The 67,774-nt window shown below is 50.3% G+C and overlaps 3 protein-coding genes across 5 annotated transcripts; all 3 read left to right on the forward strand.

The window, feature by feature from the left end:
• The first annotated feature begins 18,222 nt into the window (after window positions 1–18,222).
• MGAT3 (beta-1,4-mannosyl-glycoprotein 4-beta-N-acetylglucosaminyltransferase) lies at window positions 18,223–45,056 on the forward strand. 2 transcript variants are annotated; one of them, XM_065648070.1, is made up of 3 exons: window positions 18,223–18,451; window positions 35,250–36,773; window positions 44,677–45,056. In XM_065648070.1, exon 2 carries the CDS (start codon window positions 35,251–35,253, stop codon window positions 36,751–36,753), a length of 1,503 nt encoding a protein of 500 aa, XP_065504142.1. In that variant the 5' UTR covers window positions 18,223–18,451; window position 35,250; the 3' UTR covers window positions 36,754–36,773; window positions 44,677–45,056. The 2 variants fall into 2 exon arrangements, with proteins under 2 accessions (XP_065504142.1, XP_065504150.1); XM_065648078.1 differs by lacking the exon at window positions 44,677–45,056 and adding an exon at window positions 39,930–42,663.
• Window positions 45,057–50,086: 5,030 nt separating this feature from the next.
• LOC135998857 (mitochondrial ribosome and complex I assembly factor AltMIEF1) lies at window positions 50,087–50,719 on the forward strand. Its single transcript, XM_065652146.1, has 2 exons — window positions 50,087–50,205; window positions 50,482–50,719. Exon 2 carries the CDS (start codon window positions 50,507–50,509, stop codon window positions 50,717–50,719), a length of 213 nt encoding a protein of 70 aa, XP_065508218.1. The 5' UTR covers window positions 50,087–50,205; window positions 50,482–50,506.
• A 91-nt stretch (window positions 50,720–50,810) lies between these two features.
• MIEF1 (mitochondrial elongation factor 1) lies at window positions 50,811–60,171 on the forward strand. Of its 2 annotated transcripts, none has more exons than XM_065652138.1 (5): window positions 50,811–50,900; window positions 52,048–52,196; window positions 52,341–52,521; window positions 54,440–54,702; window positions 55,829–60,171. In XM_065652138.1, the coding sequence occupies exons 2-5, from the start codon at window positions 52,053–52,055 to the stop codon at window positions 56,633–56,635; spliced, it is 1,395 nt and encodes a 464-aa protein (XP_065508210.1). In that variant the 5' UTR covers window positions 50,811–50,900; window positions 52,048–52,052; the 3' UTR covers window positions 56,636–60,171. The 2 variants fall into 2 exon arrangements, with proteins under 2 accessions (XP_065508210.1, XP_065508203.1); XM_065652131.1 differs by lacking the exon at window positions 50,811–50,900 and adding an exon at window positions 51,828–51,917.
• The last annotated feature ends 7,603 nt before the right edge of the window (window positions 60,172–67,774 follow it).

A 67,774-nucleotide genomic window follows, 5' to 3' on the forward strand; every position in this document is an offset into this window, starting at 1 on the left:
GTTAAAACGCTTACAGCTCTCAAATGTAAATGAGCATCAGGCGGTAAGGTAAAATAGCTTTTGGATATGAATTCTTCATCCAGGTAGTTCAATAATTTACTGAATTCCCTCCTAATCCAAACATATTCTGGAGCCAACTCTGCTTTTCCTTATCGCTCCTTTCATTAGCTCTTCCACGAGTTCTCAGCTGCTGTGATGAGAAATATCCAAAATAGCTGCACAAGGGACTGCTTGGAGATCTGAAGCCTCGAAACAAAAACAGAAAAAAAAAAAAAAAAGGCTAGATGGGAAATAGAAAAGGTGAGGAGACAAAACCAACATGCAGTCAATAAAAGCTCCCAGAGAAGAGATAAGAGCAACAAAAAACAGAATGGCCTACTGCTTGCTAAAGGTGTGATGGGAATGAAAAGAGCTTTTGCAAATGTCTGGAGGGGGAAAAGAATTAGAGGAGAAGTGTATCCATTAGTAAATGAGTGTGTGAGTGCATTATTCATGGCTGCAAATACCTGAGCTGCAAAAGTGCAACATTCTTATTTCTATCTGCCTTTAGTGGCAAATTGAAGAATTTTGGATAGCAAAGATGTAATTAAGACCTAATAAAGCAGCTTGTGCCTGCTGCTGCAAGCGAGGAAGGTGGCAGCATCCCTCCCGACCTCCGCAGGGCTGTTCACCTGGATAAAGTTACTCAGTGCTTGCAGAACTGCAGCTTGTGTCAGCATGAAAAAACCCAAACAGATACAGCACCTTGACAGAAATAAGGTACAATATTCAATGATTTAGCTGAGATGCGCATCAGCTGGTGCCCTTCACCATAGGACTTCGTTTTTGGTAAGTCACCGAGGTCCTGCAGCTGTTCGGCACCAAAGGACCCTCACTGTCACCTCCTCAACCCCTGGCAGTGCCCCTCGCAGGGGTGCAAGAGGACGCTGCTGTGCCTGGAAGCAAGGTGGGCAGCCAAACGCACCTGCGATTTGCAGCTGCCATCACCAGTCCCACCACAAAGTGGCTGTTAATTGTTGTGCTTGGCACCTCCAGACAGCCTGGCTACATCTGGTCGGCTGCCTGCCAAGCGTGCAAGCTAATGCGTAGTTCTGGGGAGACACGCTGTCCTGCTGATGGGCTGATGTGGAGCTTTAAGTAGGCTGGGGACCTGCAGCTCTCCAAGCAGGAGAAGCATTTCTCTCTCCTCTAATTAGACCAATCTCTTGAGCTGGGGCATTGGAGGGGGGCTGTGATTCCTGGAGAAAGAGATGGCTCTGCAGGCTCTTTGCCAAAGCCGCTGCGGGTGGAGGGAGGGAGGTGACCAGGATGATCAGAGGACTGGAACATCTCTTCTATGAGGACAGGCTGAGAGAGCTGGGGTTGTTCAGCCTGGAGAAGAGAAGGCTCTGGGGAGACCTTATTGTGGCCTTTCTTATTTAAAATGTGCCTATAAGAAAGATGGGGACAGACTTTTTAGCAGGGTCTGTTACCACAGTACAAGGGGTAATGGTTTTAAACTAAAGGAGGGGAAATTCAGGCTGGACATGAGGAAGAAATTTTTTACAATGCGGATGGTGAAACACTGGCACAGGTTGCCCAGAGAGGTGGTAGATGCCCCATCCCTGGAGACATTCAAGGCCAGGCTGGCCGGGGCTCTGAGCAACCTGATCTGGTTGAAGATGTCCCTGCTGATTGCAGGGGGTTGGACTAGATGGCCTTTGAAGGTCCCTTCCAACCCAAACTATTCTATGCTTGTGTGATCCTATGACTTAACCAGACCCCCATGCAGGGGAGCTCGAGGAACGCTGCCATACCAAGCTTTTTGCTGGTTTGCAGGGAGGCCAATACCCTGTGACACAAACCAAGACATGGGATAGGGGGGAGATGTGAGGTCTGAGTGTTAGCCAGGCTCCACTTCCACTGGGAAACCCAACTTCATGCCCATAGTGGAGAAATTAGGGCAATTTCCAGAAGAAGAGCAGCCACAGTGAGCGGAGAACAAGGGACGAGAGAACAATATGGTGTGACAAACTCCGTTTGAGAGCTGGCTGATGTTTATTGAGCCACAGGAGTGCGGCAGAGTCGTTGGGAAATTTCGGCAGAGAATATAAGTATTTCTGAAAAACAAAGAAAATTGGCATAGCTATGAAAACAGCATTGCGCAAGCACGCTGCCTGGAGGACCCAGACCGCAGTGATAAATGACTGCTGAGTGCTATTTAGGGCATGGAGGCCTAAGGAAGTGCCAGCAAACTAAATATCTAGTCAAGTCTTGGCATTGTTACTAATGAGCTCAAAGGAGGATGGCAAAGGGGGCTGCTCCAGGCTCCCTGCTTATCCGGGGCTGGTGAATTCCTGGTGCTGGAAAATAGCTCTGAGAGGCACAAGCTGCAGTAGTGTCACCGCAGAAACTCCTCCAGGCAGCAACATCAGTGTTGCGATGGCCTTATTAGAAGGCACATTCACTGAATGCCATTAAGTGGATCATCTTGGGTAGGGATGTGGCACAAAAGGAGGCTGTACCCTGTGGACTTGGTGGGAATGACCCTCTGAAACATTAGAAAAATGTACTGGGCATTGAAACCAAAAGGGTTTGGAAGGACACACCATGTTGGGCAGCCTCTGGTGGGAAAGCCCTGCGGAGCTGGGCTGCCCAAGCAGCCTGGTCCATCATCCGCTCTGTGCCTGTTTCAGTCCCTCTGTTTATTTCTGCTGGCACGATCAAAAAACCAAGCCACGAAGTGTTTTCAAACTGGAATGATTCCCTGGCCAAACACCAACGTAATTTTGACTTTTATCCCTGTCTGGTATGTAAACACAGTTTGAAGAGCTGCAGTGGCAGAGGGGAAGGAATCTCATCTCCAAGCCAGCTCCTGCTAGCCAGGAGCAGTGGCCATGCTCCTCTGGCACCGGCCCTTCTGCGGGAAGATGCTGCTTCTGGTCTGAAGAGGGGAAGGGAGGAAAGAAACAGCTCTGGAGTTTGGCGTTTGAACTATCCTTGGACAGCTGATGTTGCAGCTTTATCACTGGTGGCCCGAACTCTGCAGCATGCTTGTCCTCCCACCTGCCCACAGGCTGCCCTTTCACTCTTTTGGAGGAATTGGAGGAAACCAGGTTGAGTAGCTGAGCTGGATTTAAAAAAAAAAAAAAAAACAACCAAAAAAAAACCCCAAACAAAAACGGGGAAAAAAAAAAAAGGTATTTTTTTACCCAGATCAGTTCCCCAGCTGGATTTGGTGAATGGATGCAGGCGCGGCCAAGCTGCTCATGGTGCTTGGTTTTGGAACCATCCCCACCATAGGGGTTGTACTGAGGACAGCAGGCTGGAGGGGGGCAAGGGGGACCCGGGAAAGATGAGGAAGATGCAGCAAACTGCACTCAGCCTTGCTGAGCTGATACCTTGCAGGGACCACTTGCAGGAGGAGACAGAGTGAGAAACACATCTCCGAGGACGGCAGGGCGGTGATGTGGGCAAAACTGAATTTTGCTCCCCTGAGCGTAGGAAAGGGCTGAAGAGAGGAGAGTAGAAGGGGACAGCATGGGCACAGAGAGCAGAGAGGGCATGGGTGACCACCTGGGCTGCTTGCCCTGGTCCTGACCACTCATGGTGGTGGCCAAGGTGCCCAGAGTTTCCTGCCATCAAACGGCTCTGAGAGCCAGTGGTGCCTCGCAGCCAGCAGCTGCTCGGCAGGTTGAGCACAATAAAATGGATTCAGTCCCCTTTCAGCAGCTGAGACCTGAGGAAAGGTGTGCAGACCACGCCATCAGTGGCGTCCCTGTTTCTGCAGAGCCAAGGGCAGGACTCCCTGGTCTCCTGAACTTCTCAGCTCCCGTGCACTGGCTGTGTTTGTTCACAGAGATGTACAGCAGCATCTCTCTCATCCCCGGTTCCCTAGCTGTCCTCTCAAATCCCCAGATACCCCTAGTTTATCACTCCAGCAGCGGTGGCGTTCCCACAAGGGAGCAAGCGCCATCGTTCGCTAATCAAGGCATGTCAGAGAGATGCTTTTGCTTCCCCTTGCTCCAGCTAGGCTGAGCGCACGGGCTGGCTGGAAGTGAGAGAGGCCAGGGGAGATCGGCCCCATGGGGAGCGTATCCTCTCCACGGCATTGACCTGCCACCCCTGGGAAGGATGGGCAATGGAGATAGTCCTTTCTCCATTATGCACAGCACAGGTAAGGCAGCTGGGGTTCGCGGGGAGCTGGCAGGAAGATGGAGGAGCTGAAAGGATGCAGCAGAATTTGCACTACATTAACTAAACCCGCCTAAAACATGAGGCCAAACCATTTATTTATGGTCTAGCTGATGTGCAAAATTTTGACCACGGTGACTGCTGCTAGAGAGACACCAGACACTCACAGAAAGGCCACCAGCACAAACCCTCTGCTTGCCACATTCCCCCTACACCAGTGCAAAAGGCCACTACAGCTTTGCAAGAGCGGCACCTCTGCACGCAAAAGCGTGGTGCAAACGCGCAAGGAGGCAAGTGTCAGCAGAGGGAAACGGCGTTCAGAGACCTGCTCTCAGCTGTTTCACAGGAGCCTGAGCCAGTGTGCGTGTCCTGCCCTGAAACATCGTTGCTTCTTCCAAAATATCTGCAAAACACCATACCTGGACACTGCATTCAGCAGATACCTGAAGGCAGGAGAGGATGATCTATGTAACGGGGTATGCAGGTGGAACGAGGTAGCCATAAAACCACCACCAACAATAACATGAATCTTGCTAATTTAACTAAGCCTCTATATTTATTCACTGATCCATAAGGCCTTGATTAGAGATTGGCTAGGAAGACATTTGTTTTAGATTATACGCAGAGAAAATCTCGTGCCTCTGAGAAGGCTCTGCTGTGTATCACTCCCAGGTGTTCAAACACCATGAATCAGATCCCTTAATATTCTTGTGTTTGGCTTAAAATAAAAAGAAAATAATACCAGCTCCTTTCCATTTGTGATCTGCTCTTCCAGCCTCCGAGGTGCCTTGGGTAGCTTCTCCAGGTGGTTCTTTGCAACCTCCATGGCCTGAAGCTCTGAGAAAAGCAAAAAGGGCAGAGCAGGGGGGCTGCAGCTGGGGGATGTCACCTCCTCACCCTCCTCCCCAGCTTGGTGCTTTCCCCATCCCACTGACGCTAAAGGCAACTTCACCAGGCCTGAGCTTGTTCTGTCCTTAAGGCCATTTTAAGGTATTTTGGACACATGCGTGTTTCTCCCACCCTCCAGTTCCTGTGACCCATCTAAGTATTTAAAAGGCGCCTATAAGAAAGATGGGGACAGACTTTCTAGCAGGGCCTATTGTGATAGGACAAGGGCTCATGTTTTTAAACTAAAGGAGGGGAGATTCAGGCTGGACATGAGGAAGAAATTTTTTACAATGAGAGTAGTAAAACACTGGCACAGGTTGCCCAGAGAGGTGGCAGATGCCCCATCCCTGGAAACACTCGAGGCCAGGCTGGACGGGGCTCTGAGCAACCTGATCTAGTTGAAGATGTCCCTGCTCATTGCAGGGGGGCTGGACTAGATGACTTTTGAAAGTCCCTTCCAACTCAAACTATTCTATAATTCTATGAAGGTCCCTCTGCATCTCCACCAGCTGCAACCAGGGAAGCAAGGACTGGGGAAGACCTTTTTAAATAGAGTCTGCTGATCCCTCTTAAATCTGGAGGAAAGCTCCAGTAACATCTAAAACCTGCCTCCTTTCACCTGCGAGGATTGTTCAGTACAGGAAAAACAGGTTTAAATAAGCAAAAAGAAAAATAAAAGAGCACTCAAAAGGGAAATAGTTCTGCAAATTGAGACTCAAAGAATCCCGGAGGTATTTGATGCTTGAACGGCTGAATGAGATGCCATTCTGCAAGGCAAAGCATTCGGACTAATTTATTTATTTAAATTGGCATCAAGACGCTGCTCAAATTTGCTGCCCGCAGCTATCCATCAGCTGGGATCCAGCAGGTTGACAAGGACACCACGGGCATGGCGGGATGCAGAGCCCTCCTCGCTCAGTGCCTTCCTTGGGAGGGTTTTCTTCCCCAGCAGCGAGGGTAGGAGAAGCAAGGGACCACATGCCCCCCAGCGCCCCAGAAATGCATCGCCATGACTTCCCAAGGTGGGTGCCATCGCATGGGTGGCTCTGGGGCAACCTGTGGGGACTGGACAATCCTTCACTTCCCTGGGCTGTGACATTTCTGATATCACGTTGGATGGTGTTAAAACAGCTCAGCAGCAAGGATAGCAATAATTCGCCAAGGGGTTTGGCCCTCGGCTGCTCGTTCATAAGCACACCAGGGAAACCCAGCTCTGGGGTGCCCGTGAGATGGGGCAGCCCCTGGCAAGTTGCCTCAAATGAATTTGGGAGGGGGAGTTAGCAAAAGGCAGGAGAAGCCTGTCAAACCAGTCCCTCCTGAAGGCCTAATAGTGCCGGTAACTCCCATACGTGCCCGGACAAGCCATCGGCAGGCTCCGGGATGGGATGTAGACCCCATGCAGTGATGTGGGGCTGGGGCTGGTGGCTCAAACACACTCTTTCCTCCCTACGCGGGGTGCACACAGCTTGGGTAACTGCTTTTTCCACTCCATGGAGGGCAGGGATGGAGCAGTTTTGGCCCCGGCACGGGACAACTGCCGAGGGATGAGTCAATAGCTCTCCTGAGCAACCTCGTCTCCCAAGCGCAAGACCCCTTGCCAGGCAGGAGCGCTCCCAACACCAACCTGTACATGGAAAAGGTGCTGGTTTGGAGGGGGGGTCCTCCAAATACAGGACCTGCTTGGAGATACCCGCCAGATGCTCTCCTGCTCTGTGACCCAAACACAACCACTGCAGCTGGTGGGGAAAAACAGCAGTCGGTCAGGAAGCAGCAGGAAATGGGAATTAATTGCATGAGGTTTGATGGGTCCGCATAGGGCCAGACCACTCATTTTTGGCTGCCAGCCTCTTCCTGGCCTCTTGCAGCTTAAGATGTATAAAACAGCCTGTGGGTTACTGCAGCCTGTCAGGACCGATCTGCAAAAAAATCAGGCAGCGGGGAAAGCAAGGAGAATTTTGTTTACCCTCCCCAGCTGTCCCTGAGTTCAGCTGCATTCAGAGGAGAGGTTCGGTGGTTCAAGGTGGAAATAAAGGTGAGATAAACCCAATCCAGGTTTTGTTTAACCATGTTATGCTCCTCTCTCTAGGGCTCTGCTGACATTGTATGTTGTTTTCCGGACTAGTGCCAGACATTTTCTGTGGACACATTCCCAAAGGCTTTCCAGATGAAGAGCTGCGATAAAAACCTAACCTGTTACATTGTAGGGCACCTCCTCTTCGCCATTGCATAAGCAGGGAAGGGTATTTATTTGGGATATTTACCGCTGCAAAGGAGTAGCACCTGGTTAGAATAGCTTACCAAACATAAAGGAAAACCCCACAATTAAAACGTAACTAAAGAAAACACATGAAACATGAGATATGGAACAAATCCCAGCTTGAATCATCTGGTTCCAAGACCTCCATGGAGCCCATTGAACTTGAGCTAATATCTATTCACAACATGCAAGAAGCAAAGACAAATAGGAATGGCCCAGAGCTAAAGTTACACGGCGCTGCATCCGGAGACGACACTAGCCCCCTCTTCTGCTCCGACACTGGCCGAGGCAGCGGCCCTGCTCCCCGCATACCTGCCTCTGTGGTGCTGCCACCGAGCTGTCCTTGAACCCCAAAGCCCTTCTCCAGGGAAGGCGGGAGCACCGCCAACGGGTGCACGCAGCCCTCTGCAAACTTTTTGGTGGTCGACCTTGGGCCTGGGGGTACTCCTGGTCCTGTGGCAGCCCGGCAGCGCTGGAGCACGTTGCACTCGGGGGGGCCAGCAGTTGCACGGAGCGCTTTCTGCTGTCCCAGCCCCCAGCTCATCCCCACCAGGGAGCTGGACGGGGACCCAGCATCTCCCAGCCAGGCATCCCCCCCAACAGGAGCTAGCGGGAGCAGCACCCACTTAGGTGTTGCTCCCGTGGAGATGGCCTCGATCATCTATGTCCCACGCTCCATCTCTGGGTGCGAGACCGAGCGAGCCTGGCTGGACCCTGGCTCACGGGGTGCTTTCCCTGCACCCTTCCAGCTCTGCTGCAGTACAAAATGAAAGCAGGTTGAACTCATCCTCTTTTTTTTGTTCTCCTGTACACCCGCGTGGCACTTTGGGGCACACATACTGCTAAGGCCTCCTTTGCAACCCGAACCGACCCACAGGGCTCGATCTGTTGGCAGCTGCACCTCAAAAAGAGTCTCTGCTTCCTCCGTCCCCCTTGCCAGGACGATGCTGCTCCCGGCCGCCCTCCCCACGTGCAGCCCTGCCTGCCCGGTGCAGGCAACGCGAGCGGGGCGAGCAAAGGCTGGTGAACAAAACAGTCACGATTAACCTGAGTCACTTGAGCAAAATGGGTTACAGAGAGGCTGAGACAGTAATTTGGAAAGTGTCTGGGAGGAGGCCGAGCCTGCTGGTGGGGAGGCTGGTAGTGACAGCTTGTCAGGCTCGGTTACCTTTTAACCTTGCCCAGCTGCAGGCAGCTCAGATGCGGTCAGACCTTTAGGTGTCATTTCCTTTCCAGGTCTTGTTTTGCTTTCAGAGTGTTTTCCTAATTTTACGTTTCTGGGTGTTTTCCTGATTTTGCATTTCTGGGTGTTTTCCTGATTTTGCGTTTCTGGGTGTTTTCCTAATTTGGCATTTGTGGGCTATCAGGAATCCATCCTGGCTTGGAAGATGAGTAAATCTCCAGCGAGGGCTCTGTGCCTGCTCACAGCACCCCAGTGAGCTGGAGGGGGTAGCGAAGTCCCCGCACAGGCACGGGCCGTGGGTCCCCCCACGAGCGTGCCGTGCCAGGCAGGGCAAGCAGCTCGTGGCAGCGTAACCACATTAACCCTGCAGTAAGCTGTCACCCTGAGCAGGGTTTAATGGTTTAGTCAGATTAATGAGCCTGGGAGAGCCGATCCGGTTCGCGCCGCAGCCGTGTGGTTCAGTCACTGCAGCCATGAGCACCGTGGTTAAGGCAACGCAGCCATATTTACCAAATAAGAGGCTGTGGGGTCAGGGCGGTCTTGCTGGCGGTGATACCGCCGGCCTTCCCACTTGTGCCTGTCACCCCTCCTGCAGCAGTCTGAATGGCTATCTCTGGGATGCGTTGATAAGCCTCTGTATCTCACAGGTACTTCAGAAGAGAGCAATAAAATAAGGGGCTGACAGAACAGGCACACAAAGGGAAAGAAAATGACACACATGTTATAGTTGCTGGCTGCCGCACGTAGACAACAGCCCCATCCTTGGGGTCGCCTTTGAAGGGACTGGCAGCTGTTGTCCCTCCAAGATGTCCCGCTGCTCCACATCCCCATCTTCTCCCGAGATGGAGGAGCCATGAGTGAGTCAATAGAACCCAGGTGCAAGCAGGGACAAAGCAAGCAGCTCACCAGCATGGTGTGGGACAGGCCAAGGTCTCCCTCCTTGTCCTGACCACTGGCCCAGCTCCTCACCACTTGCAAGGAATGTTTTTCGGGTTCTCTAAGCACTTGCTGGTACCTGCCTCCATCTCCCCTCTGCCAGCAGTGAGGAAGCCGTAGCTACAAGACAGCTCTTTCCAACATCAATAACTCTTCCACGCAATGTTATCAAAGGCCTTATCAACGCATGCAGCTGGCACTGGTTGCAATGAAATTGGTTTCAAGCCTGTTTTCTTTACAATTCCCTGGCTGGACATGCTTGTATCAGTCACAGGGGCCGGGGAAATCGATCCAGCCCCAGCTGAAGCACGTTCTCAGCAGCATTTTAAATCACTCGGCTGCAAATCCCACCTTGCCTTTGCTCGTGTTGGAGGTGGGACGAGGGAAGGCAGGAATGGCAGTGCCCACTGTGCTTCAGGGGATGATGGCCACAGTGTGAACCGGCCTCTCCTTGCATGGGGGGCTACAGTGTTCCTGGCCCTACCCTCATCCCCTCCCCAAATCCACTCACCATATCTCTGCATGGCCGGGTGGGTCAAAGTCCAGCCTGTGACTCTTTGACAGATGTAATCCTGATGAGATGAGGAAAGATGAGGGAGCCTCAGATCAGCATCAAGGGCTAAGAGGAAAGGAGGAGAAAGCAGCAGGGAGAGCTGGACTGGTGCCTCACCTGAGACTGTTGAGGCATGGACGTGGTTTCAGACAGGCATTTCAGGTTTCAGACAGGTTTCAGATGGGAACCACACCATGGGGAATATTTCATTGATTCATAGAATCTTAGAATAGTTTGGGTTGGAAGGGACCTTCAAAGGTCATCTAGTCCAAGCCCCCTGCAATGAGCAGGGACATCTTCAACTAGATCAGGTTGCTCAGAGCCCCGTCCAGCCTGGGCTTGAATGTCTCCAGGGATGGGGCATCTACCACCTCTCTGGGCAACCTGGGCCAGTGTTTCACCATCCTCATTGTAAAAAACTTCTTCCTCATGTCCAGCCTGAATCTCCCCTCCTTTACTTTAAAACCATGACCCGTTGTCCTATTGTAGCAGGCCCTGCTACAAAGTCTGTCCCCATCTTTCTTATAGACCCCTTTTAAGTACTGAAAGGCCACAATAAGGTCTCCCCAGAGCCTTCTCTTCTCCAGGTTGAACAACCCCAACTCTCTCAGCCTGTCCTCAGGGGAGAGGCAATTTGAAAGTAAACTCCAGAAAACACCATTCCAGGAAGAATTTTGCAAATGGATGGTGATGGCTGTGGTTTAATGTGGCTCCCCCACCTTTGACTTGTCGGAGCAAAAGTCACAATTCAGAGGCATTGGGGACATCCCCAGACAGCAGGCAGACAGAGAAAATCCATCGGCTTTGGTGAGCCTGCGTGGTCCTGGCCAACAGCCCCCCGGCTCCCACAGAAAATGCCCCAGATCCCGGGTGCCCGAATGCAAATCCCTCCTGCTCTCTGTGCTGCTGGCAAGCACTTTAAGGCCCTGCAGCACGCACCAAAGAGTTAAGTGCTGCTTCGCTGTAGGCACAGCGAGCTTCCCGTGGCTCCTGGAGCTGCCCAGCCATCCATCCCTCCACCACTTTCTCACCTGCTCGCTGCCCCAATGCCTCTCGCATCCCTCTGACAGCAGACAGAGAGCACCACGCTCACCAGGCAGGGTTTGTGGCTAAACAGCCGAGCTGCAGGTACATGCGAGAGTTTCACTACAACTCAGGCTTCATGTCACGGGGAGGAGGTGGGCTCCAGGATTTGGCCACGTCCCATCTGACAGCACCTTCCTGCATTTCTGCAGGTTTCCTCCTTCAGCCCCAGGAGCTACCAGCTGCATTAAACACTGAAATTGGCCCCCAGCCCATGGGTCAGACCCCCGGGGATCAGACTCATGTCCCCCTGCAGTGCTGTGGCACCGAGGATTTTCCTAATGCAGGCAGCATCAGCAGCAGCGGGGTCACCCCAGAAGCTAATGGAGGTGAAGATTCACCAGGAGTGAGTGGAAATAAAATAAAACCCCTCCAGACTGCGGCCGCCAGGCAAGATGCACCAGCATACCATTTTCCTTCCCTCCCATGCTGGTAAAAAAGATTCTAAGCCACATCTCGGTACGTCCAAGCACACAGCTGCTGCTGGGCTGAACGGGGCTTTGAAAGAAGAAGGTGTTTCTCAACCTATCTTCATTTTGGCTATGGTTATTGCCTGGGACCCTGCCAGGAGGGAACAATGTGCCTGGAGACACTGTGTCCGGTGAGTAATGTGACACGGAGATGCTGAAACCCAGATCTGGAAATGGCCCCAGGGTGAGGATTAAGGCCAGCAAGGTTGGGGAGAGCACATGCTGTTCTTGCCTTCCCCCTCAGCATCCCTGTGGGACCAGGACTTCCTTCCCTGATGTGTAGGCACAGCTCCATTTTAGGGTGAAATTTGGAAACTATACCCAAGCGGCAAATGAGAAAAGCCCCTTTTCTGCATTGTGCTGCCCCTGCTTTCCCCATGGTACTTCTTAGCCCTCCCTCGGGAGCTCCCACCAGGCCACAACTGCAGCAAGGTGACATGCGAGGGGCACATTAGATGAGGAGACAGTGGGCTCGGAGAAGTGGGGAGGTGGGTCAGTTTGACCTGAGCCTGGTCAAGTGGGGAGAAATGCAGCATGGGTGTCTGCAACACCACTAATTGTGGTCTGGAGAGGGGTCAGGGGTGATGGCTGAGCAGTGCAGTGTGTGAGGTGGAGAGGTAAGTGTGACTCACTTTTCTCCAGGCTATTTCATTCCCCCCTATGTGGTGATAATTTTGTTTGCAACACTAAATTAACAATCCAAGTGTGAAGAGCAAAACTCCGCCTTGGAAAGGAAGAAGCGAACTGCCTCCCTCCAGGAGGGAGGTGCACAGGTCTGTGCGCTGCTGAAGGAGGGCTGCTGCACCCAAATCTGTGCATCCAGTATCTTCCCAGGGCCCTTCCACCCCCTTCCACTCATAGAGACGTGTTCCTGTTGACTTCTCCTTTATCTTGTTTTGGCCAACTCTGCACATTGCAGGAAAAAAAGAAAATCCTCTAGTTTATTTGGTTTCCATGGCCAAGTGGTGATGACTTGTTAACTCATGTGTCCAGCACTGGGAGAGCTGGTAGGTAACCAACCCCCCTGCAACCTGGAGGGTGCAGGCTCACCTGAGCTCAAGCAGTGACAAGACCTGGAGAAATGAAGGCAGGTGACGATCTCCTTTTCTGTTAGCTGTTGCTCCTGAGGGGAAGACACCAGAAAGCTCCCAGCCAGGCAGCATCTCTTCTGCCAGAAGGGCCTTGCTGTCACACTCAGAAAAGGTGATTCAGAGTAAGAGCGCCCAGTAACACCATGTTTCCCAGTGCCCTCCACTGCTTATATCTGATTGTGAAATGGAGTAATAAACTTAACAGCAGAGTCAATTATACTGTTAAGCAGCATTCTTTATTTTATCAGCACTGGGGAACACTGGGGATCATCCTCCATAAGTGCTCCAAAGACTGGATGCTCTTTCGTTGCTTATATTCACATAATTATTACATATGCATTACAATTTTTAAAAATGTTGACATACAATACATCTATACTAAGAAATAATTTATGATATTCGTTATAAGTGTTTAGTTTCTTAATTACATCTATTAAGTATTAGTTAAATATAAACTAAGCACTCTGCTTTTAAACAATGTATTACTTAATCTTCTGTCTCCCTCTCGTCATGCAGAAGGGTCTAAAACTTGAAAAATACCCCCTTGTTTTGCAGGGGGTCAGAAAGCATTTATCTTATGTCAATAGGTAGGTCTTTTTCAACTTACTCACAGTGTACATTAATTTGGCAGCTTCTATTCAATTGCTGTTAGAGACCTCTTCTTCCTTGCTGCAGACAGGCCTCCGAAGCCACTTCTGCATGTGCTTTTCCTTGAATACGTAGCATTTTTTTAGCAAATTTATGTACAAATATAATCTGTCGCTGCCAGACCAAATTTTTGCTCAGCTTTTCCTTCACCCTCCTTCTGACAAGCCACCACTCATTTTCTATTATTTATATTTCATTTGTTCTTAGAGGAAGTGATGGAAGCCGTACATCGAGTGGTCTAAAACCACACGGCAAAATATAACCTCATGCTAAAGCGTGTGCAGGCTGGAGAGGCGTGGCGTGAGCAGGAACCAGTGGCGTGACCTGGGCCAGGCAGCACGGTGGTGGCGATGGACACTCACCTCCACGTCCACCACCCTGCCGCCCTCCTTGGCCCTCCCAGCTGTGGAAAGATTGGATTTTTCATGCTGCCCAGAATCACACAGGAGATGAGGATGAAACTCGATCGCTTTGCCTTTAAGATCGCAAACTGAAAAAGAGCCAAATGCATTTCAGCAAATAATCCAAGGAGCAGGGGCTGCCAGAAACCCCTAAGTGAGCGCAAACAACCCTTATCTGGCAAAGTTTTATGTTACTTAACACCAGTGCAAGTTTAAAGGCATTTGTTTGTTGCTGTTACACACAAGGCATCTTTTCTGGGTGGTTCCTGTTATTAGGGTTAATCCTTGAGTATTTGTACCAGCACTTGCTCACCTTCCCACTTGCTTGACTGCTGCCTGATTGCTGGAAATGGTGATTGTCAGTAGCTGTAGTTCTTTTCAGATCTGAGGCCCTAGAGTGCCCAAGGAGGAGATAAATAGAATTGTTTTATGCTGTTTGCTGTGTGATTGATGATAGAAATGTCATTTTGCTGTTTTCCTCCCCTGCCACCAGCGGTGCAAAATGAACAAGGGCATCGGATTTCAAGACTGGTTGGCTCAAAGGAGGACTTTGTTTGTGGAGTCTAGCTGGAATGGATGTTAAAAGGACTGTAATCCCAAAGAGGGGGAAAAGAGTTGACCTTTTGGTGATCTTCTGGGGAAAGAGCGACAGTGAAAGTTTGGCTCTGTGACCATTAACTCGGCTCTGTAACTCAGTGTGAAGGAGTTAACCCAATGTCAAATGACTCGCGTACAGGGAGACCGAGAATCGCTTATCAGCAATAGCCACATGGTGAAAACCGGCTGCACAACAGGAAGTGTTTATAATCTCTCTTAGAAAAGGGGCTGGCAGAGTTACCTCTGTCTGTAGCAGAAAATCCTAAGGCACAGCTCCTTGGATGTGAGCCGGGTTCACCCAGAAGTGATGGGGAAGCACCTTTCCACCCCCTGCCTTTGGCTGGCAGGTTGCAGCTACCCGGCTTCGCTGAGGTTGGTAAAGCCCAGCACATGCTTGACATCCTGCCCGGAGGCTTTTGCCCATGGCACCCGCTTTTGTCACGGCCCAAGAGGAAGAAAATAGGGCTACGTCACAGATCCTGGCCACCAAAACCTGAAAAAAACACAGAGGACAATGTTTTGCTTCAAAGCCTTGCACCTGGTAAGGCAGTAGCATAGGGTAGGGAGGTGCAAATCATCATGAGTCTGGGGTGCAAAGTGTTACAGGGCTGAGCACATCGCTAGAGTCCACCTTGGCTTTAGCTGCAAACACAGAAGTGTCTCAGCAAACAAGCTGAGCAGAGGGCTCAGTTGTGGCTGGGTGGTGTTTTATCTTGCTTCTTCCATCAGAATTCATTTGCCTGCAGAGGTTTGGATGTTTAGACCATTTAAGGTTAACTCGTTGCGATATGTTGATCAGCTGCTTTCCCAGAGGTGCAGCCAGCGGGGGTTAGGGAGCAGAAGTCACTCTGCTGGCAGTGGGATGAACAACCTCTGCCACATTTTTGCCTGGGGTCACTGCACACCCAGGACATCCCTGTAGCATGCTCAGCTCCTTCCCGGCCTCGCCGGCTCCACACTTCGTGCCCTGAGCTCAACCTCTCTTTCTTACGCTGGAGAGGGGCGGGAAGCGGCACACACCATGCCAGGAGCGGTGTCCGTCTGTCCCACAGGCACACAGGGCCATCGCTCTGCTTTCTCCCTCTCTTCTCTCCCCTATTTCTGCTTGTTGTGGAGCTCATCCGAATCACTTTGCTGTAAGATCTGTTCCTCGCTGCCGGATTTGGTTGAAATCGGCCAGTGGATTCAAACCATATCGTGGGCGGCTGATAGACAGGCAGATAGACAACATGATTGCGAGAGCTTCATTCCTGTAAAAAAATCGGGCTAAAAATGACTCCTTATCCCAAGGGAATTTGTCCAGCATGTCTCAGAATGAAGTATGCAAAGCAGAGAGAAAACACTACACAGACAGCAATGGTTAGGGTGCTAATTCGCGACCCACAGTCAAATTTCTCCCCTACCACAGCCTCTCTGTTTGGCCTCCAGCAAATCACATATTTTTTCTAACCCTCTGTTCCTTTTACGTAAAACAGAGCCAAAGGTTTGGGGTTTTCACCTTTTGGAGAGGGTATGATGGCTAAGTAAATTAGAAATCACGAGGTGCTTGGATACTACATCTAAGCCTACAGCCTCCTCAGTCTGGTGCCATCAAAGCACATAATACCACTGAATTTAAAAAAAAATAAAAGAAAGAAAAAAAGAAAAAAGACTTCTCTGGGCCCACAAACCCAGAACCACACGGATTTGGAAACAAGGTCACACTCGGGAGGTGGATAAGGCTGCACTGGGGTGAAGGAGGTACCAGTGTGCTTTTGCATCTGGTAACGTACTAACACATGCTGAAACAACAGCCTGCTGCCTCATTTTTCTCCAGGGTTAGCCTGGGGAAGAAGAGCTAAATCTTGTCTTTCTTCACATAGAGACTGAAAGGTGAAGCTAAAATCCCCCCCCAAATCTTTGCAGGGTGTAATAGAGGGGCAAACACCCCCAGGGAGGCTGTGGGAGCCTGTTTCTCTAGTTAGGAGTACTCAGCGTGGCAAACGCTGTTTGTTACAGGACAGGGGAGCTGTGGTATTGCGGCTGCCTCTCCGTGCACAGGGATGTTATTCTGCCTCTAGATTTGTGGTCTGATGTTCCTGAACATTTACAATCTCTGGGTGAGCCCATAAGCCTTCAGTATTATCACATTAACATGGAAAATTGTTAGCTGTCTTCAAACTGCTCCAGGGATAATATTTGAAGCAAAGGGATACTGTTTTGCAAGCTAAGGAGGTCCAAAATAGCGACGTTTTCTTCCCATTAGTGCCAAGCACCCCTTCTGTGATGGGTGTTTGCTGCCCGAGGGAAATGAAATGGTGATTGCTGCCCATCCCTAATAGCATTTATATTCCCAGAGCTGAAATCATCCACACAAGCAAGGATAATGCTGCCACTTGCCAGCCCTCTCTCTCAAAAAAAAAAAAAAAAAAAAAAAAAGGAAAGCAGTCATGGACTTGATGCAAATTGAATCACAGCTGCCAAATTCCCCCTGGGGATGCAGGAGTTGAGGGCTCCCTTCAAGCTCAGTTTTCCACTAGGGACCTACGGCTGTCCCAAAGAGTATTGTCCTGTGGGTGAGCAACTTCATCCCCGACCCAGGGAGATGACAATGTTGTTGTCTTGCCAGCATGTTCCCTCTGATATTCTACTGCTATCATTGAGATGGAGCCTTTTGGTGTCCTCAAGGACTTCTGCTGGTGCGGTATTGTGTTCTGCCACAAAATGACCTCCTTCATATGGTGAGAACTTCACTTGCTGCATTGTTGTCTTCCTCCTCCATCCTCATTCCTTTCCCTCAGTACTTCTGCAATACTCCCGAGGCACTACTGAATCCAGCTGACCCCTGGCTGTCTTTAATCATTCTTCTGGCTGAGTTTGCAGCAGGGAAAATTCCCCTTCACTTATGCTGTCTCTGCCTGAGCTCTGATATGGTCTCCATCTTGGGCCTTAAAACTCAAAATTAGGATGTCCCTTTGCCACGGAAGCCCTCTCTGGTGCCAGCTAGGCGAGATGAGGAGAACAGGTAGAATACCAGTCCGTAGGGCAGACTCCTGTGCATCCCTGTCAGGTTGCCACAAGTGCCGCTCAGGAGAGCAAGCAGTGGCAGTTTAACAGAGCTGCTTCTCCCCAGCAAGCCAGCCAGCTTGCCCATCTGATAAATGGCAGCTTGGAGGGATGTTGGCACCAATGCTTTGTTTTTAATACAGTTTTTCTGAATTCCCATTAAATCGTGAGGAAGGGTGTACTCTAGTCGGGCTTCCTTTTGACCTCTCGTTAGCTCTTGGCCTCAATAGGTGAGGTCTCATGCTTGCGCTTCAGCGTGTTTGTAGCGGTGCCGTTCGGCCGGGAGGGTTGTTTTGGTTTGGCTTGGCTTGGCTTTGCTTCCCCTTCCAAAGATGGGCCTGATGAGGAAGAAGGCAGGGAAAAGTAGAATTAAGAAAAGGCAGCTTTTGTGGTTGGGGCACAGGACCGAGAGTCAGCAGATGCAGGTTCTAATTCTGGCACCGCAGCAAAAACTTCCTGGATGTCGCTGGGCACGGCGGCTCGCACATCTCCACCTCGCCTCGCCTCCCTCCCGCCAAACAACGACTGCTCCTGCCCCCCTAGCCCCCCGGGGCACGGGGAGGGATGCTGCCGGCGGGCGAGGGGCCGGCTCCGCCGTAGGGCTGCGAGGCTGCAGCGCGGCTGTGCCTGGACCCCGCAGCATCCTTGGGGGTGGGGGGCACCGCCTGGCCCGGCACTCGCTACCGCAGCTCGCTCAATAACGCACCCTCGGCCTTGCAACGGACCGCCGGACCCCGCACGCCGGACCCCCCTTACAAGACGCTCCTTTGTGCGGAGAGGCGGGGGGCGGCCAGGCCGTGCCCCGGGGGGGCGGGCGGGCGCGCCGGGGGAGGAGACAGGCGGGGAGGGCGGCACAAAAGGGGCTGCTGCAGCCCTGCCCGCCGCTGCCGGCGGGGCTCGGCTGCGCATCGCATCCTTTCCCGCGGCCGGGAGGAGGTGCCGGGCCGCGGCGCTCCGCGGCGGGGAAGGAGGAGCAGGAGGAGGAAGGCGACGGGGGGCTGCGGGCTCGCCTCGCCTCGCCGCGGCCGTCGCCGAGCCATGCCGGGGGGCGGCGGGCGGGCCGGGGGCGAGCGGCAGCCTCGCCCCGCCGGGGGCCCGGCGGGCACCGACGCTGCGCCGGCCGGGGGTGAGTGAGTGAGTGAGCGAGCGAGCGGGTGGGCGGTGGGGCTGGGGGCGGCGGGGGGCAGCGCACACCCGCCCTCCCCGCTGAAGCCGCCCCGGGGCGGTTGCGCTGCGGGCAGCGGCGGCGGGACCCCACTCGGTCCGTACCCCGCTTCCCGCCGCTGTCGCCACCTGCAAGTTGTGCCTCGGCCCGGGGGGTGCGGCGTCATCCCCTGCGGGCACTGCTGGAGAGGCTTCCCCCGCCGAGCCCCCACCTTCCCGCTCTTTATTTATTTATATTAGTGTTATTTTTTTTTTTTTTTTCATTTTATCTTCCCCCCTCCCCACGCCCCCCCATAATCCCGGCATCCCCTGCTAGGGAGCATCGGCGCTGGGGAGGAGGGAGGCGATGCTGCCAGCCCCTGCCCGCAGATGCGGGCTGGCCGGGGATGGAGGCAGCCTCCGGCCGGGGCGCTGCAGCGAAGGCCCATCTGCTGCCCGTGCTCGGCTGGCGAAGAGGGCACGGGCTGGGGATGCGTGCCAAGCCTGCAGCAAGCAAGGAGGAGTAACAGGAGTGTGTGCGTGGGAGGGAAAACATACATACATACAAATATATGTGTATGATCATCATCAAACGTCACCTCTCGCCCTGCTCTGTCTCTGTGTCAGGTTGCTACAAGTCCCCCCCGCGTTGGGGGCTGGCTACTAAGAAAAGTGGGCACCCAAGTTCTTTCTGCTCCTGCAGGGCTGTCGGGTTGTTTGCGGGCTGGGTATAGCTGTATGTCCTGCTGGAGTGGTACAGGCTGGCATAGCTCTGTCCTTGTGAGAGTTTTGCTCCCTGGGTGAGTGTGATAAGGGTGATGGGGAACACGGCATCTGCTGCAGCTCTAGACTTGCTCAGACAGCTCAGCGAGGGAGGGAGCGTGGAGCGGGATGGAGAGAGGCTCTTGGTGCCTCGGCCTGTGGTTTTCCTCTGGGGATTTCTGCAGGCCGTGTTTCTGTGAGCGTGCCTGGGTTGCTCGGAAGCCTTGCCTGTTTCCCAGAGCTGAAGCTGGGGTCTTGCACCTCTCCCTTTCACCCTAGGGCAGAGCTTGGGTCAGCAGAGAGCCTGCCCTGTCTGCAGCACATGGCGTGGGTGCTGAGCACCTCCCTTCCTAGAGAATGGCCCTCCAGTTAACTCCAAATCCCTCCCCTGGAGTGAGAAGTTCAACCCTGTGAAAACACTCAGTGACACCAATGCTAACAAGTATGCCTTGAGTCACTGGGAACCCCCTAGCCCTGTGCAAACTGCATTTCAAATTCCTGCCTACTCCTGCCCCTGTCTCTCCCACCCCAGCAGGATGTGAGTCAGTGGGAACCTTTCAGGCCCCCTCTCCTAAAGGGTGGCTCCTATGCTGTGTAAATCCCACCTGCAGAATTGGTGTTTCAGTCCAGCTGGAGCCTGTGACTTAGGAGTCACTTGCAAGTTCCCGTTGCTGAAGCCTGGTTGCTGCCAGCTCCTCTGGGAAGAGCTGAAATTGAGCAGGACCTGCCATTGCTTGACCGTCAGGCAGTGGAGAGCCATCTCAGAGGGCAGGGAAAACCAACAGGGTCCCCACCTCCCAGCACACCTCCAGCTTCCAGAGCCCCCCTAAACACTGTTGTAATAGCTGTGCTGGCTTTTTTTCAGCCTTGGTAGTAGTGCTGGGAACACATCCTCCAAGCTGGGGTGGGAGAAGAGTGATCCTGTGAACTATTCCTGGGGATCCTCCAGCCTCCCTGTAGCATCATAAAGCAGGCTTTAAATGAAAACCGTAGCAAACTGCAGAAGAAGAGTGAAGCTGTGACTCTGCCACTGCATGTCATAAAGTCCCTTGAAGATTTATAGCTCTTCTACACCCTTAAGTGATTTTTGCAGTAGTGGTAAGAAATTCACTGCAAGGTATAACATTCGCTCCCTGCGAGGACTCTTGGTGATGCCTGCATAGCTTGTTTATTAATGCCCTGGATACAGCAATTATATCCTTAGGAGAGGGGCGGGATTCTGGCTAGCTGTGGGTGAGTTTTCTTGCCCCACTCCCACTGCAGTGGCCCAGCTGCTGCCTTTTGTGTGGGCAGACCTTTGGTCCTAGGTGCTGCTGGGGCTTATCTTCATCAGAGGTGCCCAGAACATGGTGGACCATTTTGAAACTGGGTTCAGGGGCTGAGCCGCTACCTGCCTGCCTCCCTCCCTGCAAATGCTGGTAAGACTGGAAAAAGAAAGATTTGGCTGTGTGGCACACAGGGATTGCCTTAGCAAGGAAGTGAAGAAGAGGAGGTGGAAAATAGTGTGTGTGTTTGCAGGGATGTTAGCTTCAGGATGCTCACAACTGTAAACATTTATCTAGGGTACTTGTGCCCAACATGAGACGGGGTAGCTGGTCTGGAGGGTTGCTGGGGGCTGCTCTGCGGTCACAGAGCCTGGTTAACCTCGGCCAGGCACACAGCAGCAAGCACAGATACAGCTGGTGTGTTTGCCTGGGGAGCGTACCTGCAAAGTTTGTGTGCTCATGTGTTTCTCATATGCTTTGTGTTTATCTTTCTCCTTCTCCCACGCGCAACTGGTTAAGTATGGTGTGACTTTATGGCCTGCCAGATTGGTGTAACATGCTTATTGCGTGTCTTTAAGGGATGCTTGCATGACAAACATGGGTGGGTGTTTGCTGGGTGTATGCAATGCACACAGGTCCTGCCAGGTGCATTTGTGGAATGCATGTACTTCTGTAGAGTTTATGCCTGCAATAAATGTGGCATGTATAAGCAGTCATGGGTACAGCAGTTGTTCAGGACAATGTGTGTAGATGTTATTGTGCATGTTCAGTGTGTGAAGGACATACCTTAGGACAGACAAGTTTCTCTCTCTGTCCCTCCCTTGCTTTGGCCTGTCAGCAAGCAGAAATAACTTTGTCTCATGGCAAGGTTTGTAGCTGAGTTTTCAGCTTGCTGTGTCTGAGCTTCCTCCTGTCTTGAGAATAGCATCTTTAAGGTGCACCTGCTATCACAAATCGATATATTTCCCCCACCCCTGCCTTGGATCATAAAGGTGGGGGAAGGAAGTAGAGGGACTTGGTGATGGATAGATGGGGCAAGCTGGGCTGGAATTCATTTCTAAAGGCTGATTAGGTTTTAGGTGGGGTTAGTTGCTCTAAAATGAGCCCTTTGTACATTGTTGGAATCTGTGACCCAATCAGTGGGATGTAGCTGGAGGAGGTGGTGCTAACGAAGGCTGGTACAGCTGACAATAACTCCAACAGAGAGGATGGTGGAGGGCGTACTGACTGGCACAAGAGGCATCTTCATATCTCTGGGTTACTGTAAGGTGCCTGAAAGGACTGCTTCATGTTATCAGACCTTGGTATAGAAGTAGAAGAGTGTGGATAGTTGTCCCCACTTGCTTTTCCCTACTGTCACTATCACCCATCAGTTCTGCAACAAAAGGTCAGGCTGCATTATATTTGTCCTGACAACAGGATGGCATCCTCTTGTACTACAATGAAGCGTTACAGTGGCATTTGAAATTTGGGGTAGATAGGCACACAGGACAGTGCAATGCAAGGGGACATGGGGGTGCATCTGAGGAATGCCTGCTGTTCCCCGTCCTGGATGTTCTTGGAAAGCTGGTGACACATCTGCAGCGCACACGTGGACTGTGCTGTCGGGTCGGTGCTGCAGGCTGGCCTTGAGGAGCCTTGGCAGAGCTGCGTGGAGGGGGCAGCCCTGGGATCGTGGGTGGCTCCAGGTCAGGTTTGGGGTGCTTTGATACAGTTAGGCGAGTGCGTTGCTAGGACAGGGCTGTGCGGGTCAGAGCGGTGCCGCAGCAGCAATGCTGTGTGTGGTGCCAGGACCAGGTGCTTGTCCCAGGGGCTAGGGCAGAGTTGCAATCACAGAGCTGCTGAGTTCTCCCTTCTGGAGGATGTGGGAAGCGATGCTGTGCGCTGAAGCAGTGGTGTATGGTGCACAAGAGCACTCCATGCCTGCATCCCTGTGAAATGAACTCTGGCTGCAGCTCTCCGGAAAGCAGAAAAAATGATTCCTTTCCTTTTCTGACGTTTTTGTGCTCCCTGCAGTGCAAACCCTTTAGTTCCCTCAAGCTCCTCCTGAAGCACAACAGGTACCTCCTGCTTTTCAGACCTCTGAACACCTGGAACTGGGCAGGTGTATTTTTGTGCTCAGAAACTTGCCTGGTAGAGCTGATGGGTAAAAGGGAGTGTGGCACTGCACTCCAAGCTTTCATGAGGCAGGCTGAGGGAAGAAGCAGCATGAAGGAAACTGACTGCTTTACAAAAAGCGAGGGCTTGTTCTTGAGCTGTGATTTAGGAAGTGATTATCCCCTGCTTTGAGATAGGAAAAGTGACCTGAGCTGCTTGCTGTGGGGGCCTTGGCCTTTCATACCGACAGAACCCGCACCATTGAATAAGGAGCTTGATGAGCTCAGTTAATACTCCCTGTTTCCCCAGATAGGGGAGTGTCCCGGCCCGTTTCTAAATAGGCTTTTCTTCAAAAAATTGGCCATGGCTATGAGGTATGATCAAACTGAGATCTGCCAGCAGTCTTTCAGCCTGTAATGCACAAGCTGCAAGCAGCAGGAGAGAGGGATGTGGCTGTCAAGAGGGAGGGAGGCAGTGGAGGCAACTCTTCCTTTTGAGGATCATCTATGTCTTGCATTTTATGACAAGGTTTCTCTCCAAGGGCCTCAAAGCAACCCATTAAGATTCTTTTAATTAGGCAAGCCCTTTACCTGGAGTAGAAGAGTGTCTCTCCCATTTCCCACCCAGGGAAACTGAGGCATGGAGCAAGTCTGTGATGTGCCCAGGGGCTCAGCAGGAGAGCAGCGACTGAAGTGCAACGCTTCCCGTACTCGCTTTGCTGATGTGGCCATCTCAGAAATCCCAGAGAACAACCAAGTGCAGCTGCTGAGACAGGGGTTATCGGTAACTTTCTAGTTACTGCTTGGATCCTGCTGGCCTTTTCAACAGAGATATCGCCTCTGCCTTGATCTGCCCAATCTATAACCCCAGCTCCCTGCTGCCTTTCCCTTGGAGCGCTGTTTTCCCCTTGGTGTGTAAATCAACAGGCTGGGCCGGGGTTAGCAAGCAGAATCAGACTCTGCCATCTCTTTAAGGCTTTGGGGTAATTTTTATCTCGGGATATTGCTGCATGTGTCTTGCCCGATACCAAAGCTGCAGCAAGCAGATTTGAAGCATACTGTAAGGCTAATGCAAATTAGAGGCGCTGCATAACGGCTTCGGCAACTGTGAAACCTGTGATCTAAAAGCAGGTATCTGCTACACTGACTTTATCTGCGCTAGGATCCCCTGTTTTGGCATGCAGATGCTGGAACTGAGCAGAAAACAAGAGAGACAGCGTGGCAAAGAAAGAGACATGAAAGGGAGTCTCTCTCTCTCCCGGCTGCTGAGCCCTTTAAGAAAGAAGGGGAAGGTAAGCTGGAGCCCTGAGATTTTTAAGCTGTTTGTGCTGAGGCTGAAGAGAGGGCTATGGCAGTGTTTTCAGTTCCTCTTTCCTCTGGCACAAAACGCTTCTTGCTGGGCAGCAGGGAAAAAGGAGGAGAATGGAGACCCATGCGGACTGAGCATGTTGGGCACAGACAGAGCTCGGAGGCTGCGGGAGCTGGGAAAGGTAGGGAATTTGGAAGAAGGGTTTGCCTGAGCAGCGGCTGAGAGCGGATGGTGCTCGCTGTGTATGAGAAGTCCTGTGTTCGTGGAGCTTGTGGTGTGAGGGCTGGCTCTGAGGCAGAGCAAAGGGCAGGGTAAATCGGGAGAACGGTGCCCTGGAGCGATCAGCGTGAGCTGCACGCTGTTATTTAATGACCCCATTGCTGAGGGAAACCTCGGTGGCCCTGATATTCAGAGAGGCGACACCTCCCGAAGGCGAAGGAGTGAGGTAGAAAAGCAGACTGAGACTGTCTGCTTTCAGCTCAGCCTTCTCTGTACAGTATTTGTGCTAGCAAAACTGGTCCTTCTTTACTGCCTTTGTAGCATTTTCAGTTCCCTTTTTTCCTTCCCACCTGCCCCAGCAGTTCTCTTCTCACCACCTCGCCATGCCAGGGCTGTCCAGCTGCAGCTCTCGCCAGCAAACCGCAATCAATGGAGGCAAGATGTACTGAGCAGCCTCACTTGAAGGGAACACCATTTGCTGCTTTTCTTCTGGGGCCATGTGAGGTCTCCGGAGAAGAGGTGGGTTAAAGGAATTGCTGTTTCAGCATCAGTGCTGTGTCCCCAAATACCTCCTGTCGTGCTGTTGTTTGGTGCAGGCCTGGCTGTTAGCAAGTGACTGTTGTGCTCTCAGATATGTGCTCCTGGCACGGAGCCTCTGTGGCCTCGAAATCCCTATCTAGCAGCAACTTTTGGAGCAAGGGTTGACCACACCTGCATTCAGCTTGGCCAGGGGGATGATGGGATTGCTTTTGCATAATTTAGCAGTTTCTTAAATTATTTATAGTGCAGTTGTGCTCTGGAACAGAGTCTTCTTGCTTCCCGTGAGTGCTGGGGGGGAGGGAAGGAGAGTTTGTCAGGCATCCAGAGCCTGTCACTTAGCAAGAATTGCTGTGGGTTTCCTTTCTGCCCATGTTTGTTTGCATATGCCTTTGTGCAGCTGAACTGCCCTGAAAATCCAGTTCTGGTTTCCACATCACTCAGGTGTGTGGTACTGTCGAGCATCTCCGTGGCTTGGTACTGTGCGAGAAGTTCCTGAGTTCAGAGCCTTGTCTTTGCAGTAAAGAGATGGTGTCAAGTTGGAGACAGCGAATCTGGTGCTTGGATTTGGTCCCTGACTCAATTATGGTGCTGTGGATCTGGAGCAGGGATCATCGGGCCTGCTCTCCAAAACATTCAGATGCTTGAGAGCTTTTTTTTTTTTCTTTCAAAGGCCAATCTTGTCCTGCCCAAGTGTTTTTTAGCTTTGGCATGACACGGTCCATTGGACCTTACAAGAGATCATCAGGACTCGAAGACCTGAATGATCAGGTGGTTGAGTAGCAAACTGTGCAGCTGAAATTCCCATCATTTCTCAGTGGTTAAACCCAGAAGAGCAACCATTTGAAGGCAGAGGGAGACTGGGTCGGTTTTTTAAGGCTCCTGCAGCAGAGGGAGGAGGGTTGTGAAGATGATCTGGGTGGGCTGAGCACCTGCTCCAGCTACGTTTGGGCATCATGCCCTTTGGCTCTCTGCCTCGCTGTGGCAGGTGTACCTGGGGATGTACCATGGAGATGGGCTGTCCTGCTCCTGCCCTGCTTGTCCTGGCTACTTCAACATGACTGTGGCTCCCCCTCTGCATTACACATCCTTCTCCTTCACCAGCAATTTTCATGGTGGGCTTGCATATTAATTTTGTTACCATCTTCTCCTTCCTTTCTGACCTGGCTGTGGCAGCTGACTTCTCAGAAACAGTTAGATTTCAATATAAGTGTTTAGGTTACTGGAAACCTGAAAGGGGAGGGAAAGGAACTTGGCCTGTAGTCAAGTGATTGTGGCAATAAACTGCTCTGTCTACTGTGTTGTTGAGCAGAAATGCTTGGCTTCCCTGTTTTTCATCTGCTCTGTGTCAGTTCGTGGCTTTTGCATTTGGGAATGCATTGGCCAGACAATCACCAGATGTCCCTTGGACAAGCTGTGCTATGCCACCTGGCCCCGGCTTGGTTCTCAGGTTCTTCAGCCTGAAATAAAACCCATTCTTTCATCGAATGGTTTTACCTTTTGTCAGGGATGTCAGCAACTGGCTAAATGCAAAGTTCCTCCTCATCCTTCTCAAGAAATAAGGCGATGTGAGGGAAGAATGTGAATCCAAATGGTCCCAAAGCCTGTGTGACGTGCAGGATGGCATTTGATTTCACAGATGAAGATGAGCGCTCTCCCTCTTCTCGCATAGACCTGCTCTCAGTCCTTTCCGCTCGATTTAATCTGGAGATCAGAGTACTGCTTTGCTTAGTGAAAGGGAATGTTTGTACAGAAGAAGTAAACATATTGTTGAGACCCAGGCCTGCTGCAATGCCTGTAAACAAGATCCAGCCGTCTGTGGGAGGCAGAAGAGAGATTTATGTGACCCTGAGTTAAGTGCATTAGGAGGCTTTTGATTTCATTCTGGGAAACTGACCCTTTTCGTGGTACCATATGCCTGTTACCAGCATAGAGCTGTTACTGAAGATTTGGTTCGTATGGATTTAATCCGAGGGGCTGTGATGCTGCAATCAGAAGCATTACATAAGCAGGGGCTTGTCCTTGCAAGCCCAAGCCCGAGGTGCGCTGCAGAGCCCCCGTGCCCTTTGTCCACCCCAGAGGTGGGAGTCTGGCCTGATTCACTTCTGCCTTGGGGCAAGGCATTGAAGAGCTCTCTGCCTATCAGCGCTTTCTTTCCGAAATAATAACAAAGTGAAGTGGCAGCGGGGGATCCAGGCGGCACTGTGTCGAGGTCTTGCTACGTCTTGAAAGAGGAAATGAAGAACAAAGGCAGAAGAGACAAATAAATGAGGGTCTGTTCTTGGTCCAAGAAAAATTCCCGTGGGTTCCTGTAACATTCTCGGGAAGACATGACACTCCCAGGGCTGGAGTTAATTTTTGAGAAATAAAAGGAAAGGGGAAAGAGGTGAGAGAATGGGGGGGGGGGAGGGCGGGGGTCAGGGATGGGGATAAGCGAGGAGAGACACCGTAGAGAAAATTCCCAGCATGGAGTCAGGTTTCCCCGGCTGTTCCTGGTGAAGAGGGGTTAATGCTCTTTGCATGGGATTGGCTGGTCACCAGACATTCAGAGGAGAAGGGGGATCTGGGGGCTGCCAAGTGGGACCCCTGTGGCCTGGGAAGAGGGGAAAGGAGAGGCTGGGAACGCTCTTCCAAACAGTAATAGATCGGCTACTGTGGGAAAGTGAGCGCACTGCCAAACACCAAGTGATTGGTGATAGATGGGGGAAGAAAGAGGGTGGGGATGGAGGGCCAGCTCTTCTCCGTGGCCTCTAGGATCTTGCTGCTGTTCCATGGCCTCTCTTTGTTTATTGTCTTCCTTGGGGTTTAATTACTCCCCTTCTCGATCAGTCTCAGAGAGCTTTTTATCCCCAGGGATGCACAAACAACTGCCACCCGCTTCAAAAATAGCTGGAGGCAAGGTGGTGCCTGCCTGCCTGCGTGGGTCTGTGCACTCTACCCATCACCATGGCATCAAGCGCTTCTTGCCTCCTTCTTCCTTTAACTGCCTTGCTCCGGACCCACGGGGTGCTCACTCCCCTCACCTTCCTCTGGGCTGTCCAAGCTGCCCTTTCCTGTTGTTTGGGCTGTTCCTTTGTCCCCAGGAACCGTCCTGCTGTCCTCTGCACAGGGCTTATGTGCAAGGCTTGATGGTCTGGCACGTGTCTGCTCTTCACCCACGGGCCCTCAGCTCCGAGGGTAATCTTGACAGCCCATTTTGGGGCTGTTCTCAGGATTTATGACTCGTACTCCACTTGCTTGGCACACATGGACTGCCAGCAAGGGTCTGCTTTGGAAGTAGTTACCTTCTGCTGCTTCTTCCAGATCCCTACTTGAAATGTGCTGCTTCTCTGATGCTGCCGAGAGGAGTTAGCGAGCTCATGGTAGCTGAACAGTGCCTGAAGTCCTGTAATTTTGAGTATCTGGGGATGTATCTACATGATACCACAGTTCTGGTGGGAAGGGAACTGGTGAAGTGATTTAGAAAGTTTCTGCTGGTCAAATGCTGTTCCCATGCCTGGGTGCTTTTCTTGAAGTTTATTTTTAACCCAGTTAGATCTGCTGCTGATTTGGTGTTACAAAGCAGATTTTCATACGATTGACAACTTGAATTCATACAACTGACAGCTGAGGGGTGGTGAGCTGTGAAGGTGGTGAGTGAGGGGAGAGAACCTATGAAACAACAGCCTGTGTTACCACACGCCTCACTTGAGGTCTCTGAAAGTGTGATTTTTCTTTTATCGTCAGACAAAATGGTTTTGTTCTGTCCCTCTCTGCAAGACACTGAGACTAGCTAGCAGTTCTTACATACTTCTTTGCTTATCCCATGGCTTGTCTGAGGACATAAGTTGCTCTTTTTTGTGTGTAGTTTTGTCCCTTTTCCCTCTCCTATTCCTCATCTCATGATGAAGCATTCCTTCCCTGTAAGGTACCGAAGTACAGGAGCAGAAGAACCAGCCAGCTCCATCTTGCACTGCTGTAGCTGCTGCACGCTTGAAACAGTGAGCAGTAGCAGTGCTGTATTTGGCTGGGAGAAAGCCCTGGCATCCTTGGTGTGTGTGTGTGTCCTGCAGAGTGCGATGAGCCATGCCTCAGCTCACCCTGGTGTCCTGAGAGACCTGAGCTTGGAGCCAAGAGGTGATGCAATCTGCAGGGCCATCACAGCAGTCTTCATGGAACCAGATGTTTTGAGCAGGGTTGAGCAAGAGTCCTTCCAGGAGATCAGGCGTAAGTGAAGGAGTGCTTAGACTAGTGGTGCTAAGAAATTAAAACCGTGGCTTCTGAGAGCATCTGAAGGATCAGTGTGTGCTGAGGCATCTCTGGAACCATGGAAGTTCCTATGGTGAGACTGGCTTTAGCTGGAGAGAGGAGATTAGTTACAAGGGAGCCCTGTACAGCTGAAGGATGCTAAGAAGAATATTTGAAAGATTCCAGTGGAGTTGGAAATCCAGTTTAAAGTTTTCTTTAGCATGTAGTACTGTACCCTTGTGATGTCCAAGTTCTTGGATAAAATTAAATTGGTGTCTTATAGGCCATTATTGGATTTCAGTAGAGTCTTCTCGTCTTCTTTGAGCAGATCTTCTTTTAAACCGGGGGCTGGAGAATGATATAATTATGCTGCTATTAGTATATGGTAGTTACAGTAAGAACAATCTGTTCAAGTGGAGGGGTTTTAATGGACTCTGAAGGTGTTCAGATGCTGGTCTATTCTGCTGACTTCTGGAAGATCAGTCTTGAGCCAAAATCCTGTCAATAAAGACCATTGTATCACCAGGTCCCATGTGTTCTGCACGGAGGCTTAAGAGCTGCTTTATCCTGGAGTGCACAGCTATCTCGCTGCAGCTAGAGTTGTGGCATCTAAAACAACCGAGGCTTAGTCCACCAAAGAGCTGGACAAGGCACTTGAGAGAACAGTGGAAACGGTGAAAGCCTGTGGAAAGCGTGGAGTCTAAAGGTACTATGCTTCCAGGAGCTGAAGGAGTGAGCTGCCACAGTATTTAAAAAGCTGGAGGCTTTGTATTGCATCCATCTTCGTTTCTATATGCAACAGATCATAGCTACTGGCACGGAGCACTTTGTTTTCCTACAAGAGCATGTAAGAGAAGAGACACCTGTTTTCTTTCTGACCACAGATGCTTCTGGACAGTTGAAGACTAGCAAGTCCTTGCACACCATCCTGAGGCTTGTGGTTGACATCATGTATTAGTACGTCACATGTCTGCTTTCAGTGGGAAGGTGAAGGCAATGCCTTGGCTTCTCAGCTATGCTCTCCCTCTTACCTGGCCAACTTTGTCATTACCTTGTGTAGATTCACCCTTTAGCTGTCTTTGGTTGGTTGCTTGCTTGGTTTTTCTCCATCCAGTTTTATTCCTGGCTTGATGGCACTGATTAGTGGTGTATGGATGGCAGCTGTGGAAGTGAAATGGATGCTGTGATGACAGCCTGTTAAGAGTGGTCACCTTATATCTCTGCTCACCTCTCTATTGAAAGGGTGGGAAGGTGCTTAGGACAGAGCCTGGCTCTCCCTTAGCCTGACCTTACTTGAAGAGTAATCTGTGCTGGATGACTTGCTCCAGCTGGTTGTACTGGCAGCAAGTCAGTGGCACCTTGTGGTCAGTTGCCTCAAAGCTGCAAAGGAAACACGTAGTATGAGGTATTGCTATTTTGCATTAGCGCTGCGGGCAGTAGCTCTTGATGAAGGTTGCAGAAGAATGTTGTATTCTGTCCTTGAAACTTGAATGGAAGATGATACGGACCTTGTACTGTGACTGCCGGAACTTCCTGCTGACATCCTCCGTGCTTGCAGTCCCTGAAAACACCGTGGCATCCGTCACGTGAGAGACGAGCTGAGCCCCAGATACCTTCTGGTACATCCTACTTCTCTCCACTTTCCCTGCTGTCCAGCTTTGTAGGATAATCTTCTCTTTCAATACTTAAGCAAAGCACAGTCCTGCTGTCCCTGAGCTAGTCACATTTCAGTTGTAGACAAATAGTAGGTTTTATAGTTTCTCCTTACTTCTGTGGGTGTTTGCAGGACAAAAGTAATTTGAGATGTTGGAGTGTTTTGGGGTACTGTGACCCTGATGGGTTGTAATGCCTGTGCCTTGTGATTGGCAGGTGGACTAGTATAATACTTCAAGGATGGAGCCTCTTCACTTGCTTCTAGCTGGAGCAGAGAGGGAGGGAGTTTGGCCCTCAGTGTGAAATGGGGGATTTTAATCTGCTATGTGAAAGCAATTCTAATTTGAATTGTTGCTTTCTGTTGAGGTGTCTGAGTGATGGGCAAATATGTTACTGCATGGGTGTTATGGGATAACTTCAGGCAGAGGAGATGAGCATCTCTGTATTGAGGGGAAAAACAGAAGCTTCTACTCTGACTTGTCTTCCACAGCAGTTTTTCTCCTGTAACCACAGGAGAGGTCTAGGGAGTCCTGTGCCCTAATGAGATGGAGTGTGGGGTGTCATGCAGCCAGCAGCCTGTTGCATGGCCTCTTGCCAGTGTCCTCCACAAGAGAACATTAGGACTGGTGCATTGCCAGCTCTTAGCAGTGCATGTCTTTCTGGCTTCTTGAAAATCAGGATATGATTTCAAGATGGTATAAATCAACTGGTCATTTGATATAATGGCAAAGTAGAATGTTAACAGGTGCTTGGAGATAACTCATGTGCATACCACTTCTAGCTTTCCTCCTTCTCTGAAAGCCCTTCCCCTGCATGGTAGGGACATAACTTCTTCAAGAAAGGGATGCCTTACAAAAAGAAGCTTTCATCCTCTCTTGCTGAGACTGAATGCTGCTGAAGGGGTTTATAACTGCATGTTCCCAAAAGACCTTTGTCTTAATGGATCTGACTGTCCATACTCCTCCTGGCTTTTTCTCACTGTAGTTTTTAACCTGACAGTAACCTGGTCACTCTCCCTGAGATAAAGTTTATTTCCTCCCTCCCGCCTCAAAATTGTCAGAAGGGAAATAGCTCTTCATGCTGTCTTCTGTGTTCCTGGTAACTGATGCCTGCTTTGTGATAGAGCAGCTGGACTCTTTTATGACAAGCTGAGATGTCTCCCTGACTGGTACCTCTGTTCTCCTTTCCACCACATGTAAACCTTCTGGATGAGGAAGGCGGGTAATAACATCTTCCTCCCCTGCTGGCCTTTGTCTCCAATTAGCTGCCACTCAAAGACACGTCTTTCACTGCAGCACTGATCAGAGGATACGGGAAGAAATATGCGAGTGATGGATTTTAGCATCTTGGCCCACCCAAGGGTGCAGGAGCTTTCTCCACTCCCTGGCAGAGAAATCCTTGGCGTGTGAGAATGGAGGTGGTTCCCAGGGAAGAGGTTTTGAAGAGGACGTGGCTTGCTTCTTGGCTTCCCTTCTTTTAGGAGGGGATAAGAAATGCGTTCATGTTCCTACTCACTAACAAAGAACTGAGCAGTGAAAGTTTTGCCTCCTGGGACATGTCTGCAGCAAAACAGCAGAGGGTACTGCAGGGCCAGCTTGCTTTGGCAGAGCTGCAGGGAGGTCTGTGCGCACCAGCCCGACTCTCCCGGGTGCAGGCAGTGTAACCGGGAGGCAGCGCAGCCCTGAACGGGCTGAGCTGTGCCAGCGGGCGAAGAGCTGCTCAGCCTGACAGACGCTGATGTATGCAAATGTCAAGTGAGGAAAATATGCTTTACCTCCTAAAACCATGCATCCTGCTATGTTGACAGAGCTTACCACACCCCAGGAAAGTGAAGCAGTTTGAATGTCAAGAGTTATGACCTTTTGTCTGGGAATTTCCCGTGGCGTGCAGGGTGTCACAGCCAGCTGGGAACAAGATGGAGATGTGCTTCGTGTGACTCCTTCAGCACCTGTCCTCTGTCCTGGACTGGCCTAGAGGAACTTGGCTGCCCCGCATTTAAGTGTCCTGTAGGAACTGGAGTGAAACTGGAATTACCTGGCAGCCATTGGAATTGCCTTATTGGAGCAGGCCAGCTGTTCGTCTTGCTCAGGCTTTAGTGTCTGAGAGGTACCTGATGTCTGGAGGTAAAGCCTCAGAAAGTGCAGGACACCTGATTGGAGAAAGCTGTACTAATTTACCAGCAAGGGACATTATCTCCTAACAGACAGTTGCTGCTAATTCAGTGTTTTCAGCTTCCTTGTGCCCTTTTCTTCCCCACGCTTGAAGACAGAGCAATAGCTGGTGACATGTAAGGAAAAGGCACTGGCTACTCCTCTGCCTTGCAAGTGATCTCACTGCTCCAGCAAGACATTAACAGAGTCTTAAGAAAAAAAAATATGCCCTGGACACAACGAGACGCTCTTGGGGGGTTCTGCGGCCTCTTGTTTTGCCTCCATGAAGAAAGCTTGCCAGCAATCCCGAAGATGGCCCTTTATGGCTTTGAGCAGGAGAACATCCAGCCCCTTCATGGCTGGGCCACCACAAAGATGGCCTCCCACCAGCTGGGCCACAACCAAGTGCGTGAGGTTGGGCTGTGGAGCTGTGGCAGGTGGGTGCAGGAGGTGAGGGACTGCCCTGGTGTGGTCTCCTGAGGAGAGCTGCCATTTCTTCCTTCCCTGCCTGACAAGATGGCCTCCTGGGGGCACACAAATCCAGGACCCTGCCCCTCCGCTGGCCTGTGTCACGTCAAAGTATATCCAAAACTGTAATAAACATTAACAAATAGGATCAAGCTCTTTTTTTCATGTGTGTGTTTGTTTGTTTTGTGTGTTGTGGGGTTTTTTTTCCTCCTATGCCAGCGCTGTAACTTCTCCGCCAGCTTCAGGCTCACAGTCCCAACCTTCAGAGCTTGATGTGAGACTCCTCACCCTGCCACCCCAGCATGCGGGATGGTGTCAGTGGATGGTGCTTCTCGCTTAAAAGGTGACTGCAAGGTGCCTAGAAACGCTTACGACTGAGCTGTAAGGTATAGCTGTGGACAACCCCTCTAACAAAGTCCATATCAAAGACACACGTTGAGAGCCGGATATGTTTTCCCTTGGGCAGTTGCCATCTGTCTGAATGCTTTATGGCTTTTCACTTCAGTATTAAATTCTCTGCAAGTTAATCAGTAAATTTGCTTTGCTGTATTTTACTTGGATACCTTCGGAAGCAGCAGGAGTGGGCTGGGTGCTTCTTCCTTCTGCTCCCACACCCAGAGACCGCGTGGCCACGAGGAGCCCAGGTGTGGGGCTGGTGGCGTGGGGTGGCTGCCCCGTGCCCCCCAGGGTTGGGGACAGCCTGCTTGAAGGCATTGCCAGCATCATTGGGCACCGGGTGGAGGGTTTATCAGTGATGCCACAGGGTGTGTGGTGCTTCCTGGGAACTTTGGCTCTGGGAGGGGGGGATGGTGCCGGGGCACAGAACTGCCGTGGAGGAGCGTGGTGCAGAGCAGACATAGTGGTGCATGTTGCGTGTGTGGGGCTTGGAGGGGGTCTCTGCCTCGTCACCTGCTGCTGCGTGGAGGGTTTTATGCTCCTGGGAGGAGAAGACAGCCTCTGTGTTACAAAGGGCTTTTGCATGACCTCTGTTCCTCTGCTCACCTTTGTACCAGCCTTCCCTTCCCTAAGGAGCAGAAGGTGAGTGCCTTTTCTTCTTTCCGCAGGTGAGCTTAATCCATTCTTTTTTGTTTGGTTCATCTCTTTGTCCTCTTTATGGATTACAGTTTTCAATCACTTCTCTGCCTGACAGCAGCTCTGCACTCCCTGCCTGGGCTGGAGGAGGGCTGGTGGTGCAGGGTGAGGATGAAGGCAATATTTGGTGTTGTTTGAAAGGAGGGGCTCTGCACCACTGGCTTCTTGCTGGCCTGGCATGGATCTGTCGTGATGGCACAGTATTACCAGTGGAGACAGCCAGGCGTTTATTTTAGCTGCTTTGATCCAGATGTAAAAAAACCCCATAGCATCTGGTAAAAAAAAAAAAAAAAGGCAAAGGGCAACTTACAGTGGACTTCAAAATGATAGGAGAAGAGTAAAGGTGACAATCTTAATTGTATTTTTATTTTCCTGTTCCCCCTGTGAACTTGCATAGCATTTCCTAGGAACAAGAGTGGGTTTTAGGGTGTGTGTTGAGTGAACGCTGAAAAGATCTGGGGAGCGTAGGGTTTTCCTGGCTGTGGCAGCCTGGCTAATGATCTCAGTCCTTTATAACTGCCGCGCTTACACTGGTCATGTTTCAACCATGTATCCCCTACTCCCTCTCATCCCTCCTGCTCCTTCTTCATCTTCCCCCAACCCTCTGGTGATGCAGGGCCTGAGGAGTCCAACATTCATTTTGTTTCCATCAATGAGTAGGGACAAATCTGCCAAGTGTGGTGAGTTCACTAGATCATGAGTTCCTGTTATTCTGGATTTCCTGGCTTTGTACCCTGTCACCAGTGCTCTTCTTGTCTTTGTGAGTTTATATGACTGTGACTGATCTAGAAGAAGTTCACCTTGGTGTAACCCCGCTGGGGCAAAAGGTCTACTGAAGGTGGCAGGGGTTGGGGGGAGTAGTTCTTGGATTCAAGTCTCGAAAGACCTATACTGGATTTGGATGAGCTTCCTCCCATCCCCAACCTGTCTTTCAATCAGTGGTAAACTTTTTGCGCCTTAGTAACTATTGAATGTGACTTTCCTTTTCATGGCTTTTCCACAGGATGAAGATGAGACGCCATAAGCTCTTTCTGACTCTCTGCATGGCTGGTCTCTGCCTTATCTCCTTCTTGCACTTCCTCAAGGCCCTTTCCTATGTCACCTTTCCCCGGGAGCTGGCTTCACTTAGTCCCAACCTCGTCTCCAGCTTCTTCTGGAACAATGCCCCCGTCACACCTCAGGTCAGCCCTGAGCCAGGGGGTGCCGAATTCCTCCGCACACCCCTCTACTCCCACTCCCCCTTGCTCCAGCCCCTGCCTCCCAGCAGAGCCACCGAAGAGCTGCACAAAGCCGAGTTCGTGCTGCCGGAAGACACAACAGAATATTTTGTCCGTACCAAAGCCGGCGGCGTTTGCTTTAAACCAGGCACCAAGGTGCTGGAGAAGCCACCTGTGGGAGGGCGGCCAGAGGAGCGAGGGGACAGTGTGGCCTCGGGGCGGCTGGTTCGCAAGCCGCTGAGCGCCGGCGGGACCAAGCGGCGCAAGTGGGTGGAATGTGTCTGCTTGCCAGGCTGGCACGGCCCCAGCTGTGGGGTCCCCACTGTGGTCCAGTACTCCAACCTGCCCACCAAGGACCGCCTTGTACCGCGGGTGACCCCCCGGCGGGTCATCAACGCTATCAACATCAACCATGAGTTTGACCTGCTGGATGTCCGCTTCCATGAGCTGGGAGACGTGGTGGATGTCTTTGTGGTGTGCGAGTCAAACTTCACGGCCTATGGAGAGCCGCGACTCCTCAAGTTCCGCGAGATGCTCCTCAACGGCTCCTTCGACTACATCCGCCACAAGGTGCTCTACGTCTTCCTGGACCACTTCCCCCCCGGCGGCCGCCAGGACGGCTGGATTGCTGACGATTACCTGCGCACCTTTCTCACCCGGGACGGCATCTCTCGCCTCCGCAACCTGCGCCCAGATGATGTCTTTGTCATCGATGATGCCGATGAGATCCCAGCCCGTGATGGCGTGCTCTTCCTCAAGCTTTACGATGGCTGGACGGAGCCCTTCGCCTTTCATATGCGCAAGTCACTCTATGGCTTCTTCTGGAAGCAACCAGGCACCTTGGAGGTGGTCTCAGGCTGCACCATGGGGATGCTCCAGGCCGTCTACGCTACTGATGGGATCCGCCTGCGACGCCGCGAGTACTACACCATGCCTGGCTTTCGTCAGTACGAGAACAGCACAGGACACATCCTGGTGCAGTGGTCGCTGGGCAGCCCACTCCACTTTGCTGGTTGGCACTGCTCGTGGTGTTTCACCCCAGAGGGGATCTACTTCAAACTGGTGTCAGCTCAGAATGGGGACTTCCCCCGCTGGGGCGACTATGAGGATAAACGAGACCTCAATTATATCCGGGAGCTGATCCGGACTGGTGGCTGGTTTGATGGTACTACGCAGGAGTATCCCCCCGCCGACCCCAAGGAGCAGATGTACGCTCCCAAATACCTGCTCAAGAACTACCAGCGGTTCCGCTACTTGTTGGAGAACCCCTACCGAAAAACAGGGCACTGAGTGAGGCCACCAGGGCTCAGGTGGGAAATCAGAACTTCACAACAAAGGGAAAGAGTCAGATGTTTTCATCTGTTCCTTTTTTGTTTGTTTTCTTTGGTTGTGGGTGGGGTGTGCCATTCTGGGGTGTCTGCCCTCCTTCCCTCCCTCCCTTACTACTTCTTCCCTTCATCCCAGGCTGACCCTGGGTACACGAATTCCTCAGTTGTGTGAAGGGCAGGAGGAGGAGAGATGTTGGGGACCTACTCTGGCAGTAGCATTAAGCCTTTTCTGCCATCTCCCGGACCTCTCCTGCTGGCTGGAGAGAATCTTTGCAGCCAGCTGGTGGATTTTCCTCCGGGGGAGGCTGGGAGGGTCCCATGGGGGGAGAGGGCAGCTGTTCCCGTCCACCCTCATCCTTTGTGGATCGGAGCAAGCACAGATGTGAGTGTGAGTCAGCAGGCACAAACTGATGTGAGTGGTCATGTGTGCAGATGTGTCACAGGCATTTTTTGGATGAGTGAATGTGCAAAAGCATCTCAGTATGCATTTATTTTTTTGTATATCTCTATATTAAAAGAGTATTTTGGGGAAGGGAAATCCTTTGCTTCCAAGGTGTTCTCTCCAAGATGCAAACTTAATGCATCTGTCCTGGGCTGTGTCTTGGCCTGATGCTCTACCAGTCCTGGAGCAGGCAGATGGGAAGCAGAAGAGAAAGCTGGGGTTTTTTTATTTTTTTTATTTTTTTTAAACTCCTTTTTCCCCTCCGCCCCTGCAACACTGCACTGGCTTGGCCCACAGAAGCTGAAGCATCTTCCCTGCAGTGTGTGCTTCTTTTGGGGCTGGGATAAGCTGCAGGGGACTTAGATGGTGGAAGTGTACGTTTACAAGTGCATGGTTTCCTATGTGCATGAGTGCTAACATGCATGGTTTTGGTATGCACGTGGGCGTTTGTTACCAGTATTGGGGGGGAAGGGGACATAGTTCGGCTTGCGTGTGTGTGCTTTCAGGAAACAGTGGGATCCAGAAGCTGTGATCCATCTCAGCATGGATGACTTTTCGGGGAATTCACAGGAGAGGGCCAGCGAGAGGGTTGGCTCTGCATAGCAGTGCTACACACATGGGACTGTTGCGTGACTCTCTGGCTGGCTCTGCAACCCTATGGGCTGTGCCTGCTGCAGGGCTGCTGCTTACAAGTGCTGGCTATTCCTTCTTGCCGTGGGGTATAAAGGAGAGGAGAAGGGCAAAGCTCTGAGTCAGAGATGGGTGTTGTGGGGAAACACTGAGCACAAGATCCATCTGTCAGCTCTTAGGGTGTGAGGGAGCTTGTGGAGAAAGGGGCCACGGGCAGATTTCCCCTGAGACCAAGAGGCTGTTCTAGGATCACCATGCAATCCAGAGAGCACATGCAGCCTGGGCCGTGCAGGGAAGACCATGTAGAGGAGATGGGATCTAGGATGACATTATTTGCAGCTAGTTGGGCCAGTGTTTACTTGGAGTTTGCCAGTGGTGGGTAGTCAGGATCTGGCCTGTTGTTGCATTGGGTTGATTCAGCTGATTGAAGGGGCAGATCAACGTTTCCACCCTTACCACCCTTCCTTAGCAGATAGCTTGACAAAGTGCCCGGAGCCTGGGCCGTAGTGGGCAGAGGGTGGAGAACATTATGAACTTGCTCTGTTAGCCTCATGTTCCAAGCAGAGCAGTGAGGATCATATGGTGGAGGAGGAGGAAAATGTTGGCATCAGGAAGAGTGACCTTGACATCAGGCCAGCTGTGCTGAAGCGGGAGGGTTTCCATTGCTGTTAACTCAGGGCTCCATATTTCTGTGTTGTCCAGCCCATTCCCACCCTTGTGCCTCATTCCTGTCTCTCTATCTCTTTTTCTTCCTCCTATTCCCCTCCCTAGAGGAGTGAGAAGCGTCAACAAAAATAAGCTGATTGCCTAATAAGACTGAAACTGGAAAAGAATGAAGATGAACATCTTTTTCTGATCAAACTGAGGTGGATTTCATCTTAGCTCCTTCCCCATGTCATGTGCCATGATCACTGCTTAGATAGAAGAACTGAAGGACCCTCTTCTTTTGGTTGTTTTGAGTTTTGTTGTTGTTTTGTAAATCACTGTTCTCACTTCTGTGTCTTCCCCACAGGAAGAAAAGCCCCTTTGAGAACTGAGTGAAGGGAGAAGCTTTAGCAGGCAGAACGCTCTTCCCACAAAGGGAGGGAGTCATGTCATAGTTATGGGGTCCCTGTGCCAAGTGGCTGAGTGGAGCTCTTGGGCACAGAGAGATTACAGAGAAATGGGGACCCAGCTGAGAAAGGAGGAACCTGCACTGAGCAAGATGAGAGCAGTGGCACTGAGGCTGCAACGCGAGGGGAGCGCACTTTCCCCAGGGGCAGCTGCAGGAGGGCAGGTGGGTTCAGCTCATGGGATTCAGTAGCAGAAAAGTATGGAAGGAAGAAGCTATTTTTCATTTTTATTCTTGGAAGGGAGCCTGAGATTTACACTCTGAGATAAGGCAAAGCCAAAGGTCTGTGACATAACACCACAAGCCAGGCCTTGCTGAAGACAGGAAAGAACGAGAAGTCAGTCTTTGCATGGGTGCTTTGGCAGCACCAGAGCCCTGTGAAGCAGGGAGTAAAGTACACGTGTGCTGGGGCTGCACCTCATCTTCTACAGAGCAGCCTCTCCCCCAATAGCAGCCCTTCCTGTGCATGGGTGTCCTTGGGGATTTTTAGCACACCGCAAGTCACAGTTTCACTGCTGAGGTATGGCCCTTGTCTGCTGTGAGTTTCAGATGAGCCCACAGCTGCAATATCTGGATCTCCTACTCCTGAAGTACAGCCTGTTGCCTTCTCTCCCCTTTCCTCTATTATTTGCTCCGTCATTCTCTGCCTCTCCCTCCGAATTTCCTCTCCCTTCTGCCCCCTTGGGCAGGAGGAGAAGGTCCTGTTGGAAAAGCAGCACTGGGACTCTTCTGCAGGGCTCTGGCCCTGTCCTCCCCCTGGACTTACTGATTTCCTTATTCTTAGGGAATTAAATTTAAAACAGACTCCTGTTGTGGTGAGAGGAAGGGACTTCACAGATGAAATGCATTCTTTTTTCTTATTTCCCAAGAATCGTTTAAACAATTTTTGATTTAAGGCCAAACCAGTCAATATTTCTGTCTAATTTTTGTCTAACCCTGTGTTTGTTATCCTTAGGGAGCCAGAGTGTTTGTCATTAAAAACCTTCCTTCTTGTCCCTGGAGGGGATGTGGACTAGCAAGCTGACTTTTGCACAGCGATTTCCCGAGGTGGTGGCTTCCCTTGTGCCCAGCCTTGCCTGTACTGCTGCTCTGGGACCTCCACAGCAGGGGGGAACAGCCGCCTTCCCAGACAACCTGCACAAGAGGGAACCCAAAAGCGTGTGGGTGTGTGGGGTGGTGAGAGAGGCAGAGGAGGAGGCAGGATTTTTGTGTCACATCCTCATTTCCCAACGTGGAACTCTTTGAGGTGAGCATTGAGGCTCCTTGGTCGTGTGTCAACCAGGTGCTGAGGTTTGAGAAGGGAAGGACTGAAAAAGCCACATCCTGCCTCTGGGCTGGAGCTGGGATCAGACCACCAGAGCTTGATGTCTGTTGGTTGTTGCAGCCATGAGCAGCAAAGCCATGTGCCCGCTGCTGTTCTGGGAGTGAAGCCGTCTGGTAGAGGGGGATAAAGCATTGCCAGCCTTTCCCAGCAGCCCTCTTCAGCTCTGTGCATTTTCTTGCCCAAAACCTTTCCACCTTCAAATTAATTGGTGCAAAGGAGGGCCACATAGTAGGTGAAGCAGTGTGTGGCATCCCCAAGCCCTGCACTTCTCTCTCTCTCTGCCCATCTCTTGCCTTTCTTTGTGCTTTTCACCTAAAAAAGGGATTGTGTGCCTGTGCATGGCTTTGGGGTGGGGAGCTTGTCTTCCTCCTTCACCCCAGGTAAAGGGGAGGATGTGCACTTCGGACCTGCAGCAGGTGAGCTTGCGGAAGCAGAGGGAACAGAGTAGGTTGGCTGTCTGCTCCCCCAGAGGGCTGGGGGTAATGCTGTACCCAAGTGAGGGACAGAAAAGATGGGGTGGTTTGGTGCCTGTGTGGTTGGTATGAAGGGCGATATGCTCAGGTCCACTCTCACTGTTGCTTTCTCTGATCCCTGTGTCCTGCTGAGGTGTTTGCTGTCGTGCAGCTCAGGCCAGCCTGCTCTCTGTGTCTCTGTGGCGGGGAAACGAGGGGACCTTCTGCCCTCTGGGTAATAATGTATGAGTTGGAGTGGTGGGAGCATGTCAGAGCAGAATGGGCATTTGTTCCCCTCTGCCCCCCTTCAGTGTATCCTTGTGGGATGGTGGGGTCGTTGCCTCTCCCAAACATCCCCTGGGCTCTGTCCCCGTCTCCCAGCTCCTGCCAGTTATCTCCATGGCTGCTGCATCTCTGCACTGTGAAGACACATGTCTGGGGTCACCCCGGTCTGATTAGTGAACATGGGTGGTGAGGAGGGAAGGGATGGCTTGTCCTGGCTTCACTGACCTCAAACCTTGGTGGGAGAATGGTTCCCAAATCTCTCTATCAATGTGTTCTTCCCAGCCCCGCCTCTCCCCCAAAAACCCTTTCCTTCTGATTTCTGAATCGTTGGACAAACTTGCTCTTGTTATGGAAACAGGTGGAGCTGGAGGTAAGCGGGTGGCAGGAGGGGCTTGGATCCAGCACTAAGAAAGGAAAGCTGTTTCTAATGCAATATGCTGACATTTAAAGCTTTGGGGACTACAGATAATGGCTCAAGAAGGGATCTGGAATACTCTGAGGCTAAGAATTTGAACCGCTGCTTTTTCCTTCCTGTGTGGATGATGATGCAGTATCATCCTGGAGGTGATCCAGCAGCACTTCCATGCCTGGGTTCCACCTGGACCTACTGGTGGTGTGACCCCAGAACGCCCTGCTTTGGCAAAAGAATGCGTGGACTTGCCAAAAATAAGAGAAAAAAAAAAACCTACGAGCGTCTGCAAAGCTCCTTTCCACTCTGTAATTTATAAACTGCAAGTAATAATGAACTTTTTGTAAGGATAAATCAAATGTACATTCTGAAATCATTTTCTCTGTAAATGGTTGGATTTCATTTCACCCTTAAAGGGATGCTTAAAAGGAGGAGATAATAAAAATTTAAAAATTTACAAAGTATGAAAGGAAACCAAGGTGTGTGTGTGTGGCAGCTTTTATTTCTGATCACCTGGCAGAGGGGCTGCTGGAAAACAGAGCAAGGGAAGTTGCTGCTTTCCACCTTGGCAGGACCGTATTCCTGAGGAGACTGAGGGGGAGCCCAGCTGTTTTGGGGAATGATTTCTGATTTTATGGGCCCACATCAGATCCCTAATCCTCTGCATATTAGGTGAGTGTGAGTAGTACAGGCATGGAAGTGGGGAACGATGGCTGCCAACGGGCTTTCGGAAAAGCTGGTGGAGGTGAGAACCAGCATCACCGCTCATGAAGTGGTCCCTTGTTACCTTCTCCCCTCCCTTGGATGCATCCACTTTTTCAAGTAAAGCTGTGGAACCCCTGCAGCCCCACATTAAACCTTCCCCACTGCAGACATGTCTCTCTGGTAGCTGACTTTTCGGCACGCTGTGTGAGAGAATGTGACCTCCTTGTTTTAGCTTATTTTTAAACCCATCTCGTGTAATTTTGGCTGTTCCCATTAGTCAGTATCAAAGCCTGGTCCTGCTCTGAATCCTCCTAAGCATCTGGCCTCAGAAGTGCCTTTGGCAAGGACCTTTTGCAAGCTTATGTGATATCTTACAGCTATTTCACTTTTTGCCATTTTAAGTGTCTTACACTTCAGGTTCATTCCTCATCCCATTTAGAGATAGTGACTAAATATCATAGGTTAGTTTCCTTATAATCATTAGATCCAGCACTTTCCTCCTTTTTCTCTTCCACATCAGTCTCACGTTTTTAATTCTCTTGTGGAATGGTCTCCATTAAACTAGAGACTTGCATTGTGCATTGCTTAATGCTGCTTCTGTCTCTGGAATGAAAGGCCTGGAATAAATATTAACAATTAAAATTTGCTATCAAGAATTTTTAGTATTCTTAGTGATTGCTGTATTTTTGTGCCCGAATAGGGGATAATCTAAAAATAGATGATTGCTAGAATGCCTGAGCTTTCAGTTTTTCAAGAGGGGAAGATAAGGCCAATGGCAATTTAGCGAGACAGTTTAAGAAATTAGAGTTGACTGGGTCAAAGGTTCTTCTATGTATTTTTCTTGCCTCCAACACAAAATCTTTTACTGACATTTCTGTTATTTTAAGAACTAATATAAATGACATTTCTTCAGTTTCTTGCAAGATTTTAAAACAAGATGTTGGCAGAACCCAGGACCTTTTTCCTGCAATGAGCAGGGACGTCTTCAACTAGATGAGGTTGCTCAGAGCCCCGTCCAGCCTGGCTGTGAATGTTTCTGGGGATGGGGCATCTACCACCTCTCTGGGCAACCTGTGCCAGTGTTTTACCACCCTCATTGTAAAAAATTTATTTCATTTGATGTCTTGAGGCTCCCTCAAGACATCAAAAGGGATCTTGGTATGTGCAGTGTGCATCCTGGATGTGGAGCCTTAAGTGCCATATTGAACCAGCAGCATGCAAGCCATCTGATGCCAAATAAATCCCATGTGTTTTACAGAATTTCAGTACCCCAACAGGCGTTACATGGGGAGATGCACCATGGAGGGGCTCTGGCGTGACCTGCCTGGAAATAGGCTGTTTCCCCCAAGCTCTTGCTGTTTGTCAGGGATGCTCAATTCAGCACTGCTCAGTGGGCACCGAGGTGGGGTGAGATCCTCCAGCTTCATGGAGAGGCTGGCTCTGGCTGATTCCCGACCCATGCCTGCAGCAGGTTTGCTGATTGGGAGAGATGGACATGCTGTTTCCAAACACCAGGGTGCTTGGAAACACAGTGACTTCAATATATAAACTTACAGCACCTTTTAGAAAGCTGGAAAGGGGATACCAAGAGCCTGGCTTGCTGGCTGTTTGTTTTTGTTGCTTGGATACATTTGTTCCCTGTGTAAGGGCACAGCTTAATATGCTGTTTAGCAGGGACAGTTAATTTTTAATTATTAGTCCAATTTTATGTATTTTTTATTTTTTTTTAAATCTCGCTGCTTTAGCAGCTCAGCTGGGGAAGCAGGAGGTCTCAGCCTGTGGAGCAGCCAGGGCGAGAGTTACTCCAGCCCTGGAGAGTGTCACCAGCAAATGGCTTTGTGCTCACATGCCCCAGCTGCAGGTGCTGGCCGCCCTGCTTTCCAGATCACTGCCACGGAGAGGATTTGGCCACAGCCATGGCAGAAGGGAGGCATCTCCTTGCTCCTGGAAGTGGCACGTGTTTTGGTGGCACATGGGCACGCTCATCTCCCATCCGTGCCAAACCTGGGAGCAAGATTCGCAGAGATTTGCTCTGTGGCTGCAAAACAGCCTCAGAGGAGCGGTGCAAAGCTGTCCCGTGCGGAGAAAGGGCTCCAGGTCACTGAAGTGAGGGGCTGACATGAGGGATATCGCCCATGGTCACTTGGGAGAGGAGCCAGGCTCAGGGCCAGGCTGCTGCTTTGCCTTTGTAGCTGCAGCAGGGATGAGCACATCAGCAAAAGGGTGAAGGATCAGCCCACTTCAGCTCGTGTTTGGGACGTTACTGTAAGCATTTCTGAGAACCCCAAACACAAACCCTTACTTGGAACTAAGGAAAATTTGGCAGTCTCGACACTTCCAGCATTTCTGGGTGGGTTTGTTGGTTTGTTTGTTTGCTTGCTTTTTCAGCAAAGTGAGAACAGAAAATAGTCCTTACTGTCTTTTGAAATACATTACAGCTATGCAAGAATACAAATCTTGCAAGGCCATATCTCTCCTCACCCTGCCAAATGAAATACAAAATAAAACTCCATTGTTTTACTCCTAGGTTTCCCGTGCCTTACAGCTTGAACCATGGATCCTCTTGGCTGAAGTCCATCCCAGTAACGATTTAATTTGAGAACCACACTTTACCTTTCTAAAAATAAGGAAAACTGAAAAGAAGAGCAACTAAGCTGTGTTGAATAAAGATCTAAAATTACTTCTCCAGGATCTCAAATTAAAGAAAATATGCTACTCAGAGAATGTATAAAATCAAATATTATAAGTCTGCCTCTATGCAGCAAACTCTTTCCTGGCATTTTAGCCCTGTTGTACAGTCTGGACACTTTCCAAAGAGAGCAACGAATCATCAGTCATATCTTTTTTTTTCTTTTTTTTCCCCTCAGACACTTACTAAGAACCAGGCACACATGCAAAAATAAAAGAATGCAGAAAACATCTACCCACTTCTGTTTGGTTCCCAGTGTTTTTAGAAGCATTTGACTCAAACTGTTACCCAGAAGTGAACGTCAAACTACTACAAAACCAAAACCAGACAGATTTCCCTAAATAGGACAGAAATAAATCTAAGTACCCATGACTTAATGGGACAAGATGTGCAATAGGTGCCTTCACCTAGAAAAAGAAAGATATAGCAGCTCTGCCCTTCTCAGTTTGTATATATGTACATGGGACCAAATCCCACATGATGCTGGGAGTCCAGATGCCCCTTATACAAACCAAAATCCCATGTTCATGCTGGGAGGACCTCACTGCAGCGGGTGGAGACTACAAAAAGCCTGGGGTCAGCATGTGCAGCCCTGCTCGGGAGGGCTGGTGTCACCAGCTTCAGGCTCTCAGCTCTCCATGACACTTCTGCAGGAAGCCCATGAGGCTGTCAGAATGATGCAAAATTGCGAGGATAAAGGTGCTCTCAAAAGCAGGGTCTCTGAATGGCTCTAGAAGCCTTCTGCAGCACGCAGCTGGTGCAAAGGGAAAAACGGGGCAGGGAGGAGGGAATCTTACTAGCCAGGAAATTTAAAAAAAAAAAAAAAAGTCCCCAACAAACCAAACGGGGAAATTTGGTTGAAGAAACATGAATCATGCAGAGAATGAAGGTGTGCGTGGACCAAATCCAAAAGTACTACAGCAGCATTTTCAATTTGTTAGGCAATAACACTGAGCATCCTCAGTGAGTGCCGGTGCAGACCCTCGCAGCAGCAGCTCTGCATCGTGCAGGAGAGCACTCGCTGCTGCCAGCATTTGTGGCCCCCCACGCTGCTTCAGCCGTGGCAAGGCTGGGGACTTCTCCTTTCTTTCCCTCCCAGCAAAAACATACCCTGAGTGTGGCTCCCTGGAGCGGGTGGTTACTCTGTCTTTCCAAAACCTGGGTCTTGGCTGTAAATCAGGAATGCCCCTGGACAGGTGACTGCGTACTGGGGGGTGTCTCCTCCCTCAGCATCCCTCTTCCTTCTCACATGCATTCCACATCAAAGCTGATGGGAGTTTGGGGAAAGAAGCCACCGGCACCACTCTCTGCACCTCCTGGTTCATCGCAGCTGGAGAGCAGGAGCCCAAATGCCTTTATTCCTTGTGATTGCTCGAGAAAAGTAAAGAAATAGGTCTGCAATGAAAGAGAAAGCCGTTGAATGGAGTTAGACTCCTGAAAGGCCTCTTCCAAGATCCATTTGCTAGAAGATGTTAAGGATATTAAGCCCAAGCTCAGATGGCATTGGTGGGTCACTACCCATCGTCCCTCTTGCATTTTGGAATTGCTTTCCGGCTCCTGTACAAGGCCAGCCTTCTGTTTCCAAGCACAGACACCATTTGCAGCTCTGCAGGTCATGTTCACCTCCCTGCTGCCCGGAGATGACTTGCTGGTTGGTGGCAGGCAGCACAGGGATGTCTCCCTGGCTGGGAATGGTCCTGCCCTTGTGAAACGGGTGATGGAAGTTCTGGGGATAATAGAATCATAGAATAGTTTGTGTTGGAAGGGACCTTCAAAGGTGATCTAGTCCAACCCCTCTGCAATGAGCAGGGACATCTGCAACTAGATCAGGCTGCTCAGAGCCCCATCCAGCCTGGCCTTGAATGGTTTCCAGGGATGGGGCATCTACCACCTCTCTGGGCAACCTGTGCCAGTGCTTCACTACCCTCATTCTAAAAAATTTCTTCCTCATGTCTAGGGATGGCACTTGACTCCCAGGAGCAGAGGCTGCAAGCCAGGCTGAGAGGCAGTGGTTTGCTGCTTTTGGTGGCCATCAGAGCCTGTGGCAGTGGCCGCTTGAGTGAGAGGACCAGCTTCAAGCATGAGAAGACCAGCAGGGGAGTGGCAACTCCAGAGGCTCCCAGGGAGGAGGCGATGAGGGGGGATGTCTGTGCCTTTTTCCAGATAATAGCATGGGTTATTGTGCCCTGTCACCCATGCCACCTTTGATATTTCACAACCTCACTTAGTCAGTTGGGGAAACAAAGGTCGTTATTGTTCTCCAGGTGCACAGCTAAGGTGTGCTCCCTCCTCTCCACCTGTACCTTGCCCCAACAGGGCGAGTAAATACCCTTTCTGGTAGGGACACAGCCTGGAGGCCTAGGGGGATCCCGTTCCTGGTGGCTGCAGGAAGAAGGAAGTCACCAGGCAACAGGGCTGTGCGGGCAATGGGGCGCTGGGGTCAGCACCCCACCAGGGCAGCACAAGTCTGTGGGGCTGCTGGGTGGGTCCCCACCGGCTGTGGGTCAGCACAGGAGCTGGCTGGGTTGGGAAATACTGGAGAGAGGGAGGATGTTGCTTCACTCTCTTAAGGCAGAGTTCAAGTTTACAACCCCTGACACGTCACCAGAGGTCTGTGGCTCGCACGGCAGCGGGGACGGCACCGGTCACGGGTCACTCTGCCATTGTGCTCACCTTTCTCTTTGCAAGAGAGAAGGGGAGGTCGAACACCCCTGCCCGCATGGCGCGGGCGTGGGGACCCCATCACTGGCAGCGGGCATGGTGAGCTCCCGAGTGGCCTCCCCAGCAGGGCCAGGGCAGTTTGGGGACATGCAGCGTGGCGGGGCCGGAGGAGCTCACAACACGCACACACAGCTGCTGGCGAGGGGCCCGGGAGCTGGCGGCTGGCCCAGGGGTGAGAAAAAACCAGAAAGAAACACTGAAACAGGCACAACCCAAGGGGGCCAGTCTGGGGAGGGGGTGCTTGTGGAGGCCCACTCGGTCCGTGGCTGCCATGGTGGGAGGGCAGCAAGGAAAGTCCATCGTTGCACAGCCCAATCCAGCAGATCCCGTTCGTAGCGCATCAGGGGTTTGCCACACGTAGCGGCGCAAGTTTTGATCCAGATTTGGTAGTTTTGGGGACTGGAGTCATTAGTGCACCTGCCCAGAGGCAACAGAGCCCTGTTGTGAGGAGTGAAGCGTTTCTGTGGATCAACAACCCAAGGAGGAGGCAGGAAGGTTCAAAGCTCGATTTTCATTCTGGCAGCAAGTTAAGGGTCAGGAATGTGAATGCTGCCTCTGAGGTCCTGCATAGCTCAGTATGTGAACCAGTGATCTGGAAACAAAGATGAGCAATATACCAAACATTTTTAAGAGATGACTCAAAGCTATTGACTCTTGAGGAGATCAGAAAGGACTGTAAGTAAAATGCAAGTGTGGCAAATGGGCAACACCACGCATTTGCCAAGGTTTAACTGAGCACGTGCAAAGTCAGAAAAGAGAAAACAAATTGCACATAAGAATTTCAAAGCTCCAGATGGTCTCTAGCAACTCAGAAAAGGATCTGGATGTCACACAAACCCTGTCTCTGTGGGTAGATGCAGGTTAAAAAAAAAAAAAAAAAGCACACAAAATATTAGCATGCAGAAGGAAGAAGGGGAGAATAATATGGAAAATATGATAATGCTATTATGTAAATCAGTAGCGTGGCCTCTCTGGGAATACTGTCTGCAGTTCAAGTAAGCCCGTCTCAGAACGGGCTGATTAGGGCCGTGGCAAACTCGCTCACAAAGAGAGATCAAAACGATTCGGGTTGTTTATCTCGGAAAGGAAACGAAAAAGAGGAGATTGGCACAGAGCGAGCCAGCACCAAGTTTCTGCTTTTCTTCCTGCTCAGTTGTCGTATCTGGTGTTGCTGAGTAGTACGTGAAGTGGCCCTCCTCTGTCACGCAGGGCTTGTTCTTTCTCTCACCCTCTCCCCCATGGGAGGCACGGCACATGTGGTTATGTTTTATATTTTGGTAGGATCTGGGGAGCAGGAGATGGCTAAGAAGTAATAATTGCTCCCCAGACCAGGCATTTAATAAAGAAGGCAAGAATGGAAAAAGGGGATTTGCTCCCAGACAAAGGGGTGGAAGGTCCTGGCTTCAGGAGGCTCCTGCCATCTCCTCAGGCAGAGGAGGGGACGCTGAGAGCTGCTGCCCTTCTCCCAGAGCCCTTGAGACTTCCAGACCCCAGGGTTCCTTGGAGATAAAGGAGCTTGAATTCAGTAAGTTATTCTGTAAAAAGCATCAGAGTAGTTGGAGGTACCTTCAGACACATAGCATTAACCCACTGTTCTCTGCCTGCCCTGGAGCACCAAAGAAACCTTCTCCATTTACCCTGCATCACCCATGGCTGCCAGCACGGACAGCTGGAGACAACCGTGACAGCCTGCGCTGTGGAAGTCGAATCGCTGCGGCGTCCTGAACTTCCCCCTTTCTCACACGAGGCCCTTTGACAGCATTTAGGCCTGTCAAAGCCTGAGCGACAGAAGGAAACGCCCATTATCGCTCCAGCTGTTCTGGGCTGTGGGGAGCACCCTTGCAGGCACATGGGGACGCCGAGGCCGACAGCCAGGCCAGTTTCACCACAGCACACAGGCCCAGGCTGCTGACGTGACCGCCCATGGCGGAGCAGGCCCAGCGCCCCGAGGCGGGCTCAGTGCAGGGCAGCTGTGGGTCCCAGGGGGAAGGGGAGGCCCCGTCTCCCCCGTGCTGACAGCCCAGGCCCCGGTGGGCAGCGGCTGCTCCACCCCGGGCCGTCCAGGCCCAGTCGGGTCCCTCCAGGCCGCACCGCGGGGGTCACTCGCCCCCTGCTCCCCTCAGCCCCTACCCGCTGCCTCTCAGGGAGCTCCCGGCGCCCACCCCACCCCAGCCTCTTCCCCACAGCCGTCCCGGCTGAGGAAGCCGCCTCATCACCCTCCAAGGGGCTCGGCCTCCCCAACCCAGCCCAGCAGCAGCCTCGCCCGGCCCCACCGGGGAGCAACTGGCGGCGGCAGATCCCCTCCCCGCCGGCAGGGGGCGGCCTCGCGGGGCGGGCGGGCGGGGCGGAGCGTCCCCTCCCGCTCGCCGTGCGGCAGCGCCCCGCCGCCAGGGGGAGACATCGCCGCGCCACCGCCCGCGCTCGGGAGCGCGCCGGCCGGAAGTCCCTCCGCCGGTAGGGACGGTTTGGGCCCCGGCGAGCGAGCGCTATGATTGGCGGCCGAGGTCACGACCCGGAAGGGGATCGGCCATGTTGCCGGGCGACCCCGGGAGCGGTGCCGGGCGGGAGGCGGTGGGGCCCGCCGGAGGGACGCGGCTGCCGTGAGGGGCCCGGAGCGTCTCCATTTCCCCACAGCGGGCTTGCCCGGTGAGTGTGAGGCGGCCGGTCGCCGCGGGGCCTCGGTGGGCTCGACCCCGGCCCGGGACCTGGGTGGGGAGCGGGTGCCCGTGGGCAGGGCCCGGCCGCCGGGCCGCCGGTTTCCCCGCAACAGGGCGTGCGGCCCTGAGCCCTCGGGGGGCCCGTTCTTCTCGGCTGTCCCGTCCTTCCCGGGTAGTGTCTGGGGCCAGGCCGGAGGGGCGGCCGGTGCCACCCTGGGGGAGGGCAGAGCTGACTCGGGTCCCTTGCTTGGTCACCTCTCTCTAGGTCGCCCCTCCGCACACCGACCCCCATGGCCGCCTGGTCCCGGGAGGCCGTCCTGACCCTCTACCGCGCTTTGCTGCGCCAGGGCCGGGGGCTGCGCTACACTGACCGGGATTTCTACCTCGCTTTCGTCCGCCGGGAGTTCCGCAAGAACCGGGGGCTGCAGCAGCTGGAGGACAAAGAAAGGCAGCTGGAGAAGGGACAAGCTTTCCTGCAGAGTAAACTCGGGGGCCTGGTTTAGAGAGACCCTGTAGAGCCTTTTGACCCTGCTTGTTTCCCTCTTTTTTCCAAAGTCCCTTCATCTACTTAAAGAGATGATTAACACTTCCTGTCCACCGCTGTCTTGAAGAAAGATAGAAGGTGCTTCTACAGGCACATCAGAAGGGCTCTCCTGTTCTCTTTACAAATGTATTAGGTCACAGGTAGGTCACTTACGATGATATAACCATCTTCTTTATGTCAGTGTTGCAGTTAACTTTGTGAGAGTGTATTATTTCTGCCTAGGGGTTAAGAGTGACTGTATTCCTGGTTCATCAAGGCAGGAACATTCCTCCTTATGTTGTAGCTTGGCCTTAGAAAAACCTAAGAGCCATTTTAAACCACCCAATTCAGGCAGGCTCTAAACCTTTGAAACTGACTTAGAAAACTGACCTGGAGTCAGGCTGGAAGAGTTTCCTGGTCTTTTCATGTAGGTTCAGTGAGGATCCACCTACTTGTATTTGGCCAGGGAAACTCTTTGAATTTAAATACCAAGATCGAGTTAAAGGGGAATTGAAGGAAACGGAAGTATATGTGTAAGAAGATATTAATGTTCCTGTTACACATGACTTGTATGAGAGTCAAACCCTGCAGCCTTGAGGGCAGGAATAAATGTCCGGTGAAAGCAAGGGAGCTGTTCCCTTTGTGGTGTGTTGTGGTCTCTACTGCTGTTTCTTGGGTGTCTTTGAAGTATCTGGGACCAGCCGTTGTCCGAAAGTGAGTCTGGGAGTGGATGCTCTGGGACTGCCTGCCAACTCTTGGGAAGATTCTGATTTGTTATGGACATGCAGTTGACAATCCCTGCGTTGCCTTGTCTGGGTGCAAAATTACATGCATTAGATTGAGAATAGTAAAATAAATTGGCATTAAAAGGGCGATGCTTTGGTTGAGAAGCATGAATTAAAAAGGATGTTCATACAGTTTTATATAATGTACAGGATTTTTTTGCAAAATATTACTGAAGTAAACCTTAATTCATTTTTTAAAAAGCATTAGGTGATTGCACAATTTAACCTGCTTAAATCATTAGAGGCTGCATCAAATTTGGGATGTTTTTCTTCAGGTGATAAACAGAGTTGGAAGCAAAGAAATGCCATCATTGCAGAGCTTGGTCAGTGCTGTTCTGGCATGTTGGGGAATAAGCAGCGGCTTGAGGGAAGATAATTAAAGAAGCTGCAGGGGTAGGTGGTCCCGCCCTATGGATCTGTGCTGAAACCCGAAGAGTTGTGAGTGTGGGGTGGAGGAGAAGGGGGCTGAACCGTTTGGGTTGCGTGTTTTTATCCATTTGTTTCATGCTCCTGCTCCTCCCAGGTGCGATGGCAGGTGTTGGGCAGCGCAAAGGGAAGAAAGATGACAACGGCATCGGCACAGCCATCGACTTCGTGCTGTCCAACGCCCGGCTGGTGCTGGGCGTGGGTGGAGCCGCCATGCTGGGCATTGCCACGCTGGCTGTCAAACGGGTGAGCCCGCGGTTCAGCAGGGTGGCATCTGGGCACAAAGGTGCTGGGAAGAAGGAGAGGGGAACAAAAAGACCCGGGATGGTGGGTAAAATGCAACTGTTCGGCCCTTAGCAACTCAAACCGTGCCCGGTGGTATTGCTTTAGATGTACGACCGGGCGATCAGCGCTCCCAGCAGCCCCACGCGCTTGAGCCAGTCGGGAAAGAGGAGCTGGGAAGAGCCAAACTGGCTGGGCTCCTCCTCACGCCTGCTGACCCAGGACTTAAAGAGTAACGTCAGCCGCTCCCTGCAGACCCTTCCCACCGACCCTTCAGCCGCAGACACAGGTGAGGAGCAGGGTGATGCTCCTGCATTGTGGAATCATCCAGGCCCATAAACTCTGTATTCGTTTAAAGGAACACAGGAAAAAGAATGCTCTGTCTAGCCCATGATTTTGATGGGGTTTTTTTAAGCAAGTGTATTGGTAACTTCAAGAATTAGAAGTCAAATGGGCAACTAGTGAATAATAGTCATCTATTTGCATTCATTATTACTCTCACGACTTCATGCTCTTAAGCTTTATTCTTCCTCAGTCTTTTCTCTTTCCAGCCGAATACTTACCTTCAGTCTTTCCTCAGAAAAAGCCATTCCATTCTTTTGAAGTTCTTTGTTGCTTTTCCTTGGAACTTTGTGGTTTGTTTGTGTGTTTTTAAGAGGAGAATATTCAAATTGCGAATGTAGTAGTAATTTATAACAGTATTTCCTATATTATTTCTACCTGCAGTCATGTTTTCGAGTGGGATAATAAGTAATTTAGAGTCCATCAGTGTTTGGTTGGTTTTCTCTCACCAAATTTCACTTTCTAGTCATGGTCATTTTGGGAGATTTACATGTAGAGATTTAAAATAAAAATCAGGATCAAGTTTTAAACTTGATTTCCAGATTCTCTGCAAGAAAGTCAGCTCCAGGATGGCAATGGGTTTTTTGCCAAGGAAATGTTAAATAACTAGATAGCTGTGTTAAATGGGGTCTAGATCATTTGATTGGAGTCCCCAAAGACGAAGATTGAGCAGTAAAACAATTGATGGTGGTGTCTCGCATTCTTGACTTAAAAATAAATCTAAACTTAAGATGGGGGGAAAAAAAAAAGCTTTTTCATGAACAGACAATGAAGTCTGTTTCCTTATGATTTTTCAGGCCATTTTTTTTTCACACAAACTCTCAAATCTGTCCAAAAGACCCCACGGGACAAGAGACAGCAACTGCTGGAGTTGAGCGAGATGGGTCTGTGCGTGGCTTGGTCAGCTATTCTGCATGTGCTGCATGGCCAAATGCCTGTTGCCAAATAAATGCACAACAGCTGATTGTCTTAGTGAGGCCACTGACTTGGGGGTTTCTCCTGCACCTGTTAAGTACCAAAGCCCTTCCAAAGATCTCTTACATTCTTCCTTAATTCTTGTCGATAACTTCTGAAACTCCTGTCCCATATTAAGAGAAGTCTGAAAGATAGATGGGAAGCATTGACTTATTTCTTTAGGAAAACAGTCAGAAAAAAGGGGCTTAGAGAATCTCTGCACATTTGACATCACTTAATAAGGCAGCCGGCAGTGTAGAGCACTGTATTGCTGATATGTGCCTAAGAGTGTGCTCTCTGCTCTTCAGCCAGTGGAAGTTTTGAGGTAAGTTTTCATTGGGACTCTGCCTGAGTTCTGCTCGCCCAAGATCTGTCAGCTCAGTGTCCTGATAAGTGTTGATCAGAGTTCTGACAACTATTTCACTTCCAGGTGGCATGATCTTCTGAGATCTCTCACCCTAGTCAGGACTGGAGTTTGCTGATAATTTGTAAAAATCCATTATAATGTTAAAAACTTAAGGAGATAGGAATGGTTGTTCAAGATTGTTTTATCCACTGCTTTGGCATCATGTTAAAAGCTCAAACGGTAATGGTGCTGAATTTTTTATGAAATTGAACGGAGGTACTGCCCACATAGTCATTAAAATTACTTCTTTGTACATGTTAGTCTTGTTCTGGCTAAATTCCAAATCTAGTAACTTGTTTTCATCTGGTTTGATTCTTGTAGTACTATCTTTTAAAGTTTCTCAGCACCTCCCTTTCGACTGGTACATGTGTAAAGCATGCAAAAATGTCTGCTGAAAGCTTCTCGAGACCGAGGAGTCTGTGCTTCCATGCTGCAGATTTTCTTCTGTCGATCAGTTCACAGTGAAGCACTTCAGGCGATCAACAGTTTTCCTTCTGTCTTGCAGACTTTTTCCGACCCACAAAGCCAAAGCCATCTGCCAAGAGGAGCCAAGTGGAGCTGAAAAAATCCCGCCTTCGTCTGTCTCTGCAAGAAAAGCTCTTTGCTTATTACCGGAGGAAGGCGGCCATCCCAGCAGAGGAGCAGGCCCGGGCCAAGCAGGCAGCTGTGGATATCTGCGCTGAGCTGCGCAGCTTTCTACGTGCCAAGCTGCCTGACATGCCCCTGCGTGACATGTACCTCAGTGGCAGCCTGTACGATGATCTGCAGGTAATTCCTGAGGTCACGTGATGGGTCATTATTTGGAAGGCTGACTAGGCAGGGACATTTTGGGCTTCCCTGTTGGCAGTGCTGGCTCAGCACAACATTCCTCTCTAATGGGAATGCTCCTGGTGGTGCCTTTCCCACCATGGAGCCAGGTCTTGGTTTATGCAACACTGTTTGAACAGGCTTGACCGGGCTGCCCTGGTCTTGTTTGCAAAGCATTTGCTTTTTGCTCTTTTATTTCTCCAGATTATCTCAGCCCTTCATTCCTTTCCCTCTGTCTCTCCTTTTGGCTGTGTTTTTCTTGCAGTTTCTCTGGTAGTCCTCTGTTTTCTCTCTGTCCCTTCTGTCTCCTTCCAAATGCATTATATTCCCTTAGAACTCCTCTGTATTCATGTAGGTTCTTCCCTACTCTTTTTTTTTTTTTTTTTTTTTTTTTTTAAATGCATGACAGACCTGGATTGGACAGCAGTCCTTGCTGCATATCTCCCTGATGGCAAGATGCCCATGGCTATAGTGAGTGATTCAGAGGCACACTTTTTTGTTTGAGTCAGAGCTCTGGAATGGAATGTCGAGTGTCCAGTGAAACTTAGATCTGGGGTCTTAATCACTTTGGTGAAAAGGGATCTTTAATGACCTTTTTCCAAACAACGTGCCAGAATGGGTGAGGGCAGTACCTAGTTGTGGCCTAGGATGATTAAACCGTGGCAACTTAACCTTGTCTAGAAACTTAGTACTTTGTCTCCTGTTTTAAATGATTGTGTGGTGTCGCTGTGCCCTGGGCCAGCTGCATCTCACTTCCAAGGAGTGGACTCGGAGCAAGAGGAGGCAAAATGATTCATCTGCATGCAGTTCATGTCAGGTCCTGAAGTATTTGAAGATCTCTAAATAGCACATACTGTATAAGCACTAGCTTGGGTTGTACCCTGGAATTTTCCCACTGACTGTGGGAAATAATCCCTCAGAATGTCTTTTTGCAAAGAGAGGCTATGAATCCCACGCAGAGAGGAGAGTGAGACAGCTGAATCCTTATTCCAAGCTCCTCTGAACGGAAGGCTATCTAAAGGTGGTGAATAAAACTGCATGTGGAGGGGGAAGGCTTGTTCTTACCGACTTTTCTCTCTTGTGAAAGGTAGTCACAGCTGACCACATCCAGCTCATCGTGCCTCTGATGCTGGAGCAGAACCTGTGGTCGTGCATCCCTGGGGAGGAAACCATCATGAACATTCCTGGCTTCTACTTGGTGCGTCGGGAAAACCCAGAGTACTTTCCCCGTGGGAGCAGCTACTGGGACCGCTGTGTGGTGGGAGGTTACCTTTCCCCCAAAGCTGTAGCAGACACCTTTGAGAAAGTTGTAGCTGGCTCCATCAACTGGCCAGCAATTGGGACTCTCTTGGATTATGTGATCCGTCCAGCAGCTCCCCCAGCAGATTTGACACTAGAAGTCCAGTATGATCCAGAACGGCATCTTTTTATCGACTTCCTACCATCCCTGACACTGGGCGACATCATCCTTGTGGCCAAACCCCATCGACTGGCCCAGAATGACAATCTGTGGAGACTGAGCCTGCGGCCAGCAGAAACGGCTCGCCTGCGAGCCCTGGACCAGTGTGATTCTGGCTGTCGTTGCTTGTGCCTGAAAATCTTCAAAGCGATATGCAAGTCCAACCCAGCCCTGGGCCACCTCACCGCCAGCCAGCTCACCAATGTCATCCTGCACCTCTCCCAGGAGGAGTCTGACTGGTCCCAGGACACGCTGGCTGATCGCTTCTTGCAGGCGCTGAAGGGGTTGATCAGCTACCTGGAGGCAGGTGTCCTCCCTAGTGCTCTGAACCCCAAGGTGAACTTATTTTCAGAGCTCACCCCTGAAGAAGTGGATGAGTTGGGCTATACCCTCTACAGCTCTCTGTCAGAGCCAGAGGTCTTGCTGCAGACGTAATGGGGCCTTACCTAAGGAAGTCTTGATAGGGTTTAGCCAAGGTGGACTTTGATTTCTGTGAAATATGTCTCCTCCACTTTTCTCTGTCTCCTTTCGGTTATTCTTTCCTGCTGTGGAGTCAGTGCTCCCACTGAATTTTTTGGTGCTACTGGTCCATTTCCACCATCTCTGCCCCACCTGGTACCCATTGGCTAGGGAAAAGAGGCTAAACCAGCAGCTCTAAAATTTTTGCATAAATTCTGCTGATGTTTAAGAGTCTACCAAAAAAATGAACCAAACTATGCACTTCTTTCTCCTGTAATACACCTACTGCAGCGAGTATATTTCGATCTGAAGAAGGTGGAACTGGGCTGGTAAATCCAGTGACGATTTTAGCAGGTTTTCATAGAGGTCCTTTCCTTCAGTCTGTCTTTGCCCCATGTTTCTTTTTCTCTGCTGTACCACACTCTCTCTCTTCCTTTTTTGTTTTTTTGTCTCTTTGATCCAGTCGTGCAGGGCAGACTGAGATGTTTTAGATAGGGCTGTTTGTTGTCTTTCTGAGTGGATAATGATTACACTGGCAGTATTTAGAGTCACAGAGCTTGGAAGAGGAGAATGCCCATGGCTCCTTCCCCTATGGAGCCTTCTCATCCTTTGCAAGCTGGCTTCAGAAGTGAGGGCTGAGGCTTGTCCAGTCTGCTGCAACACAACCCTGCAGCATGGGCAATTCTGACTAAAGCTGTTGTAGGGGAAGAAGAAACCTTTGTGGTCTGGTGGTGTGATGAGGCTGAAGGAGCAGGGCTTGCCATTCCTGCCCAGCCAGATCTGCTGGATGTTGCTGGTGGGAATGGCCCAGGGAATGGGGAACAGGGCGGCTTCTTGGATGTCTCTCTCTGGCCTGGAGGAAGAGAGGCTGATTATAGGGGAGGGGTGGGAGACACGCATGGGAACGGGCTGCTTTTTTTTTTTTTTTTTCCCCCCCACCAAGAGCTTATGGCTGTTCTGGTTTATAGGAGGTAGAAGCAAGACTGTGTGCCTCAAAGGGCTTTGTAATAAGCACATGTAAGCCAGATTCTCACCAGCTATAGGTCTGTGAAGGTGATAGGACAGACTTGGTGTCATCAACAAGGTTCCATCCCGTACACTGATATTAGGGTTCATAGGCAGAGCTGGCATTCAGAGGTATGTTGGCATTGCCACCTGTTCTCAGTATGTGTTTTAGTCCCCTCCCCAGCCACCTCAGACTGAGCCTGTCTGTCCCCTTCCTCATACCCATGGGCTGACTTTCCAGTGCTCCCAGTTTACAGTGACTCTTAGAAAGCTGGTGAGGGCACACCTTCCCACTCAGTCTGTTTGGACGTGTTGGTACTGCAGTTCTGCCCACTCTGCTTTATGGCTGCTGTCAGGCCCTTCTCCCCTGGCTGTCCTCCCATCTGCTGCTTGGACTGCGGTCTGGGTTTTGGGGGGTAGCTGCTGCACTCTTGGTGTCTCCTACACTAGCCACGTGGACTCTGCATACTCTTCTGCATTCAACCTTCTGGCCTCTGTGTTCACAACAGGGGAGGGAGGGTGCTGTCCTGAGTCTGGGGCTGTGTCTCTCTCCAAAGACCAGTGTGGCTCTTGTTACAGATACTTGCCTTTCACCAGCTTTAGCACCTTTTATTTTTTTCCCCTTGCTGGCCAGCCTCTCTGGACAATGGGGAGGGGTACTGCGGCAGCAGAGTTAGGAGGCAGCAGGAATCCTTTTCTCTTTCCTTCCTCTCAGGACTTACTTCCTTTTGACAGAGAATTTTCAAGGTGAGTTTCAGGAGCAGAACACTGAGAGAAGTCTTTAGCTCTTTTCTTTTTAGAGGCAGTGCTGGTGAGATGATGGAGGGAGCATCTTTCTCAGACAATCTGTCCGTTTTAGCCAGTATGTCAGATAGTATTCCATATACAGTGATAACGCAACATTGCATTTTAAATTATTTAATCCTTAGGGTACTGGTATTTTCTAGACTGCCAGATGCGTACTTTGAAGTTTGTGTGTGTATATAAAGATTGTAGTCTATAAAACAGAAATTCCATTTGTATGATTTTGTGTTTTGTAAGTTTTGCAGCAGTCAGTGTTGGTCAGCTGTTGATTGCGCTACACTCTGGTTCCCAGATTTTTTCCCTGTCCTCCACTGCCTTTCTGATGTCAGCCTTCCTATCTTGAAAGCAGACAGATGAGACTTGGAGCCTATATGCTATTGGGGAAAATTCCTCTTTCTTCTGATTACTTGAAGGTCAACAAAAAATATTAAAATATCAGAGTTGTCAGGAGTTCATTCCTTCAGTGTGATCTCACCCTTACTTGGTGCTGACTCCAATACCATGGTCTTCACACAGAACTGAGCAGCAACGTGGTTTGGAATGATTAGAACTATAGATACGAAAAAGGTGAGATGTAAGCAGGAAGCCACTGTTTGAGCTGGCTTGAGAGCAGTTGTCACATATCTGTATATAGATTTTTTTTACATGAATGCTTTTACTTCTTTCTGGCAACGTAATGAATTAATATTTTATGGCCATTTCTTGCTGCTATTGAGTTCAATTGGTGTATCAAATGGAGACTGAAGCTGCCTTTTTGCCTTTTCTGTAGACTGTGCTGCACTTTGACTCACTTCCATCATTTCTTCCCTTCAGTTTTTTCCCTCCTCTGAGCTAGCAGAGGAGGCAGATGCTCACTTCCCACAGGCAGCCACCACAGCGGACAATGGCTGCCCTGGCAGTGGCAGTCTCAGCAAAGGCCAAAGATGTAATGGGTCACAGAGACACTGCAACTAGGAGTATTTCAAGAGCAGAGTCAAGCGTAAGGGGCAACAGAGGCAGGGAAGAAGGAGCAGGGTAAGTGCAGGGAACTTACACTAATGCTGTACCCAGCCTGTGGGTCACACTGTTGCAGGATCTTTCAAACCGGCACCTTTCAGTGTTAAATGCAGTACACGTGTTGACGTACAGCCCGGCGGGCTGTCTTACCTAGAGGTCAGCTTCTGCTGAGTCAAAGCTGTAGCACAGAGCAGGAGGACCTAAAGCTGAATGTGAAAAGGGCAGCTCCCAGCCACCTTCCTGGCAGAGCAGCTCAGAGACAAATTGATTGTAAGAGGCCCAGTGCGTGTGTTTTATTGTTTGCTGCCTGGGCTCCAAGAATGCCTTGGTGTGTCCTGCTATAGCTTAGCTCACATGAGCTTCCCATGAGATTGTCGTCTCGTTCCTGTTACCACAGGGCGAGGACCAACTTGTTCAGCAGTGGGGTTTCACGGCTGCTGAGTTCCACAGCTAATCCTTTAAATCAGGTGGATTTCTCTTCTAGTGTTTAAAAGCAATTGTGGAAACAAGAGGCTGCTTTCTGCCTCCCGGTGAGGTGTCATCAGGGCCCTTGCTCTTAGCATGTGGATATTCACAGTGAGAAGCAAAGAGAGGTTGCCCCTCTCTCCCAGGCCTGGAGGCTGTGGATTTGCAAAGGGGAAAGTCTTAAGTGCATGGTCTGTGACAGAGTGCGTGAAATTCTGAAATAAAATGACTTTCCACAGTAACCTTGTTGTGTCCGGTGTGTTTATAAACAAAGCTGCATCTCTCTGCCTTTGTCTCTGCGCATCCCCTTTATGCTGACATAATTCTGCACCACACCAGTGCTTGGGAACCAACATGCCCCTTGCTGATTCACTTGCTTTCTCTTTGCAGCTCTGCAACTTGCCTCGAGAGAGCAATCACCTGGGTACCGCAGCGTGCTGGCTCCTGGCAGCGTTCGCACCAGTCACAAGATGACGCGTAATTACGGCGCTGTGCCTCCCCTCCTTTCCCCGATACCCTGCATGCCCGGACAGGCACCCACCTTTCATGTGGCTCCCCAGACTTCACAGGCTTCTGTGCGTCTTTAATATTAAAGTTTTCTGTGCAGACTCCCCCGCCCTTGCTCAGTCACACGCTGATTTCTAGGTGCCAATCCTCTCCCCCACAAATGCCCTTCTCTCTTATCCAAGCATCAGCCTGGGGGTGGTGAGGAAGCTGCTGGGCCACCAGCCTGTGCCTGGTGTATTGAAGCTCTTCGCAGTAAGACCCAGTTTATGTGCCTACTTGGGAAGGTGGGACAGCATTCTCTTGTGAGACCTGTTTTAATGAGGACTCTGCAATTAACATTTAACTATTTTAGAGGATGTGTTTACAAAAGAAAGGGAGTCTACATCTCTTAACATTTTTTTCCCTGATGCTCTAGGCCGGTGTTGGTTTGGTTTGCTTTTGTTTTGTTTTTCCTTTAATCTGTTCTGTGGTAGAAACAGATCAGGTGAGATCAAGCACATTTCATGTCATACGGAGTCTTACAGGAACAGCTAAAGCAAGCTGCTCTGTGGAATCTGTACTCCCTCAAGTTAATACCCCTGGAAAGCCTAGAGCTTGCAATACATGTTTAATGTTAATGCACCATTGCATAAAAGCTGTCCCAGCATGAATAGGGAAGAAAGATCAAAAAGATAGGGTTTGTTTAACGGAGAGAAGAAATAATTGAGGGGAGTCAGGATAATTATTTCAAGTATGCAAAAGGTTGCCACAAAGAAGAGCATAAATGGTTCTTTAGGCAGCAAAGACTCAGCATTTCTTTTGTTTTTAGCCTAAGGAACAAAGAGCTTAGGAAGAAAGTGAATTTTGGAAAAAGCAAATTATTTTGCACATTTTGTTATATAATCACAGTTATGTCCTGGAAATTAATGTAGCCGAGGTCACATTTTACTTTTTTTTTTTTTTTGCATGTCTTCATTATGAAAATAAATAAATAAATTCTGGCCTGACTATTCTGTAGCTAATCTTAGGCTGGGAGAAAGTGAATGTACCCCAGATTTGAGATTATCATGCTAAAGTGTTGAACTGTATGTTAAATGTTTCTTTTTTCCCCCAAATTCTTAACCACCTCTGTGGTTTTTTTAAGGTTTATTTTAATATTCCAAACTCCAGCAAAGCTGCAAACAACTGCTGCTTTTTAAATTTAGTCTCATGGAAAAAAGAAGAGCCTCTTCCGAACGAGGAGTTTCTCTTCCAGATAAGATAAAATATGTTGGCCCACTACCTGCACCAGGTATGATTCAATGGCTCCAGCATGTCTCAGTGAATCTGGGACTGGATCTCGAAATGCTGAGCTTTATTTACTGGTGCGGCAGGCAAGAAATGGGAGATTTTCCCTCCTACCAGTGAAACCCAGCATTGGCTTCCAGCCCTAGCAGGACTGCTGCAGTCTAGACACTTGGGGAACTGTTTGAGGTATCTGGATTTTATCTTCTTTATCCGTCAGCCTGAGATTTATGATCTGAGGTATTCAAGAAATATCCTCCCTTTTTCTTTTTTTTTTTTTTTTTTAAATAAGATTCAAACCCTTAAAATAGCTGTCATATAGCAAGTGTGTCCCCTACACAATCAGGGATAGCACAGTGTAAAAGTTTTGCTAGCATACTCTGAGAAGGACAGCGTTATTCACAAATCATGGAGCCAGAAATGAGCAGGCTGATAATATCTTTAGAGCACATGATCCTAGGGAATAATCTTGCAAATGGTAAGGTGAAAGAGGGTGGTCAGAGCAATGGGCAAGGCAGGGGACATCCAAAATAATTCCATACACAGAAAGTGTTACTGTCATTTTATGAACAGCAGGAGAGTGAGAGACAGAATTTGGCTCATGGATCTCAAACTTTTCATGACTTCAAGCTTTCCTATGTACTTACACAGAACTTTTAAACAAAATCACTTTAAACACGTTAAAAGTCGGATTGATTTTTATTTTGCTGCCCTGGTTCAATTTCCCTGGCTCCAGTGGCTAAGTAGCTCTTTGATCTTTCTATTAACACTCAGTGCTAAGCTTCTCAGGGGAAATATATATATCAATTCTAACCACATTCTTCATGAAAAGCCTTCTCCATACAAATAACGGGCAAAAATTGCTTGCTTGAGTTTTTGGGTTTGTTTTGGATTTTCTGGTTTTAGGCAACAGTTTAGGCTCGGTTCAACACAGGCCCACCCCGTCCCCTGCCTCCCACCGGGGCAGAATTGTCACCGTTCCGCAAAGGCAGGGGTGATACGTGGTCCTATCGGACATCCCACTGCAATGATCCCAGTCCTGTAAGACTCTCCTGGTTTCATTCTGCTCAGCACTGCAAAGGACAGAGGCCCAACAGGCAACAGACACAAAGCGTAGATGGCAAATGGTGGGGCATATTGGCTCTTTACCTGTCCCACGACAGACGTTACTTCAAAACTCGCCCTGGCAGGCTCCATATTCACTCTGAAAGGCAAGAAACAATCATTCCTGGGAGCGGTATGGCAGAAAGACATATTTACCTTCAAACTCCTGAATTTATTTAGCACAGAGGATAGTTAACGGCCTTGGATACAGTAACTACTGCCACTTATCTATATAATACAATTTGAATTATGTCCAACTCCTGGTTGTTTGTAGCAGTGGTGATATGCTGTCAGGGGCCCTGAGATACGCCGAAGCAAAGGTAGTACAAGACTCAGAAATCCCACAGGCTACAGAGCTGCAGCTCCCACGATGTTTGTTAGCGAGATGTTGGCAGAGGTCCCAGCTTCCTGGCACTCAAGTGGCGGTTGGGGGTTCTGCTGAGGAAAGCGCGTGACCAAGGCACAAACCTTCTCTTTTCCAAATCACTGCCTGTGGCCATGAGAGAGACGGTAGCAACCATTTAGTCCAGTGCCTTTTCTTGAACAATTAGCAGTGATTTGGATTAGAAGCCCCCTTTTTTTTTTTTTTTTAATTTCTTTCTTATATAAGAAGGTTAGTAACAATAGAGAGACCCATCTTCAGTCCACCGCTTTGCACTGCAAAGGAAGATACTTGGTGCCACCAGCAGACTGGACTCGCAAGCCTTGTGGTCTGGGAGAGTCCACCCTTTTGTGGTCAGACAGAGCCTGCCTTGCCTCGAGGAGACCCGTATTTCTGACAAGCGTTCCGCACCCAAATCAGTCTTGTGCGTGACTAAGGTGGAGGGCTCAAATGTTACCTTCCTGAACAGCACCTATGTTGCTCAGACCCCGAGGAGGTGTCTACCATCATTGCAATCCCAGGAGGAGGTCTCACCAAAGTCTCACGCTGAGTGCCAGAAGAGCAGGCCAGCAGCACCTTCCCAGCAGTCGTGGGTTGCTGTGGCTGGTTCTTCAGACAGCCCTGGCTTCAGCCTCAAACCAGCTCTCTCCACGCTCCAGCACAGAAACCTCCTCCTGTTGAAAGAACTGCAAACCTCCCTCCCCCAGCACCACAGTGGCACAAGGAAGAGGGACAGTAGGTTGAGAAGCCACAGAGCACATAGTCAATATGATACTTTGGCCACAAAGTCATCTTTGGGGACTATTGTCCAGCTTACCCGTAGCCAGTCCCTCTACAATGCGTCTGGGGTGGCCACACACAAGACCATGCACAAGTGCGGGGAGCAGAGTAGTCTCAAAGTCTTCTGAAAGAATCTTCCTTCTGGCACCCTTTGCCAGATCTCTTAACGCAGAGACCTCAGGAGGGAAAATGACAGTCATTCAGGAAAGAGCTATAAACCAAATGATATCCTGACTGCGTCAACATCCGCCAGGAACTTCTCTCTCCTTCCCTGCCAGCAAGTATGTATTAAAACGGATGGAAGTCTGCTGGTAAATTCCAGCCACTGAGCAGCTGCTGCCCACAAAGAGCGGAGAAATATTCCCAAATAACATCTGCAGTGTTCCTCCTGAGGGACCTGGGGACCTGCAGCCTCAACAGTGATTTATCCCCAAATGAGTTTCAGAGCTTCATCTGAACTACCTGGTTTGTCTGTGCTCCTGCTGAAGCCGCCTGCCAGCTTCAAAGAGATCTCACACACACACAATATCCCCAGGATCCTGTTTTATTTCATTAATGGGACATACCCATCCACGGACTCTATTCCCAGCCTTATCAAGACACTCTGAACTTATGTGAAGCTAGAACCAAATCTCTAGATGGAACACGCAGAGCATAGTCTGGTGTTACCAGCCTTCCATTGTGCATCCCCCGCCACTGAACAGAGAGGCTGGAATAACTCAAGCTCAAATGACTTTTCCACATGCTTCAGCCAAAGCCGCTAGTTCACATGTCAGGTTCAGGGGAGCCGCATAATTGCCGTTGGAGCCATACAGCACGTTGTCCTCATTCTGACAGGCCTAAGGGGCACCGAGACAGTGAAAGACAAATCCATGGACGTGGCGATGGGCTGTTAACTCCCCCACTGGTGTCTGTGGCTGTCTGAGACGCTGCAGTCGCATAATCCGCACCTGCTTGTCAGACCGTGGCTCCTGCTAACTTTGCACTGCTAGTTAAAAAGGAATGTGCACAGAAGGCGTCAGGATCTTGGAATGGGTGTGACTCTAGCAGATGCTGATAACGTACGAATACATACATTTTGATGGGCACTGAGTTCAGTCTGCACCAGGGGCCACGTTAACTACAGCCTCATGAAGAACAACAGTTACCATGAGATATGTTTCTGTTCCTTCATTGCTTGGACAACTGGAAGGCTTTTGTCTGTGTACTAAACTGCTCCCACATGTGCTAATACACGAGGGATTATTCTTGACCCCCAAGTCCTTTCATCATCATAAAACAAGGCTGAATGAGGAGAAAACAAAAAAAATCCCCTGATGGTCTAAACAAAACCCAGGGCTCCCTCCCCCCACTCCCTTCACACGTATTTTTTGCTAAACATAATTTTCAACCAGTTGTAGCTTTGCTCAGGAAATTCATGCTTGGGCAAGTTACAAGTTAAAACTCACCTCCCTCTTAGCAGATCTGCACAATGTTTTCACTTGTGGCAGCTGGTCGCAGCCTGGCTGATTCTGAGTAACTAAGCCTCTGGAGAGCCATATTTTGTGAGCTATCAGCGCATGCTTGGCATGCCCACGTTTGTTCAGTAAGAAAAATGTAGGTGGACAACCAGGACTGTTTCCATATCCGTCTAAAATAATTGAACTGTAAGTTGCAAATGTAAATTGCAGATTTAATCCTTTTTTTTTTTTATTAGTCTCATTTCAAATGTCAGTGATATTTACATAACAGGATGGAAACAGAAGACAGTGAGGGGGTGGGTAAGCAATGAATGATTTATTAAAGATTCCATTTGCTGTACTAGTCCAAAACAAACGAGGCAGAACATACGGCTAACTTATTTTCTGTTTGTATGTAATAAAAGATGGACACTAATACCTCCCAGCCTGATCTTTAATCACATATATTTGCTTTTCAATCTAGTTTTAAAATGGAATGTCTACATAGCAATCCCTAAAGAGCTCACAATGAGAAGCTGGCAGAAAAGATCCTTCACATATCTATTTGTGCTGCATGAGGAGAGAAGCAACCAAGCACTGCGAATTAGTCTGTGCTATAGAGGTTGTAGGTAACTCTCCCTCAAAATTGCTCAAAATGTCCAGCTGCTTTGCTTCATTCCTCCATTGTGTTTCCCTCGGCACTCTGTCTCCAGGAAAAATTCCTGCTGGTCTCTGGAAACGCTTTGCTCATGGAAGTGCAGGGTCAGGCCTCCTGCCTCTTCTGATGGAAGGTTCAAAGGACAGCAATTATCACGAGAATCCTCTCCAGGACTTGCCCTCACACTCATCCTTCTGCCCAGCGGGCAATGCCCCCTCCTTCCCAGCCACCTCAGCAGGGCCCAGGGCCGGCCAAAAGCCCATCTGCCCCTTCCCCGGGGCGCTGAGGCTCCATGGGGGCCCAAAGCTGCCTGCCCAGTGCCACTATGGGGGTCACACACCTGCCTGACGGAGCGGCTGCTTCTCCCCAGCTGCAGCTCTCCCAGCACCCCAGGAAAGAGCAAACATCACCATCACCGTTACATTTGCCAGTCAACCCCCTGGCCAAGGCCATGCATCCCCCCCGCCTTGCTGCCCTTCTACAGAGGCCCACGGGAACTTCTCCCCCCCCCGCGACCGTCCCTGAGAGCATCCTACAGAGATGGGCTAGACTGTGCGAGATGTTACTATGGAAACATCTACGTCCTCCCTGTCTTTTGTGCACTTAACAACGTAGAGTTCAGCATGTTTATCTCCTGTATACTTGCTGGTAGAAGAAGAAAACTTCTTTTCCTTTGCAACGTTAACTTAAAAAAAAAAAAAAAAAAGAAAAAGAAATCCATATATTGTCCTTCCATCTTAATAAAGAAGGAGGGTGGTCGGAGGAGTATTAGTTTTCCACGTCCTGGTGCCGCTGTTTGGCCAGAAGCGGCTTTCTGCAGTGCTGTATTTATCAAGGTGGTTTATCACTCCCCAGCAAGGTCACTTTGGCCGCTGCTCTGCAGCGAGCTCTGTGCTGAGCAGCTCCATGCACCTGCGCCTGGCCCCAGGATGAATCCTACTGACTGCAGCTCTCTGTACTGAGATGGTACCCAGGGCAGGAAAACAACATCCAGGGTGCTAAAGCTGTTAACGTGTCAGCAGGAGTTCATTGTTCACGCGCACGAATTAATCTTCATTCACATGCCACCTCTTTGCGCCGCAAATTCAGTTTTCTTCAGAGCTGCCAGACTTCTCTCCACAATCTTGGAGACACTAATATGTTCTGCAATGGTGGAAGGGAAGGCTTTCAGACATACTTGAGTTTGTAGCAGGTAGCTGGTAGTTGTTCTGCTTAGTAAATACTCACCATTTTCTTTGTATAAGAAATCATTTCTTGGGCTTAAAGGGGTATCTTTTACCTCAGTCAAAAAACTCTAGCCACAAAGGAGAAACCTCTGACGTAACATGTGCAAATGCAGAGAGAGAATTTATAAAGGAATTGGGGATGTAGCTCATGAAATTATGTAACGACAGTAATTCTGGAGTCCTTCAGGGAACAGAGAAAAATATGCTGTTCACTAAACGGCTGGCTTCTGCTTACCTGATTTCACATTTTGGATTGGGGATTGTTAAAAAATTTCTGTCTGCAGTTCAAAGTGAAGACAAATTTCCACATAAATTTACCCACAAAATGGAAACCAGGCAGCTAGGAAACGGGCGGATCTGGGTTAAGTTCCTCATTGTGTATTTCATTTTTGCTTGCGTGATTCTTGCTCACACATACCCAGAGTCCTTTTGGAGAAATCTATAATTATCTTTTCAAGATGAAGGATTGGGTGCGTGTGGCATTTC

Source organism: Caloenas nicobarica, chromosome 1 (genome assembly GCF_036013445.1).
Source record: "Caloenas nicobarica isolate bCalNic1 chromosome 1, bCalNic1.hap1, whole genome shotgun sequence".
Classification (NCBI taxonomy): Eukaryota; Metazoa; Chordata; class Aves; order Columbiformes; family Columbidae; genus Caloenas; species Caloenas nicobarica.

What these genes read in the sequence shown, in the direction of transcription:
- MGAT3 (XM_065648070.1), top strand. Translation starts at nt 35,251, where the DNA reads ATGAAGATGAGACGCCATAAGCTCTTTCTGACTCTCTGCATGGCTGGT.
- LOC135998857 (XM_065652146.1), top strand. Translation starts at nt 50,507, where the DNA reads ATGGCCGCCTGGTCCCGGGAGGCCGTCCTGACCCTCTACCGCGCTTTG.
- MIEF1 (XM_065652138.1), top strand. Translation starts at nt 52,053, where the DNA reads ATGGCAGGTGTTGGGCAGCGCAAAGGGAAGAAAGATGACAACGGCATC. An exon ending in CCACGCTGGCTGTCAAACGG is followed by an intron (nt 52,197 to 52,340) that starts GTGAGCCCGCGG and finishes GTATTGCTTTAG; the next exon opens with ATGTACGACCGGGCGATCAG. An exon ending in CCCTTCAGCCGCAGACACAG is followed by an intron (nt 52,522 to 54,439) that starts GTGAGGAGCAGG and finishes TCTGTCTTGCAG; the next exon opens with ACTTTTTCCGACCCACAAAG.